Source organism: Buteo buteo, chromosome 17, assembly GCF_964188355.1.
Source record: "Buteo buteo chromosome 17, bButBut1.hap1.1, whole genome shotgun sequence".
In the NCBI taxonomy this organism is placed as follows: domain Eukaryota; kingdom Metazoa; phylum Chordata; class Aves; order Accipitriformes; family Accipitridae; genus Buteo; species Buteo buteo.
The window spans coordinates 9,381,844-9,453,932 of NC_134187.1; positions in this window are offsets into that span (position 1 = coordinate 9,381,844).

A 72,089-nucleotide genomic window follows, 5' to 3' on the forward strand; every position below is an offset into this window, starting at 1 on the left:
GCAAGGTTTTTTTCAAGTTTGTGATGAATCAAAAGTTCTTCAGACTGTGCAGCTGCTCATTGAATTTGATGTTACTTGTCAGCTTCACTGCTTGTATCAGCTTTCAGGGTCTTTGGCTTCAGGGCACACTTTCCAAAATCATCTGCTCCAGGGCTGGGGATCCAGGACATCCTTGAGCATCTCCAGGACAGACGTGGTATTCACACGCTCCCCAGGGCTGCAGCCTCCTGCGCTCCCATTGCCCTTGGCCCTGGGGCAGACAGTCTGTGCTACCCCTTGGAATATTCACACCCTCCGAATGCATCTCGGCAGTCTGAAGTCTTGATAGCAGGGAAATGAATATTAAGATTGCTATTATGTTTTCCAGTGCTGGAATTAGTTTTATATAACAGCTAATTACTATTTCTTGTGCTCATTTACAAATACCATTTCCCTCTCCTGCAGGAAGAACAGGAAAAGAAGCAATCCCAAACGGTATAATCAGCATCTCGCAGTACCTGTTGGATAGAGTGCAACAATGGTGTTATGCTGCCAAAGCAAACCCAGGTGCAGATTTTACAAGTGGGAGGTTGGGAGGGGAAGGGGGGAAGCGGTAGTCACATTTTCTCCTCGAGTCCTCGTTGAGCGCAGCACGAGCGTACAGGGTGAAGAACGTAGTCACTGCCATGGAAGTTTACTGTCCATCGGGCACTGCTCCTTCTAACGCACAGGTCAGATTGACTCAATTGTGAAAAAAAAAATGGAAAGGTATGTGAGGAAAACAAAGACACGATATCCTAGTGCTGTAGACTGAAATATGCACAGTTTGCTAAACCAGAGGGAGAAAGGAAAGGGAATATATTCTTGAGGAACATACTTCCCCTGTTTCAAGGATTTAGGAGCAACCACTGTGTATCTGCCATGTGTGACCTAGATGGAACCCTGCTCATTTAATAACACTTTTTCCTAGCCTTGAGGGTTTGGAAATCTTTGAGTATATGAGTGTTTGCGAAGAGGCAGGATCCATGCCGAAGATGTGGCTTTAAACACCTCCATGGGCTGTACCCCTTCTGGTCTGTGACTTGTCCTTACGCAGCTGTGGTACATCCCTCCGTGCCAGGCTAGTGAGGGGGGAGCGCAGGCCATGCTCCATAAACTTTTTTGTACCTTCAGACCCTTCATCCTCTGTTACACTGGTGGAATTTATGGCTGAATCAAGCCTCTATAGTGTGAAATGCTAATGTAACCCAAATACATGAGCTATAATCCATAGCCTGGAGGAAGGTCTCTTATCCTTATGTCTGGGAGTGTGCTACTTTTGTGCAGCTGAGTTGATTTTGCTAGTAAAATAAGGCAGCTCCTGCCTCCAATCATAGGTGTATATTGTATGCATGCTACTCTACTGAATTTCTTATACCCTAGGGTTCCTCATGTTTTAAAAAAAATAAGGGGATCAGGACAATGCTACAAGGTGATACTTGATATAATGAAAATCTAGCAAACTTTGGTGATGTTAAAAGCAACTAGATGAGAAATTGTTTTGACTGAAATAGACATGAACAGTCTCATAGGTCTAAAAGATTAGAGGATTTATTATACTCTCAAGGAAATGATAGAAGTGGCTAATGTTCTGGCCACCTGCTGTGTCCTCAGTGAAGTGAGATCCAGTGTAGTTTTATTTCAATTTCTTAATTATGGCAGAACTGTTTTAGTTTTTCAAAGTCCAATCTTTAAGACTCATAAGGCTGAGAATCTTGTGTAAACACAGGCGTAATTCTGCACAAAAGAGCAGATAAGCAAATAAATTTAAGGCAACTAGCATGTTGCAAAATAATTATTAAGTCAGTTTTCTCCCGTAATTTTTATTTGTTGAGAGACAGTGGTTAATCCCAGATAGTTTTACCACCTTAATAAGGTCAGGGGGAAGACAGACGGGAGAGAATAGAGAAATACATCTATAGTTAATTCCATGTTGAGCTGAGCTTGTTAAACCAGATACTCTGAAGTTAAAGAGTTTCACAGAAGAAAGGAGGAAAAAGCTTTTTCAACTTCCAGAGAGAAGGTAGCAATAAACTGGCTTGATGATCACTGTTGTTAAATTGAGCCCCTTGGGATGCCAGGTAATTTGCTAGTAACGCGAAAGACTTGGTCTTTAGCAAGCCTGTCTGAATGAGTGTCTGGAGGTTCCATCTTTATAGTCCCAAGTTCTCTAGCACCTTTCTTTGCAGGGGGACCTATTACGCTGCAATAGTCAGTTGATGAACTGCAGAAAGTTAGAGAAGGCAAAAGGCCATTTTCACTGCATGGGCTAGATTCAAAAGCACTAAGAGTAGCAGGCTGAAGGGAGAAGAGGTGCTTTATTGTTCATCCCTAGAGCAACAGTGGAGTCACAAAAGAGATCTTCAGAGAGAGAAGATGTATTTGGAGTGTTGGGAAGCTTTTGGAGATATCTTTTTCTAATAAAATTGCTAATTTATCAAAACTATAGAAACTTTCTAGAATTTCTTCATAATCTGAGTAGCTCAACTAGTCTGTTAAGTCTCCACCTATCAGTAAAAATTATTTTTCCCCCAATAGCTCTGCAGAGTGACTTAGTTTCAGAGTTCCTTGCTTTAACAAGTTAATACAGAGATTTTTCTTTATACGTCATCACTCCATCTAGAAAGATTACAAATGCTGAAACAACTCAAGGATCTCACTGGATTGTTGCTAATTCCAGTTGTCACCTCTTTCCAGAAAAGACAATTACGTTCTCCCAATAATATTAATTTCCTGTTTTCAAGGTTGCTTGGTTTTCTTCTCATTAACTTGGAAATCTCAAGACTCCCCATACCCAAAGCCTGTTTCTCAGAGAAGGAAAAGAAGAAGGTACCTATACACCCACCTAACCATGACGAACGTTTTCCATTCCAGCTGTCAAGAAAGAGCAGGACAACTCTGTCTCACATGCCATGGTTTCTGATCCCTATATTGAGAACATCTGTGCAACAGTTCTACCTTTTCATTAAGAATGATGCAATAATTGATCTTGTTTGCTCCTGAGTGACAATTGAGCACTGACCCAATCTAGCGAAGAGAACTACAGTTATAAATTAGCAAAGAAAAAGTGATGATGTTTTAATGGTGCTGCTTAAAGATGATTTGATTTACTGACATAGCAATGGGTGCCAATATAAAAGGAATACTTATGATATATTTCTGTGGGTATGCACTCAAGTAAAATAATTGAATTCTCTGCAGTAGCTTTTTTACTTCCTTTGTGTTTGTCTTTTGTGAATATTCTATAAAGTGAATTTAATGGCAGAATGCATGTGATAATAGTCAGTTTTAAGCAAATATTGAGGAATATTCTGAGCCTATAAATACTGAATTTGGAGATGCAAATATTAGCATTGTAGTTCTGAATATTTTCAATGAACTTGGTTTTAGTACTCTTCCAAATTTAATTTTTTTTTTCACCAAAACCTCATAATTTCTATTGCACTCTGGATGAGTAAAAACTATTTCCCTCAGTCTCTGGCAAAGTGAGAGTAGCATGGTTGTGGAAGACAAAAGAAATACTTTTCAACAGAAATGGTTGCTGTTGCATCAAAATAATATCTAAATTTATGTTTGTGATACATGTTCTAGGAGCTGTGGCTGTTAAAACCCCGCACCCTGCTGTCTGTGAGCATCAAGGGTAACTCTTTATGCAGCCACCCCACCCCAAAAGTCACAAAAATCTACAGAATTATCAGAAACACTGTTGTTGTACCATTCAGGTCTACTATTAGAAAACAGTGCTAGGCATCTTTAAGTCTATTTTTATATTTTTACAAGAAATGCATGAGTACCTGGAATCTGTGAACTTTGAAGGATGATACAGGGCCATGGAAATTACTATACAACAGCAAATACTGTCCAGGTTGTCCAATATTATATTTCTGACAGAAAGCCAATATCAAACACTTCAGATAAAGAGAATGAGAAACCCTCTTATGGACAATTATGTTATAACCTGGCCAATCCAAAACTCTTTCATTTAGTGGTTGTCTCATATTCTGAAGTGCTTCCAATAGCCAGAGGTGACCGTTCCAAAAGTCAGAGTTATAAAATCTTATTTTCTCTTCTGATAGTCCAGACTTTTACTAGTCTCAAGAAAGATTTGCAAATTGCATTGAAGAGAAAGTAAAACCAGAAACTTTGTGTGGAAAGTGCAAGTCCCCTTTTCATTATTTTGCACTGGACGGGTGGGTGTGGTATAGGAAATAGAGGACAATAAAAAACAAATTTTCAGACAAGTAGATTTCACAATGCAAATATTTAAAAATTACTGGCATTAGAAAAAATTTGATTTAAACTAGAAATCTATTTCTTTAAAAATTGAATATTTCAAGTTATTTGAAACCCTAAAGCAAATACTATTTGCAGTTTATTTTTAATTAAATCCTCTGTCTAAAAGAATATTTTTCAGACTAAAAGCTTTAACTTTTCTTTATCATTAATTCACTTCCTGTTTAGTTTAAAGGTTGACAGTTTCTTCAGTCTCTATTTAGAAATTTCTTGCTATCTTTCTCATCTAATCATTCTCACCTCAGAATCATCTTAGGAATTTTTTCACGTCATGAAGTAATCTAACACACAGGTGAATCGAGGCACTTTTTCTACTTTTGCTGAGCTTAGGTTAAATGTTTTCCCAGGGTAGGTAAGATACATTTACAGAGCACAGATTGTCCATGGATTCCCCAGAAATAGTAGTCAGTTTTCAGTAGCTGTCTGAAACATAGCATTAAAAGAGAATAGTGGGATGTGTGGTTCGCAAGGGAAAGCTTGAGTCAAGTTACCGCCTGTAATTTTCTGGTTTCTTGCTTATAAGTTTTGGGTGGGTGGTTTGTACTTTGAAGGATCTGCTCTTTAACAATGTTTTTGATTTTCAGGATCTACTGCTCTATTATCTCTTTCTGGTATTTAATGTATCCAATTACCAATACATGTCTTTCAGGTGTCCTTTATAATGTATAACAGCAGCAAGTGTTAATTATGTCCCAACAGCCTCCTATATACACAGTTTACAGAGGAAAAAAGAGAGAACATAAATGCACTCACAGTATTATATTAATTACTAGGAGAGCAAGAAGCCCATATGCTTTAAAATTTGTACATATGTTCCTTGGCTATTTGCTCTCCCCAGTGCAAGTGTTTCTATTAAAGCTGAATTTGTCATTTTTTAAATTTGTTACTGACAGTTGGCAAGAGTGTTGTTCCTCCTGTCTGAAGACTGCCAACCTAGCTACTCAGGGAGGAGTAAGGACCTCTCTCAGTGCTCTTGAAGGGATGGTGCTGAATTCCCTTTGCCACATACTTAAGATATATATAGAAATATATTCTTTCTTCCCCAAATTAATTAATTCCTTCCCTCTTTCTTCCCAGTATATTGTCTCTGTGCAGTAGGCAGTTAATGACATTTATTGAATAGGATCCACTTTGAAAGCTGTCCTTTCACTGTAAATCCATATGCTCTTTACAAAAACCTTCTTCTCCACCACTTTCCCCTGTAAAAGCCTGGTTATAGGGACAAGTATTACACAAAACGCTGAAGAATGATCAGCAAACTCACTTCTGCATCTAATGGTGATCCACTTACTTAAATTTCTCTGCCCCCAATTTGAGTTCTTTCTTGGAAGTGTTATTTAAGAATCTTACATGAAATCATCTGCCACAGAGACAAATCAGAGAATGGTGACCTGGCAGCCAGGACCTAAGGCAAACAGGAAATACTAATAAGACAATCCTTTGAATGCACATGGATGAAAACAGAAGAACAACGTAATTTTCACCAGTGTCTCATCTAGCCAAGAAACTGCTTGCTTGGTGATTAGGACAGTGATCATTGAGCATATAGGTGTATTGGGGATAGCTATTCTTTAGTCATTTTGGGGACCATGACCATCCACTTGTCATTGATTGCACCCCTACCAATAAAACAGCTGTGGAGCTTGTTCTGGTACCCATAGGCCAATTGCCATAGCCTAATTGTGTCCATACTCTGTTAGCCTCCAAAACTGGGGTACAGGGGAACAGATACATGCAAACTGCCTATTAGCTGCAGTTCTTGAGCCACATTAACTCCTTTACGTGGCTGAGGAATTGTGCTAGACCTCAGAACAAAACTGTGCCAGGATCCTTTCCAGTCATTTACCAGAATGGACAACTGCATGCATTGCCTATGCCTGGACCTGATTTAATTTCCTATTATTGCTTTCCTCTATGTAAATACTTACAAATAAATACATATAGGTATACACATGAGTATATGCATATATGCATGCATGCACATACCGTATAAGAACTGTATGAGAATGGTCTCTAACAGACTTATAAAACTCAGCCTCCAGCTCAAAGTCATGGTATCTTCACTGGCTAAATTAAAGGCAGTGTGAATATGCTGATACATGCTGCAATCACACATCTTCTTACAGTGTAGACATACCGTAATAATGAGTGTCAGTTAAGGTCTTGGTTCAGCTCTAATCATTTAGCACTGCTCTGCAGTACAGTGAATGCATTTCATCTGTAAGTGGAGAGTGCTCCCAGCAGAGGGAAATTCTCTATTTGTATAAAGTCAGCACAGCTGATTCCCACAAATACCTTGTCAACCCTGTGGGATGGACATACACAGGATGAATAACAGAGCAGAAAGAGAGTCTTTCACTGGTTTCATAAAAATGCTATAAGTTCGAAGAGCCCTCAAGCTATTTTAAATGGGGTCATACTACTACTGGCTTTCCTACCTTCCTTTCTGAGTACAGGAGTACAACCATGTTTAACTGTACAGTTTTTGAGAATGAAGCAAAACAAAGCAAACTCTTGTGTATTAACTTTTTGTCTGTGGTGTGCTGAACAGAAATCGAAGGTGGATCCATGGTATATATCTTTTGTGGAGAGGAAAAAGGCGGGACAGGATATTTGTTCATGTATAAAAGGATCAGAGTCACTACAGATCTCCCTTTTTTTGATGCAGAAATAAAGGGACTAAGGTAGGGGAGAAGATGCCGAGAAAGGTGAGGGTGCACTGACTCAATCAGAACAACCCTATGTCACCTTTATGATTCAGATATATTTTTTCTTCAACATTCAAATGAGTTGTTCCATGAACAAAAAAAGAATGAACTCAGGTCTTCTGTGCATTGCTGTCCTATATCCACTCCTCTGCTCACCACAGAGTTTTACTACTTTGCCTCTATTGCCGAGATGCCCATTAGCCCTTCAGATGTTCCCTCCACCCCCATCTGCATCTTTAACCTCCACCTCTTCCACCTGCACTGTCCTATTGCTCCGGTTTCCTCTGACTCCTGGCAGTGAAGGAGACAACATGAAGAAGCTTCTTCCGAGTGGTGTACGGGCCAGCCGGCCAGCCAGGATTAATGGGACGGTTGGCTAACAGCAGGCCAACCAAACAAATGGATGCTGAGCTCTTCCTGGAGATTTCCTGGCAGTGGGACACTAATCTGGGCCTTTCTCCTTGGCCAAGCTTCGGATTTTGCTGAATGTGTAGGAATTTTATTATCCTCCAGGGCTCAGCTCCTGTGACAAATGTTGAAACTGGCTAATGGATTCAAAAGTTATTAGGCGGGTATAGCAGATAGCAGATAGTGTTGTTGTGTAAGTGTCATTTCTTTAGGAAACCAGACTAAACATGCATTTGCATTTTGTACATTACAGTCAGAAGACAGCAAGATAGGCATTACAATATAACATCAGGCTAATTGTCTGTTTTGTCTAGTATCCAGTGCCAGTGCTATTTGCTTCAGATGATGTTGCAAGAAATACTATAGTGAGCAATTAGGGATTAACCTCTCCATAACAGAAGTTTCTTAATTCCCATCAGTTAGTGATTAGCTTATGCTCTGAAGCATGAAGGTTTATATCCCTTATGAATTTTTGTTTAATCTAATATAATTGCAGATGTTCTTGTTATCCATATAGCTGCTTATCCTGTTTTGTTTTTTGGTTGGTTTTTTTTTTCCTTTTGATCCTGCTGTGTTCTTGGCCTCAGTGATATCCCACGGTAATAAATATTATGGAAATAAAATCTCTATAGCCAGCATTGTCCCTTATTCTACAGTATAATTACAGGGAAGTATATAGAAAAATGGGAAGTTATGTGGATGGGAATATACACTTTGTATATTGGCATTGTTTTCTAAGCAGAGCTATGTGAACTCATTCAATATCCAAATATCAAAATACTAGATCGTTCTACAGAGGGTAGGATTCATCCTGCCTAACATCAGTATCTGAGTTCATCACCTCAGAGTGTGTCTTGTAGAGAAAAATATACTTTGCAGGGCAATATGTCTGATCTGTGGAACATGTCCTTGGTAAGAAGAGATGAAACACACCATGAAAGTACCACTTTCTCTCTATTCAATATGTTACTAATTTCAACAACAATGTCAGGTATGGAGGTTTATAATATAGACACCTAATTTTAGTGAAATTAATACTTCTCCTGATGAGTGGTTAAATTCTCAAAATTCAGTGCAGGGGCTTGAATACTTCCAGAGAGCCATTTTGCCTAATAAAATCTGGCTCTATAGGAACTTGTCTCCACTGACTACATGCAGAGCGTAATACAAACTGATTCCTAACTTCATGAAAGTCATCACAGAGGTTTTTGCCTCGTCCAATCATGCCAGCATTCCCTATTCTGTATTTCTCAATTTATATTTTACATATATATGTGTGCATTCCTTGTGGTAAATGTAAAGTGAGTATTTTCCTCAATTGCTCACTTAGGCATGACTGTTCCTGGAGTCAAAGTGTCTTAGAGATGCTCTGCCTTCAATTCTGGGAAGAGAAGCAGCATATCAGCACCATAAATTTAATCCCCACTTTGTGTGAGGAACTGAAGGAAAAGTAAAGACAGAAAACCAGTAAAGGACAGTAAAGGTTAGGGATAGGATACCCTTACTGCTGGCATTAACAGGCAACATGGTGGAAGAATGATGTGGTAGAAGACTGATCACAGTATCAGTAACTTCCTGACCATTCTTCCTTCACCTGGAAGGAGGGAAATGAGGACAGTGGTGGTGCAGCAGCATCTCTGGCTTTGAAATTCTGGTAAAAAAGCTTTGAGAGCCAAAGATTTGTGAACCCCCTGTCATCACAAGTGCCTCATTTCCCTTTTAGTCTTGCCTTTTGCTTTTTTTGTGATCTGAGACACATACTCCACTTTTATTCCTTAATTAGAGAGTGTGAAAGTGTAACCTTATGCATATCTATGTGTTTGAGCAGCTTTCAAGTTCACAAGGAAAGGATGCCAGAAAGCGTTCCCAGTTCGAAAAACAGTAAAAGAAAGACCCCATTAAGGGTTGTGATTTGGTAAGAGAAATAGCAAAAAAACCCCTAACTTCAAAACAACAATCACACGCCCCCCAAAGGAAAAAAAAAAAAAAAACAGAGGAAAAAAATGTTCATATTTTTCTACATGCTCAATGACCCTAATCAGTTCACTAAGGGGTCGGACGATGGCTAGAGACCAGGAGGAGGTGAGAGAGAATCCTCCTGTGCTGGGAGCCACTAGACCAGCTCAGCTGCTCCAGCTGAGAGCTCCCAGGGAGCCACAGAGGCTCACATTTGGGTCCTTAACTACCCACGGATTTCAACAGCAAATTAGAAATCCAAAAGGGGATTAGATGAGTAAATACCTTTAATGGATCTGGGCCATACACGTTAACATGACCTCTGTGCTCAGACTCCAAAGAAACCTGAGGTCATCAGTGGTGACTTGTACCAGAAGCTGTCAGCCTGCTGTCTGCCAGGCTGCTCCGCTAACATCTGTCCTGTAAGACCTCAGAAGGGCGGGCGAGGGATGGGTTTGGTGGTACATTCTACCAGAACTGAAATGTAAGACGGAAATGTTGTAACAAATCATTTTTGTCTTATATTGCGGTTCAGAGTATAGAAAAAGAATTTATTTCCAGCATCAAAATAGTGAAATAATTAACTTTCTCTAAAGCTTATTTCATTTCCTGCGATAAAATTCTGTAGATGAAGTTAATAATTTATGCAAGTTGGCTTTATTGTTCTGTTGCTTTTAGTTGCTTGAGGGTTAGAAAGTAGTTTTTTTACAAACACATAGATCGATTTAATATTGTTATAAGCCTTTCAGTTTACTTTTTTAACTTTTAGCTATTTCTTCATGTGTAGTTTTACAGTTGTGGTCTCATAATTTGAATTCCTATATAAATATGTAGGAATATATATTGTATTATCATTTGATTGGATTGATCCTGACTTATTTCACTGTCACTGAGCAACAAGGCACCAGGATTATTAGAAATCTACAAGGACATTAACTGGTGAACCTGGCTGTTCTTCATTAAAGCTGGGTCTTACAATGCATAGTTAAGATACGTGAGAATTGTGACCACAGCCTTGTCCATTTTAGTTGTGCCTCTAAAAATGAGAGCTAAAATGGCTGATGACTATTTACAATAGCAAGTTTCACAAGGTGGTTTCGTTTTTTTCCCAAACGACAAAACCCATGGTCCTGTGGATGGCTTCAGTAGGAGTGGCTCAATGATGGTAGATTTTTGTGTAAATGGATTTGCTGAAAGATTGTTTGGATTAAGTATGATTTGTTCTATTTTCAGTCAAAGAAAATAGCTGTTATTTTGCAGTAACATTTAATAAAGGCTTACTGCAAAATAGTCAATGGTGTTAGATTATATCTCTGTTACAACATTAGTAATGGAAAATGACAACCTGAAAAATAAGGTGAAATCAAGATGTTTTTATTTAGAAGAATAATTTTGATTTCCCAGGAAGTAATAACCCCATCACTATATGTTACTCTGCATTTACTTCTGATAATGCAAAATAACAATATTGTCTGTGTCTGCTTAATTCTGTTTGACAATAACAAAATAAATTTGCTATTGTTTATTAGAGATTTTCAGAGAAGTCAGCTAACTTATCTTTGATTTGAATTTCAAATACAACCTTTTTAAAAAACATAGCCAGAGATATTAATCTAAAATATTGATAAGAAATTTACATTTGGGAATATCTAATTGTAGTCACTGCTCTCACATTAACAGTCACTTGCTGTTTGCTTTTTGGAAATTATAATTTTTATTAGAATTAAAATCACAATGAGCTGACACTCTCAGGTGTATTTCAGCATACGTCATTTTTGCATATGAAAGAATAAAAGCATAGAGGTATTTGAAAGCGAAACAAACCAAAGCAAAACAGTATCTTTATTTTAGAAGTACCTTTCATTGTTCACAAAAGTAACAGCTTCTTGATCATACAGCCTTTAGGCACTTGAATTTGAGCAATTATAGCTAACTTTTAAATTATACCTAATTCAAGCAATACATCATGGTTTCATACATCTTGAAACTTTATTGCAAAAACATATAAAAAAGGTTCTTTTACAATCACTCAATTAAATAAAATTTTGGTGGCGTAAGAAGAGGTGGAGGAAGAATGAGAAATACAGACTATTATATTACCATATAAGGAAGATCATATTTTTGTTTTAAATATACAGTGGGAAATTGCAGAGAAGACAAAACCAGACTTTTTAAGAAGTGTATTGTGGTAGGATGAGAAGCAACAGGTACAAATTTCTGCAAGGAAAATTCTGCTTAGATATTAGGAAGATTTTTTTTTCCCTTTTTTTTTTTTTCTGCAATGAAGGGGGTCAAAAGAGGAAAAGGTTGCCCAAGGAGGTTGCAGAATATCCATCCATGTCTAAGAAAGGGTCAGAGGGACCTGATTTAACTCTGAATTGGGATCTAACTTTGAAGTTGGCCCTGCTTTGAGCAGGAATTTGGATCACATGACCCCTGACATCCCTTCCCATCAAAATTATTCTGAGTTTATGATTTCAAATAAATGTAGCCTGAAAATCAAAACAACAAACTGGAAGAGAACTAAATATTAATTGGAGTTCAAAGAAGTGGTATGGGATGTGCAATTTAAATTAACACCGTGTAAAAAGGGGCAGTGTTCTGTTCAGTCTTAGCCTCATGCTTGATTTATCGCAGTATTGTGTTTTCAAGTGTACAGCTTGCAGGTACCTGGGAAAATTCCTGAAGTTTACCAGTGCAAAACATCTATGTTTGGTAATAAGATAGGGATAAATTTACTCCAGAACTCCCCTCTCCCTCTGCAGTGCTAAAACCAGTGACCCCTCAAGCTTTCCCGCTCTAGACCACAGAGATAACTCACTGAGTTTTGTGAACAAAGGGTCCAGATTTGAAGCACTTCGACAAAGATCTTCCAAGTATAATGAGATCTGTAGGCAGCTGCAAGTTGTATTTATCAGGGTAGTGAGTATGTAGAAAAACAGGGTTGGGGACAGGCAACATTGGCTGAACCAGGATTAGCTGGTCGTGTATTTTAGATTAAATATATATGCAAATATTTTCATAAATTTGAATCATACTCCTTATATTTGTCTAATAAACCTGGAATTAATTTGTTCATGGTAAATATAAGTTGAGTAAATCCACTGCTTAGTGACAAGAGTATTTTTCCTTTTCAAAAGCTGCAGAGAGGCAATGATTACAGATATCTTTATGAAATACATCAGAAAAATATGTGGATATCAAAGGGAAAAAATCATGACTGAACTTGATTGATTAGAAGTAACTTTATTTATGATGTTTTTAGCTTGAACCATAAATTTACGAGTGGACAAAGCAATCCAAGTAAATGAAAGAATCAGATCTATTCCATTCACTTCAATGTACATCTGAAATGCCAGTGTATTTTATTCAACATTTCAGATGTTATGATGCATCTCTTCAGAGCCACAATGTGAATTTCTTTTATCATGCAAGCTAATGATCATTTTCACAAATGTCTTTACATAATTTCCTTCCTTCTTTGAAGTATGGGGTACTGATAATTCTTAGGAGGAAAAGGATTTTGACGTCCTGTTCTCATTGAATGATACTGGGAGATGGATGGCTAAATATTTATTGAATATACATTATTGTGTATATATATCAGGGATTGTGTTGAGAAGCCTGTTTAAGGAACTGTATATCCTGGATAATTTTTGAAGCGTTTTAAGAAATATGATCACTTCTATTGATTTAGGGATACTCATAAATCGTGGTTTCCTCGTATATTTCCTAGAATAGTATTCTAACTACTGTTACCGAAATATATTTAGTGAATCATCAATTACTTCCTTAGACTTCCGAGGTGATATAAATTCCAGTGTTTTATTGAATAGCTGAGAGATTATCAGGTTATCTTCTTCCAGGATTTTTCTAGGACAAGAGAATGGTCAAAATGCAGCTGTTTACAGGTGTAAGACAGAAAAACTCTTTAACAGTGTTTTCATACCTCAACAAAAAGGTATATTGGTAGCTTTCCAGATCTTTGTTGAACTCCACATTTGGCAGCTGCTTGGCTTCTAGAAAACCTCCCAGTCTCAGCATCAAGTCTGGTTGTTCTCACAACATGAATTGCACAATGTACATAGGAAGCGCTTCTCAGAGCAATTTGGTAATGAAGTAATCCCCCATAGCAAAAAAGATTTTGGCAATATGAGTTAACAGGACTACTGTATGAAAAATATTGATTTTGCCCATTCAACTGATAAGAAAATTGCTGGATGAAATGGTAATCAGGACTGCCACCCTTAAGTACTCAGCTCCAGGAGAGGATCTCATCAGGGTGATGCACATTCCTTAAGGTCTCCCTATACACAGACAGGTGCTTGTTTGGTGTCTCCACTGAGATTAGCAGCACCCACCGTGCTGAACAGTAGGAACTGCATGGCATTAAGAAATGTAAAGCATAAAAGATCAAAGGATACTAGAAAGCCTGCCTCTTGCCTTTGGGATGTCTGAGTTGGGTGGTCTCATGAAACTGGAAAATGAAAGTGATGTGGACAGCAGGTCAGAGCTTCCTTGTAAGGAGGATGTGGAGCAAGGAAAAGCAGTAGCTTTTTCCTTTAGAACAGCAGTTTAGAGTAGGTTCTCATCCTGGAAGGTTTTGAATCTACATGATGAATAAACACATTAGCCACCTGGCTGTGGGGTATTATAGGAGAATGTATTTCCATTCCTCCCATTAACTGGCCCCACTGTGCAGAGAGGAATGCAAATCGTGGGGTCACAGAGCGAGCAAGAAGAAGTATATCTCCAATCCGTTGTTAATTCATTCAGCTGAGGGTGAAAAGTCCTAGGCTGTTTATACATTTAATGCCAGCAAAAGAGTTGTAAAACCTGCAAAAAAACAGGACACCTCCCTCAATCCTGCCAAATGCTTTTTCAGAAACGGCTGGAAAACAGACAAAAGACTTATTAGAGACTGTGCCTAGTGGATCAGAATAAGCAAACCTGCTTCTGGTTAGCTATCAAGCTACAAGAAGATCAATGGAGGACTATAGTTCAGTAATTATTTCTTCTTTTTGAATCCATATTCCGTTAGCTGATCAATGCGTTAAGCTAAAGTAGCAGATATGCAAAGAATGACAGATGCATATCAAGAGTTTGTAATGTAATCTATGAAATTCATTCACACCAGGATGTGATTTATGAGGAGAGTATTGATTGGGGAATAAATGTTATTTTACATTTAATAGAATATATTTCAATAATGCTGGTGCTCCAGCTCCTGGGTTTTGAAGGGTCTTTTTTTATTCAATACAAAATCTGCATCTTTCCCAGTTACTGTGATTTTACTGTATCATGCGTACTACCCAATAAAGATATCAAAATTTCTTCAGAGCTGTGACATCGTCCATTTTGCTTGTCGTCTGAGGCAAATAGAGTTACTGATGGGAACTTTTTAATTCTTTGAAAACCACTGTTTTGGGCACAGAACCTTCACTGCTTCTAACCATCATAGATCTACAGATCAAACGCAAATACGCCAATTTGCCAATTAACACTATGTACGGACTTGGACAAAAGCGCTGTTCTTTTCACATAGCTCATCCCGCAGGAGCATGGGACACACCACGCCTTGCTGAAATTAGAGAGCCATTTCAGGAAGGTGTTGTGTTAAAAGGCAATGAGAATTTGTCTTGGAGCTCACTAATGAATTCTTCCTTCAGTGTGCTGACCCATTTCATATGTTTCTTGTGATTCTTTTTTTTTTTTCCTCTTTCAAATAAGGCAATATTCTTCTCCTTAGATAGTCCAAGGTTAACAGTATTCCTTATAGTCTCATAATATTTTGCTGATTGGTTATACACCAATCAATTTTTTCCACAGAAAAAGCTCCAATTAACCCCCCAGTGATTGGGAGGTAGAATTTCCAGATTAGTGTTGGAGAATTCCACCTCCTATCACCAGGGGTTTAATTGAAAACTTTTCTGAGAAAAATTAATTGGTGCAAAAACATCAGTAAAAAAACATAAAATGCAGGGGACACTGTTAATTTCAGTCTATTTAAAGGAAAGACAAAAAAAAGATTAATAAATAGGAACATTGAACAAGAAATAAACAAAATTATTACAGCAACACCGAGATTAAAAGGAAACTTGTGAAATGGCCCTGCAAAGTCACAAAATGCAGGAAAAGTTACCTTTAATTTAAATTACAATATGCTAAAAATGAGCAAGAGAAATTAGCTTCTTTTAGAAACTATTTCACAATCAGGTGATTTACTTCAGATTGAGAAACATAAATCACATTTTAATAATCTCTCTCCCAGTATGAAGTCTCTATACAATCTGATATGTAGATTTTTTTTTAAAGTAGGTGCTTTCTTTGCATAACAAGAAGCTGCAATAAATTAAATGGAGCCCAGGAAATCTTATAACGCAGCTAGGTAATGAAAGAAAAGGTGCAATTTGAATCTACTATTGCAAATATATATATCTTTGCTAATAATGAGAAACATCCAGTGCAAATGGATGTATCTGTGTGCAATAAACCTGTCTGAATATGGTATCCTTAATATTGCTCAGATACATTTTTTTTGTATTAAGCACAATAGACTTTGACCTGCAAATTATGAAAAAGATTAAGATATGCATCAGCAGAGAGATTTATGTCTAGTGTTGACAAATTATTCATTAAAGTTTTATGTAACAGGCCCAGAGAGAGTATTAAATAAGATTATTATGGCAGTTCTTATAAGTGTATTCATCTTGACTAAGAAGAGGTCACGACAAAGTTTAGGACTGTTTACTTACAAAGCTTGTTTAATTAGGAAAAATAGAAATAAATGTTCTCCATTTGGCATCTTTCACAGATTGTATCTTTATTACCTCTCTCTCCCAATATTGTGAAAGATCAACATCAATAAAAGTAAATCTATTACATGCAATTTGACAAATCATTTGCTTAATGATTTCTAAATATAGAGAAAGATATAAAATTTCCTTCTGAAATTAACAGCATTTTTTTTTTACTTGTGAAAATCCTATGCTTTGAGCAGACATAGCTTTTTTATCTGGAGTGATCATTAGTAAATAAACAAGGTAATTATCTCTGAAAGGAGTTAGTTTCAGTGACAAACAACCATGTATTCCTATTATAAAACACAGCATTTTGTGTTATACTCTGCTATACATTATACTTTTCTGCTGTCAGGTGAAAATTCAACCAATGGCTATTTGATTAGTTTGGAAACATTTGAATTGATTTTTATTACCCAATCGTGTACATCTATAAGAAAGATGTATGACAGCTCTTCTTGGAAGAACTGAACAACTCCTCTCTTGTTTTTGATGGAACATGTAACATAGGCAGGTAGAAGAGAGAGAAAAACACATTCCCAAAGGAAAAAAATGCTACTAGTTTGGGGGTAAGAATTACAATATTATTGTTGAAAAGGGTATTTCTCAACTAATGTGGCACATTGCAATGGTTCAGAGGAACAGGAGCTTCTTTAATAATCACTGAATCCCTCAAAATTCTCTGCAAATAGTAATATTTGCAGTAATTTAATTATTTATAGCAATTTATTTATTTAAAATGCTTAGTGTGCATATGAACTGTAGAAAATTAAGACTTGATTTTCTTTCTCTGAACACTGGTTGGTCATCTTAACTGAGACTTCCATCCGGTAGAAGTCCATGGAAGTCTCCCTGTTGATTAAAGCTCAGAAGTAACCTGTTTGCATTCAGAGTACTGAAGGAGAAACTTTATAAGCATACCCAAAAAATAAAAACTACTGAGTTGCACTCTCTGCTTCCTGCTTTGGTTTTAGCACAGCAAGAGAAGCTTTTATTATTTTTTTTTTAAATGAGGGAAATGTTTCTCTGACATATATTTTATTACCTGTACACATTTAGTGCAAAACTACAGATGGAATATTAAAATATCCTCTGAAAGATTCCAGAGGGAAGGATGAATCTCGTATGCATGCAGAGCTTCTGTTTTCCCAATTGCATCATGGATTTCATCCTACTGCAGAACTAGCCTGTGCAGGCACTTTAGCAATTGCTTATAGGTGTTTTCATACAGAGAGTGGTGAAGTGTGGTTTGGACTATGCTGTTGTGAGTGGCCCTGCAATTGATTGAATGATTTTAAACAAACAGTAAGATGAAAGACTAGCTATAGCTCTTATCACTGTTTTTTGGTTTGGGGGTGGGGTGGAGTGTTTTTTGGGTTTTGTTTGGTTTTTTGTTGTTGCTTTATTTTTTTTTCCTGAGCCTTTATATTGCCTTTATGTGTTTTTTGACTGAATCAGTGACTGCCATATGCTTCAGTGTGAAGTGTTGCACATGGGAAGACTAAGTGTCACCATATGCATGAAAGAGATGGCATCTCCTTTTATTTTTCTTTCTACAGTGATATTGAACAAAGGAGGAAATTGGGGGCTGGGGGAGGCTTGTGTCATGTCTCTGTAGGACAAATTTACAAACTTAGTTTCCAACTACATAGGAGTATGCCTAACTTTCTTGATTAATTCAGTTGTAGGAGGAAAAAAACCTTTGTCCAAGTATTTACTTGAGTCCTTTCCTTTCCTTTCCTTTGGGATTTACAGTTTTTAGGAAAATTATTTTATTAAAACCTTAAAAAAGACATAGAGGGAGACAATCGAATAAGCAAAAAATGTCTGTCCTTTATATGATTCTAGCAGCAGCCCAGGGAAACTCATGCAGTTTATACTAGATGCAGATTCCTCCATAATCTTTCTTCACCATCCCTGCAGCTCTGCTTCAAAGCTGCATGGAAAGCAAAGATTTTACAATGAGATTTCCTTATGCAAAAGCCTTTTCATAGGAAAGAAAACATTTATTCTCTATCTCTATGGATAGCTGATTGTATGCTTGGATAATTAACACATTGTCCTGCTCTTGTAGTTCCATAAGAATGATACACAGGAACAATCGTGCATTTTCTCATTAAAGCTGACTCATTTCCAGGAGCTATGCACTTAAAAAAGTGGCAAAGAAAACTCTAAACTGATCAAAACTAGGCATCCCAAGTCTCATCCTGCAGCTATCCGAAAGCATGAGTGGATGTATTGGTAAAATAGCAAAATGGAGACCAGCTTTTTTCTCCAGCTTTGTAACCTGGTACAAATCTAAGCTCCACTGAAATAAATTCATGCACTTCTATGTTAGCAGAATATATGGCCTGGAAAGTCACATACAAGTCACATAGTCAGAACCCTAGTATTCTTCCCATGCTAATACTAAAAAATGTTCCAGTTGTGCCAAAGACTATTCTAGCACTGAGTATATTCACTTTTGCATGATGTCTGTCATAGTGTCTAATTCTCACTAACAGAAATGCTATCTATTTTTTGTATGTACATTCTTATTTCTTCTTTTTATTCCCTTATTTCTTGCATTCTAAACTACTCTTTTGGCCTTCCTTCCTCCATTTGCATATATAATCCTTCTCATATTTTTTGTTCTAAATCAATTCCTATAATCCCTTACTGTGTAATAGCATTTGTCATCAATAGAAATGAAATCCCCAACACATTGAAGGAAAGAGAATTTGCAGGTACTGGTTTCTAGCAGCAAGTTGTAATAGAAGCAGTGGGGAATCCTATTTGCATAAAAAGATCCATATTTGATGCAAACTGATGCAACTTTCATGATGGCTATAAAATTTTCCTCTACCCTTGTGCCATGGGCACAAAGCAGATAATACTCTACAATAGTGTTACAGAATTATTTTTCATAAGCTCTTGTCTGAGATGTATAATAAAGGTAGGAGTATCTTTAGATAATTAGTGAGGCTGGTTCCAAGTCTCCTACTATCAGCACTGTAGTATTAGAAATGAAGTAAAATGCTATGATTCTTGGTCACAGAAAATTCCAACATTTGGAAAGGAGTGAGACTGAAGTGCTTCATTGTGAAAAAAAAAAAGCAGAATGGTTTCCACGCAGTTTTAATTAAATACTTATAATAAACAATAAATTACTTAGAATAAATACTGTTTAACCTGACAGTCCAGGCCCTCAGGTCATCCGTGGGTCCTGGTATTTTTGCAGTTTCTTTATGACTTACAAGAGGGGCTGTCGGAGAGGCCAGGACATAACTGAGCAACAGATAGATGGGCATACAGATAGGGTATGTGGAAGGGTCTGAAATCACTGAATTTACGAGTACGCATTTCAGCATTCCTCGACCAGGCTAAAAAAAGGTGATCTAAAAAATTCCAGTTTCTCAGCTCCATGTCAGTAAAACACTGAGATTTTCTGGCAGTACTCATGGTGTGATTCCCGTATCCCTGCATATGGTAAAGGAAGTCAGGTTTCCCCACTGAATGCATCAGCAGAAAAACAAGCAGTTTCATTAAGCTCTGGCTGAATTTCACTGGGTGTTTTTCAAAAGCAATATATTCCTAATAAGCATTTTGGTCTTGCTGAATCAGCTTCTTCTGGGAAGAAAAAACTCCTAAACAACTTTAATCTGTACCCAATAGATATTTCACCTTGAGGATTTGTCAAGTTAATAGAGCCTACCCACTTAGAGAAAGAGGAAGGAGGCCTTTCTAATTGGTGCCTAACAGCTTACACTTAAGGGTCATTAAGACGCAATACTAGAGATAACAGTCTTAATGGCTCCAACCCACTCTCATGGGGAGCACTCAAGGTAGCATGAACAAAAGGGAACGAGACTGAAAGACCCAAAGACACAGCAGGATCTGGGCTGGCTAAGAGGATGCAGATTGATTTAGTTCTGCCCCAGTAACTTAAGAGGAAAATTTATCTCATTTGACTTGTAGTGAAGTGTAAGATTAGCTGCGAATAACTACCAGATGGATGGAGAGATAGAATATAAAAAGTATGCATCATTGGTTTAAAACCTATGTTACCAACTGCTAAATAGAATTGTTCTGTTTTAAGGAAGAAGTTGGTCAAACCCACGGGCTGACGTTTCTGAATGGAATAAAACATAGCTGCTTGAAACCCATTCAGTCCAGCCCACAAAGTGAAAAGCATTTAAAGAGAAGAGCACGACCCTGTCTAAGGATTGCAGTTTCCGTGCTCTGACAAGAAAAGCCAAAGTTCGCTCCCCCTGAACTCCCAGGTCCCACCTGCACACTGGACGCTGAAGTTCAGCTCTGGAGCTGTCTCGTGGCTCTAATATGAAATACAACAGCTTCAATAACTAAGGCACCTCGGCTGCTCTGGCATCATGCCCCGTTGGATAGCATAGTCATGCTCAGAGAAACCTGAGTGGTACAGAGGTTCAGCTAACCCTGTCCTGAGACGGGTTGTTTCTCATAACTCTTCTCCGTAAATCCCCAAGACAGCTATGAAAAGGGGTGAGGCTGAAAGGTCAGGCAATTAGCTTTCCTATTTGTGAAGAAATAGCTTTTCTAAGCTTATTAATGTAAAAATACAGGATGAGATCGTCAGCTGCTATAAATCAGCATAGCCCTGCTGATTTCAGTGGGGCTGTGCTGTGTTATACCAGCTGAGATTATATTGTCTCTAATATTAAATAATAAAAAAAGCCTTACACTGAAACAGTCTCATTACACCTGGTGAAATACATGCTGAAATGTCAGATGCATGTTTTCCTAAGCAAATTTAATTCAACTTCCATATATCTTGTTCCCTTAAATGTTATCGATCTTCTATGGGATGCCTGCCTATTTCAGTTCATCTGATAGGTATTCCTCACTGAACAGGCTTCAAATATTTTTGAGCTCAGAAAGGTTCAGCTAATCTGATTTCCTGTCTGATACAAGCCTTGGACTTTCAGTCAGTAAGCCCCATGATGAGTCTAAAACCTTGTGTTTGCTAAAGCTGGCCCACTACAAAGACATCCTGCAATAGACTTTGGGCTTCAGAAACTGGGGGATTAACTTCCCCTCTTCCTTTCTTCTGGTATATGACCTACTCCGGTAAACACTTGTGGGTTTTTTCCCTCCTTTGAATTTCTGTGACCCCACATTCTGCCTTTTTTTTTTTTTTTTCTGTATACTCAATTTTTCATGTCTACTATCTATTTTATGAAGTGTATAAAGGCAGATTATTTATTCATGGTCTTAAACTGGCATCATCACCAACTTCAGTCTTGGTTCATTAAAAGGAGGTAAGCACCTTCTGTCTCTGTTTTCACCAGAAAGTCTCCATAACCATCTACATTTTTAGTGATAAGTGTATGTGTTGTGGGGTCATTTACCCAATGTGCAAGATGCCAATATACACACAGAGCAGAGGTATTTTATTCCAATTCAGGTTTGTGCTAAAATGGGCACTAGGTGGTAATCCACAAAACCAGCACACCTATACCTAAACGGGCAAGCTATTTATACAGTTTAGATTAACATATTTAGTTTCCAAAATTCTTCCCCAAAACTATTATTGGTAGTCACTTATCTACCATAATTTCTATTGGGCTGAAGTTTTCCCCACTTCGAATTAAAGGTACAATGTTTTTTTATTCTACAGCACTTGCTCAAGGAGAGTGGGGGGAATAAGTCTTTTTGGTATTCAATTAAGTTGGTGGTCGTGATCTCCCTCTACCGCCTTTACTTTTCCCCAGTTACTGGAAGATCTTTGCTGACTTCATGCCTATCAGCAATTATTCAACTTTCGGAGCCTCCTGGGGTAGGATGTTCTCTTCTTATCAGTCTTTTAGTTCTTCTTCAGAGACAGAGCTGTTTGCAAAGCATGCATTGTTTATACAAAAGATATCACAAGACCTTCCTGGCCTTTTTAAGGTGGCTTAAGTACATCATATGCAGAATCACCCCAATGTTCAGATGCAAGAAAATAATTATGTAGTTCAGGATAGTGTTGTGATTTAACCCCAGCCAGCAACTAAACAGCACGCAGCTGCTCCCTCACTTCCTCCCCATCCAGTGGGATGGGGGAGAGAATTGGGAAAAAAAAGTAAAACTTGTGGGTTGAGATAAGAACAGTTTAATAGGACAGAAAGGGAGACAATAATAATGGTAATAATAACAATAATAAAATAATTGGAATATACAAAACAAGTGATGCACAATGCAATTGCTCACCACTAGCAGACCTATACAAAATTAGTTCCCAAGCAGTGACCTGCCCTCCCTGCCCCCACCTCCACTCCCCCCAGTTTATATACTGGGCATGAAGTCACGTGGTATGGAATACCCCTTTGGCCAGTTTGGGTCAGCTGTCCTGACTGTGTCCTGTGCCAACTTCTTGTGCCCCTCCAGCCTTCTTGCTGGCTGGGCATGAGAAGCTGAAAAATCCTTGGCTTAGTACAAACACAACTTAACAACAACTGAAAACATCAGTGTGTTATCAACATTATTCTCATACTAAATCCAAAACATAACACTATACCAGCTACTAGAAAGAAAATTCTCTCTATCCCAGCTGAAACCAGGAGAGGTGGTCAGTCTCCCTGACCCTAAGAGCCAAATCTTTATGATGGCTTTGTATGCTATACTACCATGAAACACGTTTCTTATACCTCAGGCTGCCAAGCAGAGGAGGAGTCCTTGGAACTGTTCTCAAGGGAGGAGATTACAGAAAACTATGGACCTTGTCCTTTCATTGTGCATATAGCTGGATCCCAAAGCAAGCTGGCAAAGCAGACCTCAGAAGTTTCTACTGTTAATCCTTTCTCCAAGCCAATGATTTGGATTGCCCAAGATTGCCTTTTGAGCATAGTTTCCCTGTTTTTCACGTGGTGAAAGCCTGATATGGGGATTAAACTTGCCATGCAAATGTATATCATCAGGCTAGAGAACACAGGTTGGCTCTGTTATTTTATTTTCCTTGGCTTTTCCTCATAGGAATTAGGAAGTTCATTGTCATGAAGTTCATTCTCTTGAAGTTCAGCAAGGCCAAGTGCAAGGTCCTGCACCTGGGTCAGGGCAATCCCCAGTATCAGTACAGGCTGGGGGATGACAGGATTGAGAGCAGCCCTGTGGGGAAGGACTTGGGGGTACCAGTGGATGAAAAATTAGATATGAGCCGGCAATATGCACTCACAGACCAGAAAGCCAATCATACCCAGTGCTGCATAAAGAGAAGTTTGGCTGTAACTCAAGTATGTTGAGTTATGAGGTGATTCTCCTCCTCCACTCTGCTCTTTTGAGACCCCACCTGCAGTACTGTGCCCAGCTCTGGGACCCTAAGCACAAGGAAGACATAGACCTTCTAAAGCAGGCCCCGAAGAAGGCCATGAAAACGATCAGAAGGCTGGAACATGTCTCCTGTGAAGAAAGGCTGAGAGAGCTGGGGTTGTTCATCCTGCAGAAGAGAAGGCTCAGGGGAGACCCTGAAAGAAATGGAAGGTTTTGGCATTAAGGAGAGAAGGCTGAGGGGAATTTTGTTTTTGTCTACCACTAACTAAAGAGCAGTTGTACAGAAGATGGAGTCAGACTCCTCCCAGAGATGCACAGGGAAAAAGTAACAGGGAAGACATTTAGAAGTAAGAAAAATTTTCATTAGATGTAAGGAACATAGTCTTCACCTTGAAGGTGGCCAAACTGTTTCTCCAGAGAGGCTGTTGGATCTTCATCTTTGGAGATATTCAAAACTTGGATGGATAGAGCCCTGAGCAACATGATCTAACTGTGAAGTTTTCCCTATTTTAAGCAAGAGGTTAGAGAAGATAACTTCCCCAGGTCCTTTCCAACCTAAATTATTCTATGAATCTGTAATACTTCCTCCAAGAAAAATGATGAAGAAAATAAACATTTTGAAAAGGTACTACAGTGATGATTGCTGTATGAGTACTTCAGATGGATATTCTAGAAGAGTTCTTCTCAGAATGAAATTCAAGATTACAAATAATTTTTCCAGCTATTGATGAACCCAATAATAATGGGGATTTACTCTGTTATTTAAAAAAATATTTACTAGTTTGTAATTTTTAGAGCTCCTCTGAAGAAAAACTTGTTTACAGATATAGCTTTCAATGCCTTTAACATGTGGTGAAATCCTGACGCTGTTAAAAAAACAGAAAAAAATACTCTCATGTGTTTACTAGTTTCAAGAAACATCTGTGTGTGATTTGTGGCATAGAGTCTGTACATAATCCATGAACAGAAACTGTAATTTTTTAATGTACTTAATAGGACAAATAGCATGAAGATGATTATAGAGCATTAAAAAAAATCCATATAGACTTCAACATAGCAAAACTAATCTAATGACTTATTTTATGAACATATAAAGGGAGAGACTGCTTTTGGGTAACAAAGTGATTCTTCCACCAAGTGGAGGTAGGAATCCAAGTGGTGTTTCGGGGCATGCTCTGAACTCCAGCTCTGGAATGTCTCAGGTTTGTCACTGTATAAAGTGCAGGGGCAGAGCACTGTTTATTATACAGCTCCCAAGTAGGAATGGGAAAAAAACAGCTTTTTGTTTGTACTAAGACTTTGATTTCTGTAAGCCTTTAAGATCAGCTTTTTCTTTTGTGAACAGCTGAAAGGTAGTTCTAATCCTCATCACGTTGTGTATGAACGTTCATAAATACATGGACTTATGGTCAAACGCAATTAAATTATCACAGTCCATCAGATGGTTGGCAATAGCTGACTACATGCATGCTTTTAAACCAATCCAGTGGTGAAATGAAATGTACTGGGTTTTAATTTTGTGCATTTAACTTTGCCTCTAGAATGGACTAAGAGTTTTCATATTTTCAGCTACCACAGCCTCTGTTGACAGGCAGTAAGTCATTATTTTGTAGTACCTCAAAATGTTTCTGTCATATCCTCATATCCTGACTACACAATAAAAACCTGATCTATAAGTCTTGTTTTACTTGACACCTGTCCTGCCACATTTCAGGGCCAAAAGTCTAGCTGAGAAGTCCTGGGTTTATGTATATATCTTAATTTAGAAATAGAAGTAAAAAAGATAGTGTCTAACCATTCCAACTTTTTTGCCATTACAGTAAATTGGCTGTGACAGGTTGCTCTACTTCCTGATAGAATCACTCAGGTAATTCTATATGGGAAAAGGACAAATTAACAGGATAAAGCTCAGTAAACTTTTTGTGTTATATTCAAGGTAAAGACATTAAGCATTCAAGTAAATTAGCCAAAAATCTCTAGCGTAAAACTTCTCAGATTTGCTGAATCCAGAAAAATTGTCCCCAGCATTTTAAACTTTGAACTAAACATATGGTTGCAAGCTTCCAGGACACTTTCTGTGCTCTGATTTACCTTATAGCAGATATATTTTTCCTGCTGAAGGTTCCTTACAATCTTATGCAACCCCATACCCAAACATATGTTCTCATTATGCAGTAGTTTGTTTCCTACATAATTTCCCTTCTTTAAGAGAATAACACCTTTCTTACCTGAGTGAGATTTTTCATTAAAATAATGAGCCATGTAACACCTTGAATGGTGCAATTAACCAAAGATCACAGCACACTTTATAAATTAGAATTTCAACACCCTACAAGCAAGAGTTTTTAAATACCATTATTCCCATTTTCCCTGAGGTTTGGATTGAAACCAACGAGAGTTCACTCAAGTTCCTACTTGAAAAAACTCTGCACAAGCAATTCCCTGATGAAGCCCCAGCAGCAGCTCACAGTCTTAACTGACTGCATATAGTTCCTAGGCATCTATATCTAGGAATAACTTTTATCTGCTTCCTAAGTAAAGTAACACTTATGCCAGGCACCTGTAGTAGGTCATTTGGAGCTTTTACTGGTGCTCCTCCTTCAGCTGTTGCCCACAGGCCATATGAGTGGCACAGCTGAGCCAGTATTAAACCCAAAAGATCTGCAGTAGGTGATATCCACCTCTGAGACATCCCAATCTCCTCCTGGGGAAAAGACCCCTTTCCTGGGGACTGTGCTGCAGAGCCATGATCGAACCCATGAATTTTATTTGACTTTAGGTGGCAAGAGAATCCAGCTGAAAAAAAAAAAAAAAAATATTTTGTATCTCTTCATGGACTGTTTGACAACCAGACTCATTTATCTCATACATATTTATTAATTTTAAGAGCTTTTTGGAAGTCATTTGACATTTCATTTAACATACTTGTATTATTATACTTGAATGCTTATTTGCAGCATTAAAAATCACTTCTAATTGTTACAGGGGCATAATTAGGATTATATCAAAGTCATTCCACATATGAAGTCAGACTATGTGAATCTGAAGAATATGTGAATACATGTGTAAATATGTATATGCCTATAAAGTAGGTATGCACACAGGTATATTTTTATTATCTATCTTGCAGTCTTGAGTTATTCTAATTTAAGTAACATTCTGGAACTCTGCATCCCATAACAATAACCACAACAATTTGCATAGCCATTTATCAAGAGACTTTGACTTCTGGGATGCAAGATATCCGCAGAAAATCTGACTCCATGTGAGTTAGCCTTTTACAACCTCTTTATAATCAGTGGAGATAAACCAGCACTTGGGGGGGGGGGCAGGGAGGAATCTTCTACCTTATGTAGTTGCATTTTTTAGATGAATCTTGCATTAAATCTGTCTGCTCCCTTGGACAAGTCTCCTTTTACTTTAAGAAAGTCTACACAACTAGTTGAGAAAGAGATGTCTTTTCTGTGAGTAAGACAAAGTCCTTTTCTGGACTTTAATATGCCTGTTTTCCAGTCCTGCCGGGAAATCTATAGAGATGAAGATCTTTCAGGATCGAAGCCTCATTGTCAATAATGATGAACTTCAAAGTAAAATTAGTAAAAAAAATGTTGGTATCATTCTTCTTGTAAAATGATAAATCTTCATACCAGAATTTTCAAAGGAATATGCCTATTTCTATGAAAGGTCCCTGTGAAGGTTTCTAGTCAAAACAAGAGACAGAGGAAGTGAGCTGAACGAAATATAAATTGTTAGAGGAAGAGCCAGGAAAAGAAAGATTTAAAAGAGTTTAAAAAAAAAAAAGTAAACAAATAATGTCAACATCGCCCAAAGTAGAATGTCTGCATTTGAGTTCTGAGAAAAACAAAAAGACTGTTGGGGTTTTTGTGTCTTTCTAATGTCATTCTAAAGTCCTGTAAAATGTTTGAGCCTCCTAATGGTGATGGTGATGATAATAAGTTTTCATTCAAATGTAGGATGCTTTCCCTTAAACCCTCTGTCACTTTTTAGGTTAAACTCTTTAAATATTTTTAAACAAAGCATTTATTTTGTGACTCTTCTAGTTTTAAACAAAAACAAGTGAAATATAAGAAAATAGAAACATTCTGAATCATCTGCAAAATAAAAATAAAAAGCATGCATATTTGGAAGCCCATCCTCTAACATCATTATCCACTCAGCTACTTTCACTGGCTCGTAACAACAACAAAAAAGAACCAGTTTAGTATTAATGTCGTCATCCTGTCTTTCTGCAGATAGTTAGTACTATCCAAAATAGATGTATGTGCTTGAAAGATTAGTCCTGTTTTTATATGCATAATGTATCAACATCATTGCACAGCTCCAAGCGTAGTTAATTTTTATTTAAAATGAAGAAGCATAATGAAGACTGTGTGCTGGAAATGTCAGAAGAAACTGCTTGTGTATATTATCCACTTTCAATTTCTATGATTTATGTGATGGAAATTGTAAGCATGCTGTGAAAAGTGAAGCCCAAGACTTGAAACATATGAAGCTGAATACTACAAAGGACTTTGGCATCTGAGTTGCTCTGAGAAATGATTTGATTTTACTGTTATGAAGGTGAAAGCAAAATAGCTTTCCTTAAGTTTATGCTTTGATTTACTATAACATCTTTACTTAGATTTCCTTCTTCTGATGTCAAGATTACAGTGGTAACTTTAAGAGTAACCTTAGCACAAAATTCTGTTTCAATGATTGGGAAATTCTTTTTTAAACAGGTCTTGATTATGGAATGTATCCATAATCACAATACTCCTCTACACATGATTAATCTCCAAAAAGCCAGATACTTAAAAAGGGTATATAATTAAAACTAAGTATTATCCTTGGCCATTAGGAAATGCTCTTCTTATCAGAGCTGCAGAACGCTGGCTGAAGTATTACATGGGTCTGTTGGGAGTATGGTTAATGTGTTAACATCTCTGGTTAAGCCTATAGTAACCAATGGTAAATGTTATATATCATTTTTAATTTGTACATTCCTAAGGGATGAAAGCTTTATAGTGCATCCAGCTGTGAATCAAAGCCCCTCAGTGCTGCAGTGCTAGTATTAGCTGCACTCTACAAAATGTCAGAATCGATTGTGAAATGTGTTTTATGATCCTTTTTTTTTTTTGTCATTACAGTAGTTTAGCTATAACTCAACTATGTTGTTTTGCAAATAAAGATCATAGAATCGCAGAATCATAGAATGGTTTGGGTTGGAAGGGGACCTTCAAAGATCATCTAGTCCAACCCCAATGCCTATGGGTAGGGACATCTTTCATTAGATCAAATTGCTCAAAGCCCATCCAACTTGACCTTGAATACTTCCAGCCATGGGGCATCCAGAACTTCTCTGGGGAACCTGTTCCAGTGTTTCACCACCCTCATTTTAAAAAATATCTTCCTTATGTTCAATCTAAACCTACTCTCTTTCAGTTTAAAACTGTTGTCCCTTGTCCTTCCACTACAGGCCCTGGTAAAAAGTCTCTCTCCATCTTTTTTATAAGCCACCTTTCTATGTTGACAGGCCCCAATAAGCCTTCTCTCCTTAATGCCAAAACCTTCCATTTCTTTCAGGGTCTCCCCTGAGCCTTCTCTTCTGCAGGATGAACAACCCCAGCTCTCTCAACCTTTCTTCACAGGAGACAAGTTCCAGCCTTCTGATCGTTTTCATGGCCTTCTTCTGGGCCTGCTTTAGAAGGTCTATGTCTTCCTTGTGCTTAGGGTCCCAGAGCTGGGTGCAGCACTCCAGGTGGGGTCTCACAAGAGCAGAGTGGAGGAGTACCACCTCCCTTCACCTGCTGACCACGTTTCTCTTTATGCAGTCCAGGATACGGTTGGCTTTCTGGTCTGTAAATACACACTGCCAGCTCATATCTAATTTTTCATCCACTGGTACCCCCAAGTCCTTCCCCACAGGGCTACTCTCAATCCCGTCATCCCCCAGCCTGTACTGATACTGGGGATTGCCCTGACCCAGGTGCAGGACCTTGCACTTGGCCTTGTTGAACTTCAACAAGTTCACATGGGCCCACTTCTCAAGCCTGTCATGTTCTCTCTAGATGGCATCCCTTCCCACTCAAATTTGGTGTTATCTTCTCCTCATACATGATATGTTCCATGCTCTTAACCACTTTGGGGGCCCTTGACTGCCTTGTCCCCAGTCTCAAAGCATCTTTCCTGTAGTGGGGAGGACAAAATGAGGTATAGTGGTCTCCAAAGCAGACTCATAGGTGCCAGATACCAAAGAATAATCACTTCCTTCAATCTGCTGGTTAATACAGTTTAGTGTGGGGTTGACCACCATAGGGATACACCATAGGAGACTTCTTGTCCACTGTGACCAACTCCAGGTTCTTTTCCAGAGCTGCTTCCTAGCCTCCCACCTGCACTGGTGCATGGGGTTATGCCATCCCAAGTGCAGGAGTCTCTGTTTGCCTGTGCTGAACTTTAGGATATTTTTGTCAACCCATTTATCTAACCTGCTGAGATGCCCTACCTTTCCCCATCAACAGCTCTCCCCCAACCTGTTGTCACCCTTGAACTTTCTGAGGGTGGATTCCATCCTGTCATCCTGATCATTTATAATTATATTAAACAGTATCTGTCTTGGTACTGACACCTCAGAAATACTGCTAAAAAACACCTGCTGGCTGGAATTCAAGCTGCTGATCACTACACTGGCACATTTTATGTTATTTTTACTTTTTATTTCTTATTTGTGCAACCACAGACTCCTGGTTTATATAAAAAGCATGAATTTTATAATTTATATAGGTCAAATGACAAGTTTTCTGTGGTAATGGATCCAATTACTAGACATTTGCGTCTTTTGAGATTTTGACAAGCAAGTTCCCAAATTCTGCATAAAAACCTTTGTGTACAACATTATGTCTGAGCTGATGAGAAGAGAAAGCCAATGAAATGGCATCAAGAAACAGTTTTCAGTTTTCCAGAAAAATGTGATGAATTTATCATTAAAATAGGAAATGTTCATATTATTATTCCAAAATTTATCAGAATGGATCCCAAAGTCTTTGCCATTTTTTCCATCTGTAGCAATGCAAAAATCATATTAACCATTTTCACCATGATGTAATCACAAAAAAAAGCTATTTGTCTGTGATTATTGCCAGTTTACCATGCCATGGCTATTATCTCATATTTACAACATGCTCTGTGAATTCTGGAATTTATAATAATCTAACAGTAGAATGGACTAGAATTGCCAGACTAAGCCAGCTGAGGGCATAGTTATTTTCCTCTCTCTTTTTGCTGTTATAGGGATCCTTTCAAAGTGGGATTGGAATAGCTCTCAAAAATGCACATTTGTCTGGATCAACAAAAGTTTGTGATACTATCTTAGAAAATTTTCTGGAACTCAGATGTTGTAATATAGAAAAAAAATCAAATAATGTAGGTATTGATTGTTGGTGATGGATTGCAATGTCTGCTCAGAGTGAAAGGGAAGATATTTGTATATACTCTTTTCCCATGATACGTGAGCCACCAGAAGACAAACTTTACCATCTGCTTTCAGCATTTCAGCAGCATCAAATGAATACTTTTTCCTCAGTCGTACAACATCTGGACAAAGTCACCTCATGCATCTCATTAGATGGACATATTTTCTAGTCCCAGTTGACTAGGTTGTGCATCTCAAGAAGAAATGTAGAGGTGGAAGGAACTAAATGTCTGTTTCTGTGTGCAGATACAGGCAGATCTGCTCCGATCATTCACCAAACAGGCTAGCTGGGAAGTAGGCCTCCCCCAAAATGCGTAAAGCTGCGTTAGCTTGGCTCTGTGGCGAAATGAGTAATCTCTGGGAAGCAGCAGCCGAAGCAAGGAAATGCTAGCTGTGGTGCAGAGCGTAGTAGCTTGGGCCCTAATGGTAATTTGGCCAAATGGCTTATTGGCTGGAGCTGATCCACTGTAACTGGAGAAGAAGGGGGGGGCGGGGAAACCGTGTGGCTTTGAACCGGACCCACGTTAAGGCTCTTTCCTCCTAAGAAGTCACTTCAAGTACTTCATCTTGCTCTTGGCTGAGCAGGTTCTCCAGGCTCTCACAACACAAAAAAAGAATGGAGAAGTAGAATGGTTTGCGCTATCAAGGACAGAATAGAAAGCCCATTTCTTTAAGGTGTGAGATGTTTTAGTATATATGTAAATCCTAGTATAAAAGTTGGAAGTATGTGAAGTGATAATTATCGGAGGAAAATAAAAAGATGCATCTCAGCAGAACCCTCAACAGCAACACCTTTGCCTGGGGTTATGTCCTGAATATTCATTTGCATATTAAATCTTTGTGGATTTAGTTCTGTAGCTCTTTTCAGATTACAATATTTATGCACAAAACTTACCGCATTTAAATTAGGACTTCCCTCCTAAGCAAGTTCTTCTCAACATGGGTAAGAGTCACAGAATTAAACTCATAGAGTTTCCAAAGCATTCAAGATATTGGATTCTGTGCAGAGATAACTGGATGAAATTTTGCATTAAACAGGAGGTCAGGCTGGATGATCTAATGGTCCCTTCTGGCCATAAAAGAGATGAATCTATGAGAAAAGCACTCTGAGATCATATGATGAAAAGCACAATTAAATTGGCAAGTGTTATCTTGATGTTCCCATTACAAATCCCCTGAGCAATCTATCCCCCGTCTTCCTCTCGCCACCTCCTCTATCATTAGATTCCAGGAGAACATACGCTCTGTTGAAGTCATTGCTGCTAAAACCATTTTGATAGCTGGCTCCACACAGTCTCCTGCTAAATCCAGTATTCAAGGCTGTGGGAGTGCTCACTTCTTAAGTGAAGACACATTTCTCCAAGGCATTTTGCACTCTCTTCTTCCTTCAGATTGCTCAGCTAAAGGCTTTTTCAGGACTTTATCAGTTATTAATAATTGTGATGATTCATGATTTATTCATAACCATTTATACGTTTGCCATATGCTGCCTGCACATGCAAACTGTTTTTCTGAAGCACGCAAATGTGGCACAGTGCTTCTTACAATTCATATCCAGTAAATAGATGATAGAGAAAGATTAATGAAATGAGAAATACAATAAAACATCCTGCAATGGCTTCAGTTTTGAACTTCTGAATTAAATGTTGCAGAGTAATTGTCTTCAGCAGTATCAAAACTAAAACAGGCAGGAGGGAGAATACCGTGAAAGGCCAAGTTTAACACCACAAGTACCACCTTATTCTGCTTTTATTCTGTTCCTTGTAATGATAATTACAGGGAGTAAGAGTAAATCCACTCATCAGGGAAGATACAACTCAGGACAAATAAAGTTTGTAGTATCTGCAGTATCATCTTATTTGTTCTCTTCAAGCTTTCATGTTAAATCTAAGTATTTTTGCAGTGAAACACTGTAATAGGTGCTTGGAGGCAGGGGGAGAGAGAAAGACCTGACATGCAGATCCTTCATAATGCCTAACAGTGACAACCTGAAAAGAGAATGTTAGTCCTTGTTGATAGAAAAAGCTTTTTATGGTGATGTCACTAACGAAGAAGTCATTTCTCATAGGCCCACTATGACACCTTCTGCAGTGTGCTGCTGTTCAGTTGAAATGCCTGGCTTTTATGAGAGGGTAATTATTTAACATAAATAATGTATTCCTGGTTTTGAGTGAACATGTTCATTAACAGTGAGATGGGCTCTGTGGGGGAAATGATCAGTGTGTTGCAGTGCAGAGTCTTAAGGCAGAGGGACCAGCTCTGATGTGACTTCCATCTCTGCTCGTCCCACTTTCTGTTGCATTTTAGCTGAAGCTTTCAGAACAGAATGTTTAATTTTTTTCTAACTGCCTTGAAAGTGAACATCTGAATTTTTACTAACTGCCTGTAATTGCCTACTGTTATTATAGCGTAGGATTGGTCTAAAGTACATTTTTGTCCTTGTCATATGCACAGAACCATGGGATACACCCTAGACTCTAAGCTGTCTTGTTGCCCCATGGCAGGATCAAACTTTACTTATGTCATTCCTGCCTTTTGGCTGCCCAACTGTTTCTTGAAAGCCTCCACTAACTTTACAAAATTCTGAGACAATCTGTTCCCGTGTTTAGCTTTCTTCACCATTAGAATTTTTTTTTTCCTGATGTCTAATATAAATATGCCTTCTTAAAAATGTTTTTTTCTTGTTCTTCCCACCATGAAGTCACATAAGTGATATTTACAGCAATCTTTGACATTCCTAATAGCATTCAGGCACTATTACTTCACAATGCTTGAGAATGCTTGAATATGCCAGTGGAGGCACCCACCAAATGCAGAGGTCTGAGGGGGATCTGTATGCACTATTTCATTAAAGAACTCATAGGAAAAAAACACTTGCAAGGCCTTGGATTTCCACTGTTACATTTTACTGGAACAAAAGCTAGAAGGTAGTTTTGAAATTCGGAAATTCAGATCTTCTGCATGAGATAACTCTGGACAAAAATTTGAAGCCATTTTCACCTCTCCATTGCTTCCTCACAGGTCAAGTCCAGTTTTACTCTCCATCTGGCAGCTTCCTGAGTTTCATATAGTTTTACAGAGAACAAGTCTATCACAATTTTACACTCCTTATAGGAGAATCAGTCAGATCGAAAGTGATCCAGATTAGTCAAGTATGCAGTCACCCTACTTGTTGCTTCCTGGCATCCTTTTGACAAAATGTAACACAGGGCAACAGTGACCAGACTAGAGAAGACCTAGTATCACTCTCCAGGTAGCCCAACAGAGAATGTGAGATCATGCTGTCCATGAGCATGTTCAGACTCCGAAGTGAGCTGTGCAAATAACCCTTCTGCTTGCAAACATTAACACTAAATTGAATGGTTTTGTAATGTGGGTCTTTCTAAATCTCTGTTCATTCCTGCTGCCTACAGAAAGAGATCACTTCTGCTGAAAAAAAAACTTGCACATATCAAAGCCATTAAATGCAAAAGTTTACAAAAATAAAATTTCAAGTAATGAAAACCTCAAAAAATAAGATAAAAAGACCAAAGTCCGGAACTATAGTTTTATAGAAGTGTAATGACATTACGCTTTACATATCTTCACTTAAATGCCTGTAAAATCATGTTTCAGTGGGTCCCAGACACTAATACTTACTCAGAAATTTTCTTTCAAAGAGAAAAAGATATTAAAAAGCCTAGGCCCTTTTTTGTTTCCTATGATATAAAAAAGATACATTAATGATTCTAGTTAAATGCATCCAAATACCAAGAATAATCTGTTAGAGGAAAAATTAAAAAGAATAATTGAAATGACTAATTCCAACTCATCAGAAATAGATCATATGCATGTGGGTGGAAAAATGTTATTTCATTATTCATTTGCAGTATATATAATAATCATTTCACAAATTCAAGCTGATCTTCATTTATCATCCATACAATAGTGTATTTCCACATCTTGGGTTGCACATGCAGGATAGAGAACAGTTCATTTAGAGTATTTATTTTGTAATATCATTTTACACTCTAGGAATTATACATTAGTTTTAATCTATTTTAACAATGGTAATGCCACAACTAGAGAAAATAGACAAGATATTTGGGCACTAATTGGGCTTTTTGTTAAGTTATGACTTGATAGTTTTTAAAAACATGGCTGCAATGAATTTTCAGGCATTATAGTCTGTTCCTGTCCATGCTAATCAGTACCCTGTAGCACAGTGGGTCTTACATTTAATGGAGCAGTACGGAGCTCTTGCCAGCATTCAAGCAATTGATTCCATAGAAGGGGCACAATATAAATCAAGCGCAGAGTAAAACTGCTGTTCTACAAGCTTGGAATAAGAGCACCCTTTTTCTTATCCAAGGCACTCAAAGCCTCTCCTGCTGTGCTTATGTTGATTGTACTTGCTTCATCTTCTGTTCAGTTTTGTTTTTCTCACTTTTTTCAGTACCTTTAGTGCTGGCTTAATATGTACCCTCACTAACCAAAGTTCAGTTCCATTTTATTCCTTCAAAACTTTGAGTAGGTAAGGAACGGGGATCTTTTCCACCTGATTGCTTCTTGTAATTGTTCCTTCCTCACAACTACATAATAACAATCTAGTTATTAGAAAAGGAACTTAGTTTATTTGACCTGACCCAAACTGCCAAGACACCTTCTATTCCTGTTGTCTTGATGTGTACATCAAATTTGCACACAATGCAATAGTTAAAAACTGGCTAGCAACACAGAAATACCACTAAGAAAAAAATGTCATTCAGCTGAGGGTAGCTCAAGTGTCCCAAGAGAATGTGTCCCTGAGTACTTATATGCAATAGATTTTATCAATGATCTGCAAGCAAAATAAAAAGCCATACTGATGAATTAAAAGATAACACAAAGAATATAAGATGAATAAATAATATGTTAGCAGTATAATGTTATGCTGCTCAGCAATCCCCATTAATCTGAGTGGAGTCAAACGTAGCATCATATACCTGGGAAAAAAAAGACTTTAGACCATTCCTACAGAACATGTTCTAGAAAGCAGAAGTTTTGAAAATGATAGAGGCTGTCACACACACAAAATCATAATGAATTTAAACATTGGGCAAAACAGTATAATTAAAAGTAAAATTTTATGGAGAGAAACCATATTTACTTTTGCTTACAGCACTAGTGGGAAAAAGTGTTTATTTCATTTCCAGTGTTCATGTTTCACTAAAAGTACTGGGAAGTTTTGGAGGTTCAGAAGAATACTGCAGGAATAATGTATGATCTGAAAAACTTCTGTTCATAGAAAGCTTAAAAGGCTCCATCAACAATGTATCCCAGAAAAGGTTACAAGGTGACATAATCACAATTCATAAAAACCACATGGGGACAAAATGAACAAAGTCATAACAGGAGGCAACGTCCAAGGAAGGACATTTATTAACAAATACAGAAAAAGTGGAAACATTTCCTGGAGGAATTATTGCCTCTTCTTAAAGTGTTTTTGTTGTTGTTGTTTTTGGGGGGTATTGGGGATGTGTGTTGTTTTTTTTTTTTAAAGCTGAAACCAGAAAAAATTTATATCAGAACTCAGATGCACATTTTAACAGTGAAATGAATATTTGAGCAATTTGTGGGGGGAAATCCTGGATTTTCCTGGGGAAAAATTTTTGCTGGGGAAAACCCTGGTGAGATTAAGCCTACCTAAATGTAGGTTATTATAAGCATTGACATCTACATCTAGGCTTTCTTATTATCTAGAAACTCTCTGTATTTGTGATCCACCTACCCTACTTTAGAAATCTGTCTTGTGCATTACACCCTGGCAGTGCCTATACCTTAGATGACTAGATCATATATACATCTACCTTAAGACTGCACACTTCTGTATCTTTAAATTAAGTCAGGTTATCAGATCTGATCTTGGTACAATTATTGGGGAAAATTATGTGGTTTGTGATATTCAGGACACCAAATCAGAATTGTCTCATGTGAGCTTAGAATACATGAAGCTAAGAACTCCCTAAGGATCTTACCTACTTGTTATTCTCTAGATGAACAAAGACCCAGCTGTTATGTTTGTTTCATACTTCTTTTTTCTTTGTCATCGGTGTTAAAGACAGGTCCCTTCCAGATCTTTCTATATGTGTTTGTAGACAATTCTATATATGATGTCTCTTTTTTTTTTTTAAAGTATGAGAGGAACAGAGAGAAAAAAAGCATCCTTTCTTGCTGATGTTTCTGAGAAAACAAGAAAAAATGAAATGCCAGATTTATGACATTTTAACCTGAGCCTATGTCACTGGAAATAGATAAGAGATCATGGTATAATTTGTTTCTCAGTGCTGTTACTGGAAAAGAAAATTGCCAGTTTGTGAGTTATGAGTCTGTAGACAGGGCCAAATTTGGCCTGTATTCACACCAAAGGAACTGAATTGAAATCAGTGAATTTGCACTAATGTAACTGTGAGCAGAAATTGACCTCTTGTGCCTACTGGAACATAGCCCAAAAGCCACTTGGCTTACTTGTGCTTAAGACTTGCTCTGCATGAATGTCTACTATTTTACTGGCAGTAAGTTATGTAATATTCATGGCTTAATGGTGCATATTCTACAAATAGGCTGGGTAGATGCCAGGAGACTACATCCAACCATTACTACATATTTGTTACGTTGACCTCTCTATGCGTTCAATCACATGAAGTAGTTACAGCTGGGACTCCAGTAAGGAATTCCAACTTCCAAAATGTTCCCACTGCTGCTATGCAAATGCTAGCAAAGAGCCTCTGTTATAATTAGCCTAGATTTCCTTACAATATCTAGTTACAAAGGAGTATCCATGAATATTCATGGACAATTCATTTGAATTACGAACATTCATGAATAAATCATTTGGCTGAAAACAGAGTACCGTATGTTGTGTTTCATGGCTCCTGTGATTTATTCCATAGTGCTACAATTTGTAATATTAGTAGCTATCATAAAGTTTATTTTTCAAGCCTTCATTTCCAGCTGTGACCATGGCACTCTGGGGATCAGATAAGCCTTTTCTTATACCCCTGTAAGGTCAGATCCCAGCCTAGATACATAATGCAGATTTACTGCTCTTCTACTCTACACCCTCCTTAGTGCTTTTGTAAGGTGCCTTTGTTCTCTTGGTGTACGATACCAACCTCAGACAAAGGGGAAATACAGCGTTTCTGGACTGACATTGAGGAGGGAGACACAATGCTGGAGTAAGCAGTGGAGCAGACTGCCCAGAGACACTGTGCCGTCTCCATCCTTGGAGTTTTTCCAAGATGGGACTGGATAAAGCCTTGAGCAACCTGGTCAGATTAGGAAACACAGGATAAGAACTGGTGTGATGTAAACGCTAACAGCTGTGAGCTAAGTGCTCTTAATATGGCCAGAGGCAAGGAAGCAAGAGCAGTATGAGAAGTTACTTATCCTAAAAAAATTTGTCACGTCTCTGTTTTTCCTCTGTCATGAAAGAAATCAAACATTATCAGTATAGTCTGTGGTTGCAATACTGTCCTGCAGAGAAGAGACCAAGAGAGACCATTAATTTTCTCTCCTTTGTCTCTTTCTTTTCTGTGGGTACAGCATTCTGCCTTTTGGCATCTCTTAGGAATAACTGATTTAGGAATGGTTTATATGTACACTCTTGCTGGCCATTAGCTAAGTTTGAAGAGCAGAGACAATATCCCATCACCAAACACTGTTCAAATGGAGAAGAGCAAAACTAGAGGACTGAGAGATTCACAGGCTATGACTACTTCTTAGTAACTCAGTTCCTTTAATATGGCTGAATTAATAAACAGATGCAAGGCAATCAAGACCTCATTATCAATAATATTTGAGCCAAAAAGGAGGATATGTATTTCTGAATGAACTATCAACTGTGTGGGACAAAAGTGTGTCATGTTAACTGTGTAACTAAATTTCTCAGCAGTAGTGAGCACTGAGTTAGTCCGTGTTGTTCTAAGGTTACCTCACTTGGGTATGATAAAGTAGTCTGAAGACAACTTGCTTCCTGATAGGTATCATCATCTAGATTCTACTTGATAGAGATAGAGATGCTTCCATTAAAAACAACAGATGTATTCTAGCAAACAAATGGTGTAAACAAAAAGCAAAAATACAGACAGACATCACAAAGGAGACAGACAATAGAGGAAAAAAAGAAGTGATTTATGGAGTAAAAAGATCTATGCATAGACTTAGAGAAGGTAGGAAACAAGAACTTGAACTCTAGGTAAACAGTGGCAATTATTGTCTATCCCAAGACCTAGTTGGGGTGACTCCCGTAATAAAGTCCTTTCTGATTAGAGTCAGGGTCCCTAGACCTCTGATGTTATGGCCTTTAAATGCTTCTGTGCTATGAAAAGAAGATTCTGATATGGCACCCCTGGCCATAATTACACTAGTCACAGACATAAAATAGCTGGAAAGAAGATAACTTGTAATTGATTTAGGTTTGAAAAACTGTATTAGAGGAAGAAAAAAATGAAGGACTGTTTTCATGTTTTACATAATCTCCTTTCACGGCCACTGCATAGACATATGGAAGAGAACAGTGGTTAAATTATTTGAATTAGAAGGAAGCAAAGAATAGAGAATGAAGCCAAAATGAACAATAGGAAATCACCAATACACTTGAATGGAATCTGAGAATTACTTGGTCTCCTGAGTTCACTGAACTTATATTTACAGAAGTTAAGTCCTTCAGTATTTGTTTTGATTAAAAAAAAATACAGGGTAGCAGTGATTGTCAATGTACTGGCTAAATTATAATGTAATGGCTAAATTATAAAAAAGACTGTTCAGATGTAAAATATGGATGATATAAACTGAAGGAAAGTCTCCCTATATCTGCTTTCTGTGACAGCTGAACTGGTTGTGAATGTGAGAATAACAGGACAGCTTGCAAGACGGCTGAATTCAACATAATAAGAAAGAGCTTCACATACTGAAATATAGAAGAAGCCTCTGATTTTAGAAAAGCAAACTTTGAAGAACTGAGAAATCTATGACTTGAAGATGCAGAAGCTTGTTATTAGTGTTCCTTAGTCTCCTTCATACTTTTGGAAGAGAAGGTACTAGAGACTTGTTGATTATCCAAACAGCTGACCTGAAATTTCCTCAGGTCTTTAAGAGAATAATAATCAGAATTCAATGGCAAGGCATGACCAGGCACCAGAAGAGAGCAGATTAGAAGAATTAGTAGAAAAGGCTAAGGGTAAACATAATAACAGGCTTTAATATGTAACAATACTAGAAAAAGGAAAGTAAGAAAATGTTTCCAATATCTGTTGGAGATAAACGGGCCTGAGTTGCAGTAAAGGCAAGGTTATACATTAGGAAAAAAAATTAAAATAAGGAGCTTTTAAAAACTCTTAAAATGGGAAAAAGACAACCTTATATTGAAATGGGAAGAAAAGCAGGCAATCAAACAGGCATATGGGGGTAATCTGAATGATGAACAAACATTTTTGCCAAAGTTTGTGGAGGAATAAAACCACTTTATAAAAGGTAACACAAGATATACTCTTTCTATTTTGAAGGTCATTGTTAGTAAGTGATTTATACCTATGAAAAGCTTTTGTTTTGTTGTTTTTAAACTTTATGTGATGTAATGGAGCACAGCTGTTTACCTCAGTCTGTCTTTCATTATTCCTTTGTAGATGTCCCTCATCTTGTGCTGAACGTTTCCCCAACTTTCTCCGCAAATATATTTGAGAAATTTTTTGCACCTAGTAGTTGACTTATGGTTGAAGGTAATCAGCATACATATTTAAACTAAACAAATCCTGAAACAACAGTTATGGGATACTGCCTAGGGGAATTTGTCTTTCTGGAATCAAGCATCAGAACAGCTGATGAATCATTATGAGAGATAAAAGGCGTACAATTAAAAAGAGATGCTAGATATTTTAATAAGAGACCAAAGCCAGACAGCAGGAACTGACACTGTATCATGGAAGAGACGCTGTTCTTTGTTACAGAAGGATGCATTGCCCCGATGTAAAAACCAGAAAGAGAGAGAATAAGAGAACTTTTCCCAGTTTCAACAATGACCTATCAGACTAAAAGCAAAGGTAAAATCAAACATAAGAAATTACTTCTAAAAATGCTTTATTTTGTTGCATTTTTAAAGACTTGACATCATGGTCAAATGACTTTTCAAAAGAGTGTCAATTAGAAAATCACATTTTTAAGAGCTTTTTTTTGTCTTGATACTTTGTCTACCCTTTTACGATGCCAAGACAAGAAAAGCCTACAGGTGTCATGAAGAAACTGTTATTAATCACTGGGAAGGAAGGAAGGAGAGTAAATATGTGAGGAACTAGTTGCAAGGCTTAGGAGGCATGGACTGCAGAATCCCACAGAGGAGTTAAAGCCTGTCAATTGGCTCTAGGAATCCAGTTAGAGTAATGAGACAGAAAAAAAATCTGTATTTAGATCCACTTACAACAATCTGGTGTCACGGGATAGTGTTAAGTTTTGATGTGTGTCTAACAAGCCATGGAAAAAGAGCCCCCCTCCCATTGTCATATAGATCTAAGCTTCTTTGTTCAATTATCCAGCTAGATTAACAAGCCTGTTAATAACAAAAGACTAAAGAGAAAACCGTAGTCTGCCTTCAAGTCATACCATAAAACATGATCTTATAACTCAGGCTGCGTTTGTTGTAAATGAGTAACACAGTCAGATAGATAGTAACAAACAGTGGCTGGAAATTAAGAAATTCCCTTCCATCATCCCAATTATTTTCCTCTTTTAATATAATTCTGTAGTTTTATTAAAATAGATGTTATTTTTTCTGGGAAATTAATACTATTCAGAAAATTGTTTAAACCTATGAACAAGGAAAAATTATGTTGAGGAGATAATATATTCCCTTAACAGGGGGCAAATGATGCCATGCATTAGTGATCGGAATATAAATTTGTATGAGAGTCTCGTAACCTACAAAAAAGACTGTTACTTGATTCTAAACTTTCTAGTTTCCACTCTGCATAGTACGTTAAATGGACCCTGATTTATATTGGCTCTGATTTACATTTGGCACTGCTCTGGCAGCGAGCCTTACAAAGAGCCTTAGCTGGGAGTAAATATATGGCTCACTTTAATTTAAGAACATTTTGAGGTCATTTTATGCTGGTAGAGTGTAAGAAGATATTTGGGCTTCTGGTGTCTAGACTAACAGGGCAAAAAGGCCTTCTACAACTCTGACAGAGCAAAGATTGATGAAGAAGTTAGACAAGCAGCCACCTCACCCTCACCCCAACACTTAGCATCAGGAGAAGCATCTGAGCCAGGCAGCTGGGGCACCTGACCCCATGAACAGGAACAAAACCTACGGCTGCTCAAAGCTGTGTCAGACAGAGCCAGCATTAAATCCACCCTGGGCACAATTCAGCTAACCCTGAAGTCATTGCTTCTGAGGACGGGAGTGGATTTCTGAGCTGCAAAAATATTCCTAAGGCCTGGACTGGTTTACTACTAAACCAGCAATATTAGTATGCCTATTAACATCAGGACTGCCACTAATAATAATAGCGTTGGAATCTGCTGGATTGTTGTTATTTTTATTTTCCTACAATGAAATATCTTTTGGCCACGGCACAGGAGCAATCATATTTAAGATATATAACATATACTGAAGATATGTATAGATAAATAATGCAGCTTTGGGTCATTCTTGACCTCACGGGTCTTAATTTTATTCTTTTTATACAAGACAATTCTCAGGTGTAACACTGCTCGAAAAGATTTAATACTTATTTTTAAGTAAATGAAGATTGCAAATATTCAAAAGCTGTACACTATAATTCCATGGCAATGTAAATTGTTTCCTTCAATTTTTAGCTCTGAGGATTGGAAAAAAATCAACAGAAAACTGTCAAAACATGAATGGAATCAGTCTTGCTATTCTGAGGCTATTGTTGTCTACTGGATAGCACAGAATTATTCAATCAAAACACATATTAGGTCATCTCAGATAATAAGGGTTCCTTTCAAATGAGACCTGCTTCTCGTTTTTATGAGGAAACAGACAGCACAGCTCTTTCCATCCATCCATGTAGAGAAAACTAATAATCAATTAGAAGTATAGTCTTTTAGCTTCTTCATCCTAGGTTCAACAGTAGCCTTTTGAGTCTTCGTGTCTTTTAAAAATTGATTACAAGTGTTATGACATATCAGGGTTACTTCAAATAGGAAAAAAATACATATTTAAATCACAGTGTTGCAACTCTTTCTTCATGTTGCCATATGATCAAATGGCAGTTATGAGTATCAATAAATAAGCATAATGTTAGTCGAATACTGCACATATGCTAATAAATCATCCGAAAGAAAACCCATTCCAATGCCACAACAGCAGCAACATTCATGTCTACACAATAAAATATGACACATAATTCACAACCTGGAACCCCCAACTGCATTTCTCCACTATTCACAGTCTCATAACATCCAATTACTTTTACAAATGCAATTGCAAATAGTTATGCCAAACAACTTTACATGTTTGTATCCACTGAGGATTTGTTATAAACTTGCCAATCTCAAACATGTCCTTAATCTCATTAAAGAGTTATCTCTTCACCCAGGGAACTCTAGCAAAATTAAAAGTTTAGTTTCCTTTATGATATGGCTGCTATTACTTTGCTTCTTGCACAGGAACTTTTATTAGAGGATCTCAAAGCAGTTTACAAACTTTATTAAATTAAGCCGCTTATCTTATTTGTCACATAGATAAGTGTTATTATCCCTTCTTTGTAGATATGGAAAAGTGAGGTATAGTAGTCCATGAATTTATTCATAAAAGTAAGCAATCTGTATAGCAATGCTTAGACATTGTGACAAAAATTAAATTTCACAGAAAGCTTTGGTATTTAATATCAAACATACTTTCATCATGAATGAACATGAAACAAAATATCAAGTTCAATTCATGATTTGGCATCTGACTATGAAATCAAAGTGTATCACCTTGAGAAAAACACCTTTTTCTTCTTCCAAAAACATTACAGGAAAGAAGCCAATCCTTCCTTTGTCTTCTGTGAAAAAAGACTGAAAAACAACTAAGCTAAATAACAAAGCACTCTATCTATCCAAGATGCCAGGAGATAATAAATTACAGTTTATCTTCCAGGCCCTTAGCCAAAATTATCCAGACACTAGAAAGGTAAAAAGGGCAGCATAAATTTTTCAGCATCTATTCATAAAAAGCTTTTACAGTTTCAGAGCACTGGGAGTGGAATACTATGTGTTAAGTTACACGTTCCACCTCTTCACCTCTGAGTTTCCTTTTTCCAATGAAAAGCTTTCTGTAAGCTTTATCAGTGTTTCTGGTCATGCTGTAGAAAAACAATTTTAATTGTGTGATGTTCTGTTCTGTTCTCTTCATGTCAGGTTCTTCTAATGGTCTTGTTGCCTTGTCGTTTGAGCACTTGGGCCAATGCCTTCGAATAGAGAGCTGGATCAGATGGGGGGCCAGAGGAATTGCGATGACATGCTTATAGCGGCTGAGACCTGGATGCTCCAAAAATCATCTTCTCATGGTCTTGGTCAGTCTGCCACCTTAATCTTAAGAATACAGAAGCGGCCATGCAGAATCAGATCACAAGTCAATCTACGTCACTATTTTACTCTGACAGTGACCAAAATCAGCAGGGTGTAAGGACAGAGTAATTACAGGCAATGCTTCACCTGTGTACTCTCCCATCCTCCAACCATTTGTTTCTCAGGGATGTCTTGAGCCAGAAGTGTCTCTGTTTATTTAGTAAACATCACTTAATTTCTCTTCCGTGAACTCAGCCTATCATCCCTTGAACCCTGTGAAGCCTCAATTCCAGGTGAGACCTTTAGGGGTTATTTTATACAAAAGGAAAGGATCCTCAGAAGGCTGGTCCTGAAAAAAAGAAGGAAAAAAAAAGAGGAAAATGTGTGGTTTTTTCTTGCATATCTCTTGCAGCTTCTTCACTTGGAATTGAACTGAAATATTGAGTGAGGCAGAGTAGCTGACCTCAGCTCAGTGATCAGGGCATTCACCTGGAATGTAGAAGACAGATCCACAGACTTCATGTATTAATTATTCAATTGTCATTAGAAACTGTGACAACTTTAACAGAAAAGAGAGAGAAAATCATCACTAGGGTAACCAAAATGCAGCAGCTGCATTCCCCTAAAATGTGAATTAAAACTGCAGAATCTGGATTTAACAACTTTCACACTGAAAGTTCCCCAAACACAAGGTCCCGTATGGTGCCTTCACTACCCATCTTTTGGGTGGACTGCATCTCCTGGCACAGTGTAAATACAGTGAGGGTTATCTACATGGAAGTTCCTTGTTAAGATTTTCACCGCTTAGTCTAGGACTTTAAATCAATTTCTTACCTGTGAGACAACTATCGGCATTTAGGTATCTTTGTACATGCCCACCATTTGACAATTGGTTGCCCACAAGTTTAAAAAGTAACTATTTTTTACAGAATGCCATTGTCACTTAGATGACAAATTTGGACACTTTTAGATACAAGCCTGAATTTCTGGACCTTGGACTACTGCATTTTCTTTATATTTGCTACAGTCACATGCTTTTCAAAAAAGCTATTTGGTTCATTTCTGTCAAGGGGACATGTATAACTTCTGTTGGCAGAAGTCAATAGCTGTTTTTCACTGCCTTGCATCAGCTTGAGAAAGCATGGATCTATTTTGCAGTTCAGTGGATAATTCTGAGGGGTCCTAGAATTTCACAGCAGGGACCACAAAGGACCAAAGTGCATCAGGTCTGTATCATCCAGAATACATATTTTCTGCTCATGGATTTGCTTAATCTTTTCAACGACACAGAGTGAGAGCTATTTAGAGCATTCTGTGCTCCAGTCCGGTGTCTGCTCAGGCAATGCATATTGATCAGCTGGTTCTCTGTGTGAAATGGCTCTGCTCTCCAAGAAGGACATGGCTCTCCCTGCCATCATGCTGGAAGACAAGAACATTCCGTGTAGGGTAAACTATGAATGTTTCTGATGACCCAATGATTAAGTCTTTCTATCCACCCATGAGCACTTTGACCTTTTATTTGGTGCTTGAAGAGTCTGTCTTTTCCTGGCACTCAAATCTTCCCACAGATAAGCTTTGGCTGATGGTACTCTTGATAAGATGGGAGATACGTGGCTTTGGCTTGATGGATTCAGCAGAATGAGCATCTATTTTTTCCTATTGTTCTTTAATTGACTGGAAGGTGTCAGTGGGTTGTGCATATCTGTTTCCATGTGTCCATATTTTAATGGGCATTCCTTTGTTCTGACTTTGCTATTAATTTCTTAGCTGCACACAGAAAATACAAATATTATGTCTTATATTTTTATCAAGACCGTTAGCATAAGAAATGCGTTCAAAAACCACATAAAAATTCACCTTGAGTCTGTTGTACTGTTTGGTCCTGACAGCAATGGCATTTGTGTTTCTATTCTTTCTCAACCAGAAGTTAAAGCTCTTAACTGTGAGATTATACTGCTTAGTTTGAAAGCTTTTGTGAGCCTCTGTAGTATAATAATTTTACTTTAGAGAGCATGTAATTTTAAGTTCTTGCATAACACCACACATTTTTATGGTATTACTAAACTTTGTAATTTTATTTCCCTGTGACAATTAAGTGCACACCAATGTTATGGAATTTTTCCCTCCATCACAGTTGAATGAAATTGGAATGGAATATTATATGGTAGGTTGGGAGTTCTGATCTCTGGAAATGTAAAAGGTTTTCTAGTTCCCTTGTTACGTATCCATTTCACACATAACCAAATCCATCAATTTGTTCATTTTTCCCTTCAGCGACCTACAAGCTGTAACCAAAAAAAAGTAACAAAAACATATTCACTGTGTACTTGTTATACAGTCCCTTTTCTACAGGTACAGCTGACAGTGTTAAAGAAAATTAACTTTGATATTTCACAGATTACATTTGTAAAAATGCATCTGTTTTAAACACTGGCTGCTTATAGAGGCCACTAAAGGCCCGTAGGGTAAATGTTATCTTGCTGACTTGAGCTGGACACTGTATGACCTGACCTGCTGCCCAAGGTCAAACTCCAAGCCAACACACATCTAAAAGTCAACCTGGTGTAAAACCGAGAAGATCCCATGCATCACCACAGTGTGTGTAGGACGATACAGAGAAAATTTTTGGTGCTACAGCATTAGCCCGTTCTAACTGCAGGTCACACCACAGCTCCCATAACACCTCAGAATTCAAGCAAAAAGCCAGTCGTAATTCCAACTTTTAAATACCATTATTTTTAGTAAAGATTGAGTTTCAATTCTTGTTCTTTTCACAGAGACATTTATTCTTCCCCTTCTGATAAACCACCTCAAAAAAAGTTTCAGCCGTAAGTTAATTCTGTACAAAATTTTTATATTAGTATCCCAGATAAAACAATGCAAATGAAATTCTGCGTATTCATATTCTTTTTCTGAGTGGGGGCAATGTGCTGAATGACTTTTACTTACAGAAAATAATGTAACAGCTATCTTGTCCTGTGAGGCCAACCTAATATGTTATGCTGTCAAATCACAGATACTATAGAAAGCGGTACCAAGTCATGTTTAGACATTGTTTTTCCACTCATTACCTAGCCATCACATGCATTATTCAAAATAATCAATTATACTATGAAAAATAAATAAGGCTATTCCTCTGGGGTGCATTTGCACCTCCAAGCTAGCTAATGTTATACAGTCTGTAACTACCATCAGAAGAAACAAAAAGAACAAAAACCCAAAAACCCAGGGAATATAAGTCTCTGGGGAAATACTCTGGTAAATCCATTTTAAATATATGCTCTGCCTAAGGCTGAGATGTATATACATACACATATACATACATATATATATTAGGGACTCAGCTGACTACAGTAGTTAGAGAAAGAAATGTGAGTCAAAAAGTCTGGAATTGGATTCTTTTACTGCAGTGAATATCCAGCAATGTTAAAAGGGTTAGAGCATCTTAATAAACAAATGGAATAAATGAAAGGAGAATCAGACTTTTAAGTTGTATTTTTAGCTCAGTTATGATTATTACAACCCTGAGGATGCCATATTCTATCTGCCTACAATCGCAGTCTACAGTAAATCTAATAGTAAATATAACTGCATATGAACTAAGTGTGAATATTGTTTGTAAAAATTAAGTTTTCTAAATTAAATTAACATAATTCATTTGCAGGAATAATGAATGACAGAACTGGAAAGGACCTTCTGAGTCTTCAAGTCCAAGCCCCTGCTTTTTTGTCAACTATATCACATAATACTGCTGGGTTGCTTAAAACTAGGACTTTTCCCATACTGATCATTTTGAAAGGCTGTTGCAGAATCTAGGTTTATATATGATTAAAAACACTTTTCTGATTATTAGTCTTAATGTGCTCATTGTGAATTTATGCCTATTTTCTCTAATACACGCATCACCTTTAGCCTAATTTGTCATATGTAAATAACAATAACAACCTTTCTTAGTCTTCCATTTTTCAGCCTAAATGGACATAGGTCTTTCAGGTATGAGTCACAAAATAAAGCCTCCTTCCACTTTATTATTCTTGCAGTCCTTCTTTATTCCAGATAAAGGAAGGAGTATTTCCTTAATTCCTTTGGGTACACCTTATACATTTTGAGTCACACACTTCCATTTTCACATTATTTTGGGATCAACTAATACATTCAGGTATTTCTCCTCCTCAGTCATTTCCAAAGGTTGGCCTCCAAGTAAAGCAGGAAATCTTGTTATTAGTGTAAAAGTGCATGACCATGCACACAGATATATTAAATTTGCCACTATTCTGTAAGTCCAGTCCTCAAGGTCGTTCAGTCGTTCCTGTATGATATTTTCACCCCCCACTACACATACAATGCCTCTCAACATCATTTCAACTATGAATTTCATTAGTTCATACCTATTTTGCACAAAGTCCTTAATGAAAGTATTTAATAAGATTAATCCCAAGTTCAGTCGTTGAAGAAACTACAAGTAACCTTTCCCTATTCTGAAATGTCCCCTTCTAATAATATCCATTTTTGTCTCTCTTGGCCAGTCTTTCACTCATATTACATTTTTAGTTCTAATCCCTATGTTATCCACTTTAACTAGTAATTTTCTATCTGACACCATATCAAAAGATTTACTGAAACCCAGACAGATTAGATCTACTGTGTGTCCTTTAACTAGAAAATCAGTTATCTTATTAGAGAAAGGTATCAAGTTACTATGACACCATCTATCTTCATAAACCTTTGTTATATTTTTATCATATTTTCCAATTGCCTTCATGTCATTAATTATTATTACCTTAAACATACATTTAAAAATTCTTTGCACTATGGAGTACAGGCTATCAGAGCAGGAGCAATGTGACCATATTATTTTCTCCTTTGTTATGTATAGGATATTCACATACACCCCCCAAAAAGTGTTTCAAGGAAAATGTACAGTGCACCACTTTTTTTTTTATCTGTGAGTGTATCTACCGAAAAAATAATTTCCTCAGTAAATAGTAATCTGTATGAATATGTCCTGTTCTTGAAATTTGCCTTGAAGTTATGGGTTAAGAAGATCACATCTCCACATACAGTGGAAATGTCAAAGATGTCTTCAAGGCTATATATTTACCTGCACTGAAAATAAGTTAGGTACACCATTTCACATAGCTGAAAATGTCCATCACTCCTAAAAAGGACATGTAAATTCCTAAATCACTTAAGTGTTTTTCAGAGTATTACATATAACTTCTACTTGGCCAGAGAGAGAAGTGAATTCCAGTTGTGCTAACCTACCTCCTTCATAGATGTTGTTGTGTTATTTAATTAATATATTTTAAAAAGAGATCGTCAGACGAAAGACAGCATTAACATAAAAATTAACAATGGATTTATCAGATCTTTTATCAGGTAGTGATCATTCAGCCTGTCAGACCAAAGAGCCATGACTGAAGGTATGATATGAGCCAACTTCTGTAACTGGCTAATCATTGTCTTTGGGGAAATTGGCCATCAACATGAGGGAAATGCAGTCTTAAGAACTCTTTTTTCACAAAACTAGGCCAGAAATTTTGAAAGGCTTTTTCAGGGTATTTCTCATGTTTTCTGATTCAGGTCAGGCCTGGAATCTCTTAAGAATAGGCTTTTTATCAGTTATTTGTAAACTCTCCATCCACTTTTCTTTTAAAACAAACTTTCTAACCGAGGAAAAAAAACGCTTAAAACCCGTAACTGTTGTGCCTAATGGCTTATTTCAGGTCATTGAATTACTTCACCACATCATAAAAAATGGTTCCCTTGCCTTGTATCCCCATCCTCATCCACGGCCTGGTTTCACAGGCTGGGGCACTCTTTATTCCCCTCTCAAAGGTGCAGCATGAGAATTTTACAGGCACATAGGCCTCAAAAACAGAGAGATTGTGGATACCAGAGAAGAGGAAATATGATTTTTATAAAGTATCTATGCTTTTCCTTGGCATAGTAAAGCTGGAACCCAAGATTTTGCTAATCTCAGTATTCAAAGTTTATAGAGAAAATTAATTCTGTAGGAATGAGAAAAAAAGAGGAGAGAAAACAAATTGCCTTATCCCTAAGTTTTATTCCTACTTTTGTCATTATTCTTTTGTTTCACGTAAAACAAGAATTGTTTTCTCCTACAGCTGTCTTTCTGATGTAGGCGTATAACTCTTACCTCCATTTTAGATGATGGTTTTCTTAGCCTGATCCTCTTTAATCAGTAGAAGGAGTTTTGAAAGCCTAGAAAGATCAGTTTTGTTCAAGTCTCTGTAGCTTACTTAAGCAAATGATTTCTCTTTCTGGTAACTTTCAAAAGACACTGACTTTTCTCCATTTTATAGAGTGGAAAATAAAGCATCTATTTTAAATTAATTCCCTAATTAGGACACTTGAACTAAGAAACAAGTTAGATGGACTTGATCCTGCACTCTTTTCTTCTCTATCTTTATGCTATGACATATCTATACAAAGGTGCATTTCTTCTAAATAAATATATTTATGAATTAAAACATTCAAGGGCCTTGATCCAAGAGAACACTTGATGATGTGCTAAACTTCAAACACATGAGCCATAGCTCTGAAGTCAGTGGGATTATTTCTGCAAGTGCTTCAATGGACTAGAGAGAGCATTTAAGAGCCAAGCCTTGCTATTACTGTATATTGCATTAACCATTTGAGAATATATCTGAATTTTACATTTTCTGCTTTATAAAGAGTTTTACTATAAAATGTTAAATGGCCTTTTCAGCTGAAACTCTGTAAGGCTAAGAAGGCAAACCCTTCTGTGCATACTATATTACTTCTGTTAAAATGATCTGAAGTACATGTATTTCCAGTGACCTGTCTGCAAGCATCTTGCTGAAAAATGTCACAATTAGCAGCAGACTCCTGCTGAGGGTTTGATTGCACATTAAGAAACTAACTTTGCACCTCTAGAAGTTTGACTTTAACTGAAAATGTCTCTGTTGGTTTCAGTTTATTCCCTACCGAGCATTTGTCCATCACAACATCATCACACAATTTAGAGTGATGAACACAGTAGTTCCTGTGAGAGGGAGCACGAGGAATAGGGAGGGATACAGCCCAGATCAGTCCTTAGGCAGCAGAGAAAATGGCATCATCATATGAGGATTAGTGCCCTGTAAAAGAAATGAAAAAATGGCAAACAGATAGGTAGACAGATTGCTGGAGACTAGTGAACAGACAAAACAGTTATCATGAATTTGGAGAATAACGTAGTGGGGTTTGCACCAGCCTGTGCCAAAGGGTCGAATTCTGGGAGTTACTAATGCCCTTGGAAAGTGCTAGCACCCACACTTGTAAAAAGGCTTGCACAGCTGTAGCCAGGGTGTGGGAGGGTGTTGATTTAAAGGAGGACTTTAAGGATTAAGTCTAGCAATTCTTGTATTTTAGCAAATCACTAAGCACCAAGTTAGATGCTGTAAATTCCCGTATGCATGTTCTCAGTCTGCTGCAGTCATGAAATAATGCACCTTAACCTAGTCTGTATTAAAAAAGTCTTGAGATAAACCATTTTATCTCACATTTGAAAAGGTCTAATAGCATTGAGCTGTTATGGATCAGCTGAATCCTTTAAATTCACTGGGAGACACACATGCCCAGCTGCCACTTTGAGTTTTAGAACCCAAATAGCACTGGTAACTCAGAAACAGCCTAAATTCTCCAGACGCTCAATTACTTAGTGGCAAAGTCTCTTAGGTGTACCTGAGCATGTACAGAACTGCTCGAGTCCCTGACCTCTCATAGAAGCTGCTGGAAGTTAGGAGCTGCATCGCGACAGAGCCCAGTTCCTTGATGCTTATTATTATACACCTTACAAGTCCCCTTCAGGTGGGAGGTTAAATGTCATTAGCTACATCCATCCTCCATCTAATTTAATTTGAAACAAAGTCCTCAGAAGTCCTCTGAAGAGACCTTCCTACCATCAGGGTGTCTGTCTATTCTAGATCTTTCTTAACAAGATCAAATGAACCTCTTCCACTGTCCAGAAGATTGTTAGGGTCTGGTTCCTAAATTTCCTGCACCCGGACGAGCTTTTTTGTAGCCACCGAGGTTTAGAGATCATTACTCGATTTCCCTTTTTTCCCATGTATTGCCCTGATGTATATTCACTGATTCATACAAATTGAAGGGAAGACCAAGAGCACCCCTCAGCTCAGTGACTGCTCATTGGGACGGTGGGTTTGCTGATAGAACGGTGAGCCCAGCTTGTAACCGATGTGCTCCACACAAACCAAACATCAGCATGATCCTCATGCGGCTGTGGTGACAGAGAGACTAGAAACACTGAGGTGAGCAAAGCCTGCAGAGGAGGGTTTCTGCGTACCTTTCTAGCTCAAAAACAGTGAACAGGCAGTCAGTCACCGGTGCTGCCACATCCATCATCAGCTGTGTTTCCACTTGTAAGTGAAAGGGGATCAAGACCTGTTTCTGCGGTCATGCAGGTTTGTTTAGTTGCTAGTGCGTGCTGTGGTGTGACCCTGGCGCACGTCAGCGAGCGCTCTCCCATACAGAGTCCAGGTTTGGGGGTCACCTCCATGGGACTCTTGTCGAAGGCGGCCTGCGTGAGGTGCACCACTTCACCGGTAGAAAGTCAAGTTGCATGGACGTGAGGGTCTTCCCCGTAGAGCCAGAGAGAGGGTCTTGGGCCATTTTATTCACTGGTAAAGCCAGAGCATCCTTGACGCAAGCTGTGAAACATAGGTTTAAGTCCAAGGACATGGAAGAGGAACCTGAATTTGGGCCTGGCACTTCCCAAATGGGTGTGACAGCTATTATCTCATAGTTAAGGCTTCTCCCAGAAATGCGACTTGAAGTCATTGGCTTTTCCTCCTGGCTCTGTCAGACGGCTTTCTGAACGATGTCTGCTGTGACTCTAACCCTTCAGTCCTGAACTCTGCTGGTGCTTTGTTTTGGGGAGTGAGGGGCTAACTCAGGAATTTCCTTGGGTAAGGAAGAGCCTGGAAGCTTCCCGCTGGCACTGGGATCGTACCTCCTCCTGCCCTTGTCAGTGTCTTGAAGGATAAAAGCTGGATGTTCCCTATCACTGACATGTGCAAGAATTATAACCAGATATAGCCTGCCTGGCTGACGGCTTCATGAATAATTATGGCAGATAGAGCAGAGCTCTGCACTTTGGTCTAACCTGTTCTACCAGCTTCTCCTTGCCAGATTAAATTTGCCTAATAAAACCCCATCCTTCCGTTCATTTAAAATATTTTCAGAACAATCGGATTTTTCCTACATTAATTAGCACATGTTTTGTTTTATGAATCTTACACAGAAAGAAGCTGGGGAATTATTTAGCTTAAGAGAAAATATTAGAACTTGTCAAGATCTTTGCTGCTGTTGTTATTGTCGTTGTACTATGCTCTATTAATGCAGATGAGCAACAAATATGCTTCTATAAATTGAATCTGACTATGGCGGCCCCAAGAATAACCCAAGGCACAAAACTAGGGGAAAAAAAAAAAGAGACAGAAAATCTCTCTCATTATTTTACTATAAAAATCTTAATTAGTCCCAAAGGTTTTTGTTATAAAATTCAGGTAGGTAAGGCATAGAAACTTTTTGTCAAGCAGACTATGCAAAAAGTAGGACAGTGACACAAAAAGAGTTGCAAATGAAGCTAGACTTGTATTCTAACAAGTGAAATATTTATAAACCTACAGAGTTATCTGCGTATGGAACAGGTAGGGTAGTATAAATAAATTAAACCGCAGAATTAATACATTCTTTTAATTGAATATATCCTTGAAAATTAATAGAATTCTACCAATCTTTAAGGCAAAAACTGTCCATACGTTTGCTTCTATATTACACGGGAAATATTATTAGTGTCTTGTAGTATGGTGGTTGCAAATTAAATCTGGAAGTTTGCAGCAATTTGAATATCATAAGGAAATAATCTTTCCCTGTCTCTATCTTTCAGCCTCCACAGCTAGGACTTTAAAACTAGGTTTATAATACTTTTACTTCCCTGAACTATTACCCACAGCTATATTATAGCTAATCTAAAAGCTCCAGTTCTAGAAATGCACAGAACAAATCAGTAAATGCACGACAGCTTCTGGCACCTCATGACAAGAAATCGGTGCTTGAATGTGACACATGGAGAAATATCTCTTGAATTCCTGCATTATCTCTCAACTTGACCTCTGTTTACAGTCTGTGATTAAGTGTTCATACAGAGCTGTGCTCCACTCCAAACTTCTGTTTGGTGTATGCATTGGAAAACAAAAAGGCACTTTGCTTACTCAAGTGGTGAAGGCATCCTCTTATTTTAAAACCAGTCTGCATAGCTGACTTAATGTTCTCATTTACGTTTGTCGTGATTCAGCATACAGTTCAGACACACTAATCATATCTTCTTTTGAGACCTAAAACTTGTGCTCCAATACTTGAGTGTTTTGATTATAAAATTAACAGGTAACCTTGTAAACTATTTCCTACAGGTTTCTCTAGCCTCTCTCTGTAGAAAGCTAGTTGCAATGTGAGCATGGCAAGGACGTCTGCTTTTGTGAATGGCAAAGGAGTAACTCCTGTCCTTTTCACAAATCCCACATGGGCTGAGCTGTGAGGCAGGTGTGATGTCAGGCAGTTGTACGTGCGCGCAGAAAAAAAAAACCAACACATATCTATGGGCCTTCAGTATAGGGGTGAGGTGGGGTGACAACTGTCCACCTAAATCCTTACTGCAAGTCTAGGCCTTACAACCTACATCTTACTGATTTCTGTACACAGATGTGGGAGGGAACAATATAAAAAGCTGATTTATGACTTTGTGGGTTTTTTTTTAATCCTGTTATGTTGCACAGGGAAACAGGATGCTCATTATCTTCCGGTCAACTAAACATTAGATCATATTCCCTTCACAGTTTTGGCCTTTAACCATTTCAAAAGGGACAGGGGAGGGAAACAAATAGCAGTGGGAAAAAAAGCAATCTTTATTTATGGCAATACAGACATCAAAATTGCTTTGCCCAGCTAGAATTCCAGAGATGCACAAGCATAGATCAGTAAAACAGCAGTTCCTGGTCGGTTTTGATACTAAAGAATGGACTTTTCCTCAGGCATTTTCTTCCCCATCAGCTCACACAGCATTTTCTGTTTATTCACTCAGTAGTATTCATTGATCAATTACTCAGCTGTACTTGTCATAAGGAAAGTAATAGTTCACTGGTGAATCCAAAAGCAGGCAACATGCTTGTATTCAGTCTTTGTGCTATTAATTACCTGTGCACTGTTTTATTTTCTGTAATCTACCAGATATTTTAAAAGTGATAATCCAATACATTATTTGAAATAAGAAGCATTCATTATTTCAATTATACTGACTTTAAGAAAAAAAAATATGTATATACCCCAATAGTGTAGGGAATATTTATTTATGGGGGTAGCAGTAAGAAAGTAGCCTTAGATGATCAACTTCAAAGCACAGACCTCTGGAACTGGTACAGTTTTGTTAAACGTTATAGATATAGAATGTTATCTTCCATATGTATCAGTCACTAGTTGGGATGATGATATTTTTAGAGTGTTACACCGTTATTGAATAAATTATATACACACGCGCACACACACACACATATATATGTATTTATAGAGAGAAAGATATAAGTACAATCTAGGAATGCAGCAGTCCTGCTCCAAATAGGGGAAGGTTGAAAAGCTAAATTGCATCAGCTATCATGGGAACAATGCTAATGTAGAAGGGATGAAATCCCTTTAGTTCTCATTGGTAATTCTGTGCCTGCGTGTCTTCATAGAGAGAAAGACAAATCTACCCTGAAGACCTTTTCAAAAATATCTTAGGAAGAATATAATACAGTAATAAAGGAAGAGGGGAAAGCATTTCATAAATAATAGCACAAGCATAATATATCTTAAACATTTACAGAAGGGAATATTTTTAATACATATATCATAAAAGTTCAAAAAGCCTTGAGCTAGGGGAAGGCCAATTGCATAAAGCTTTCTCAACATTGTATTAAAAATGTAAAACTTATCAAACTTCATTGTTGTTAGAAAACCAGACTATAACTCCCAAGACCTTTATGAATACAAAAACATTTGCAGAATTTCGCCAGCTGATATCTCTGAGAACATAAGTCAGTTATTTTAAATCTATTGTGAGGATACTTGTCCATGCTAGTCAAAATCCAACATCCATAGTGAACCCCAAAAGCAGAAAAAACAGGACAGTTACAACCAACTCTGTACAAGTCCATGCATTCTGGACTGACCAAGTTAGTTGTGGGAGTCTAACAAAATGCAACAACATAGAATTTAATGTCATTTTCTGTAATCAGTGGTAACTCCTTTCTGGACAATTGTGGGCTGGGTGGTCTCAATTATGTGGGTTTTTTTTAATAATCTTTTGTTTATTTAAAATGAATTTTAATTCTGAACACCCCCCCCCAAAAAAAAAAAACAAAACCAAAACACCCCAAACCCAGTCTTCAAAGCCTTGTAAAGGTGTTTGTTTCAAAGTGTGGGTAAACATAACTAAAAAACCTCAGGCTGTTTTTATAATACAGAGGGAGTTTTAAGCTAATTAAAGTATAACACCAAAAAATATTCTTTCACCATTACTTTCACAATCCATAATCCTGGTTCATGTGGTCAAGCATTACATATTTATTGACATATTCATGAATATCATGATTAGATGCCTCATCTGCTTCTTGTATACAGAGTTTTCACCTCTCCCAAGAAATATATATATATATCTCACTAGTAGGAAAAAGGTGAAATTTTATTTTCAGTTCAACACCGTTAGCTTATTTTGGCTGCTCTTCCTGAGAATTAAATCCTTGACACCTGTGCTTATACATGAATCTATTACAAAGAAATAGAGTTTGGGATGAATTTTGCAGACTTCTGAAAGTTGTTTTTTGTTCTGTTATATTTCTTTTCTGTGATATGGATGTATATATTAGTCTCTATTTACAGGTAGCTCATGATCTTTTTCTTTTCTTCTGAAGAGAGTAGCACATTATATGAATATTATACAACCATTTATCCATTATCAGACCTGGGCCAATTATTATCTGGAACATTAAGTATATTTTTCATACTTGAAAGTTGGTCAAGGGAGGTCAGTTCTGCTGTACTTTAGGATCCAGGCAATTAATCCCATCTCAGTTTGATAGATGTGAATCTGCTGCTTATCCCCACTCCTAGGTGCAAGCAAAAGCAAGGTGGGGCCTGTGTCACAGAGGTGTGAGTACACACATAGACAATGGAAATACGCACATAACAGACACGTCTATAAATCATGAACAACACAAATGACCCAATCCTATTCCTCCTTTCTGGTTAACTAGACTTAAAGTTCACTGGTGGAAGGCACGTGTGTCCTGCACTCCCTCAACTTACAGGCACATCACACTCATTTGATGATCCCAGGGGCTCTGGACTAAATATGACTCCATCCAGACCCCATGCCCAGATCCTGGGCCCCTTCATCCAGTTTCGACTCTCACCTTGGCTCTTTCCAGAATCTGATTTTCTCCTGCTAGCTGGCTAGAACAGCTCAAAGTTTGCTAGCAGAACATCCACACACATGCATACATACACACACAAACGAGAGACCGCATTCTCACAGAAAATAGAGAGGAATAGAGTTCATCCAGAAGGCAAAACAGAGTGCAATGATCAGGTGCAGGGCTTGAAGAGGCAAGCATACTGACCAACTGCTTGCTTATACGACCCCTCAATCTCCTTTCCTCTCCATTTTTTCATGTTTCTTTTTCTCTGATACACCTTGATCCCTCACTCCCTCCACCCTTGTCCCTGCCCAGATAAACAACCTGTCCCTAATTACTTTTTCCCAAAGGGACCACTTTGGCTACATCAATACCCAAATTTGATATTTCTAACATTATTACCTTGGTCACCTTGGTCTTACATGGTACTAGTGACTGGTTATGTTGGCCCTGTTGGCCTTGCAAGACTGGTTCCCAAAAGGTTCCCAAAGCTCCCCTTCAATTATTTGTGAAGTTCAACCATTTCTCACATAATTCCCCCTTAACCATCTGTGAAATTCATCCATCCCTCATGACAGTATCTGTAATATTTGTCAGCTGTTTCATCCAGCAATTTTTCATGTCAAGTTCGGTAATTTCTTATATTCTGTTTATGTTGCTAAACCTCAGGACAGGGCCTATGATCTACATCCATGCTTTAACAAAGTTTAAATTTTAGTTGCTATTGCCAGAAAATTGTTACCACAAATCTTTTTTTTCCCCTTTGATTTCATTTCTATATAAGGATTCTAGACTTTTAGCGTGTGCTATGCATGATTTCTAGAAAAACTGGTCCTCTAAGCCACACTAAATCACTGAGCAACTGTTTTAAAACAGGACAGGAATGACAGATAGTAAATAGCTTATTTTCTGATACAAATTTTCTGACAATTGATTACTTCAAAAATACTTTCATTGATTCCCAATTTTCATAGCACTCACCTGCAATAAAATAGTCTATGTGTGCAGCCAAGCAATTTTATTTAACATTTCTTTTCATAAAATTAATCAACTTTTTTGCCTACTGCCTTCAAGATACAGAAAGGCATGCTTAATATATGCATTTGCTTTTTTCTTGCCTAACAGCTATCTTTGTTCCTGCTGACTAATATGAGAGACCAGGGATACTCCAGTTCTCCCACATGGGCCAGTGTTTATGGACTCAGTCCCTCCTAGTCAGTCAACATGACAGAATCTGTGCTAAATTAGATTAGGTTTTAATCATTTGAAACAGGAGACAGACAATGGATCTTTAAAACATCTTCTGTGATTCAGTGCAGACTGGTATTTTATAACTGTGAGTCAGACAGGATGCAGCTCAGCTTATACTCTCTTCTACATGCAAAACAAACTGTGCATTAAACTGGGAAGAACAACTGAATTTCACAGTGGGAAGAATGCATTAGATTAAAATGATGCATAATCATAGGTGTACGATACTGTGCTTAGGCACATAAAATGTTTCAAGAGAACGAAGTGCTTGACAGAGGTATTTAAAGAGCTGTTTATTTGCTTTATCATTTACAAACAGGTGAACAGAGAAAAAGAGACTGGCGATCTCCCTCAAATTAATTTTCAGCTGAGGGGTCTCTTGTATCAAGGTGATAAGCAACTTGTATTGAATTGCTATACAAAAAGTTAACTATCTAAAGAACTCGTGAATCCAAGGTTATCTAGAATACAAGAAAAAAAGGTATTTATGAAGTGAATAGTGATAAGAAATGTGTAAGTGCTATAAGCCAGATAAGTTAACAATCTAATGTAAGGGACTGCAGAAGCCCTTTAACTGAACTCTAGAGCAATGTTTGAAATGTGGGATTTTCCTTTCTCTTGCTTGGCAAAGCTTTCTTGTTGCAAGACACCAAAGTATTCTCTTTACTAATGATTCAACCTGCTTTACAAAGACCACTTTTTTCCCCTTAAATCTGACAAATTTTAACTTAGGAAGAGGGACAAGTACTTATTTTTCCTGTTTGACTGTACAGAAAAGTTTAACCACTAATTTTCAAAAGGCAGGGTTGACTCAAAGGGGTTTTTTTAGAATCAGAAAAACACATGTGAAATTCCTCTGCCTGCCTGCTCTCCTGTCTGCACTACACACTCCCTTTTGCCTTTGTCTTCCCCAGTTCTCTTTATAGAATATATCTTTTTCCTGTTACCTGCTGGTAGCCTCGTTGCTCATTTTTATTTAGACACAGTTTGTGTGTGATGGGACTGATGAAAATATCAAGAGACCTGAGATGATGGAGCATGTAGATTAGGCAGAGGCTGTAAGGCAGTGGTTGGAGCCCATATTCCTGAATGCTGGTGATGTCCTCAAATGTTGAAATTCCCTTTGCCTGAGTGCTGAACTGCTCTTAAACAGAAAGAGCATTTTCATTGCATTAGAAAAGGTTACTGGTTTGTTTTAAAAATTGCTTGCTGTTCCCTTCCTCAGCTTTTACTTTTTAAATGGTTTCATGCATTTTTCCCCTGAACAAGCCCTTTGTCACCTTCTGCAAATGTTTTCTGTTTCCTCACACAAGATTAGACAACTTTCCCAGTATTTCCTTTCAGGGACAATCGTGGACAGCAGCTAACTTTATCTGCGTACTGTGAAAAGCTACTGAAAGTAAATTTAAAGAATTCTCTTAAAGGAAACAGCAGGATAAAAAGTCGTTTACCCTGTCTGGGTATCTTATTCAGTCTGATTCTTCAAAGTCTGAGTCTTTAATTTCCAGTCCTGCAGTAAGCCACATGTCATGACCTTGCTAAGTGGGTGGAAATCACAGGGAGACACATAAGAAAAGGAAGTGGAGAAAGAAGAAGGAAACTACAATTACAGTAGCAAGGACAATGAGCTGTTCAAAAGCAGAGTTTCTCTTAGTTCAATGGATCAGTTTCTTTTTTTCTTACTTGAGTGTAGTCTGATTGGTGTATTCCATAAGAGCCAGCAAACAATTCAAATGTTTCTGTTGAGTAATTGAGTGATCTGCTTATTGAAAACCATATATCTCCTACATCTTTCCCTTTTTTCCATCCCTGACTTTTCCAGTATTATTAAATCCTCTTAAATCTCTGTGTTTTGATAGTGTGAAAATTTTCACATTTTTAAGTTCACTTGGATTTTGTAAAATAAACAACATCTTGCTATAATATTCACATACCACAAAATACAGAAATCAGTAGGGCTGCGATGGATCTGATTTTGCTGATCTGAAACAAAGAGCAACGTGAATTGTAGGGCTGATCCTAGTAAGTCTCTGTCACACATATGCACATGCAAACACAAATGTTATCCTAACCAAATGAATTCTCACAATCATCTCCAAGATGGTATTTTATAATCATTATATTCCTGAAAGGAAAGCAGAAAATAGCATTTAAAATGACACTATGGTTAAAAAAATATAAGGGTCAATGTATAAGTAAGTTTATGTCCACTAAAAAAGATACGGTGCTCTTTCATAGAATATTATGCTATTAAAATGGGAGCAAGAACTTCAGAATTGATGTTTTTAACATGGTTGTTACAGAAGATATCACTGCATTAATTTACACTTTGAGCTACTTGCTCATCTGCAGCCATTGTGTCTGAAAGAGAGTGCAGCAATATGCAGATTTTGCCTTTCTGTGCTCTATTTCTGTTATATTTGGTCTACAACTATTTCAGAGCCCTGAATACAATCCACGTAAAGTTTTAACAGGTAACTCTTTCAAAAGTGTGAACTCTGCACTGAGATGAAGGTGGCCAGAGATGTATCCATCAGGATGTCCTAGTCTGGGGAGTGCAATGAAAAAACAAAAGCCGGTGCAGTTCCTGACTGTGTTGCTTTAGCAATGAATTCCTCCAGATGTCCTGAACCTCACACAGACCTCATAGGTAACAATCTGCCCTGATTTATCTGATGGGGTCCCAGGGCACCAGTGACAGGTGGGGCTTATTGGAAACTTCATCCTGACTCTTACTGAGACCTCAAGTCAGAAGGCTTCAAGTTACAGGTTTAATTCAGGTAATGCTGAAGACTCCAACATTAGGTACAATACCTGACATTTTCTTTCCTGTTACTGTTGTCTACACTTGGATTTGTAATACAAAGCTTTCCTTCTCTGTTTCTCTTACACATTTACATCCTTAACTTATTGAAGCTCAAGTCAGAAAGGAAATTTAACATAAAAGAGAGGGATGTGGGGTTTTTAGAAACTTGATCTAGACCTAATAAAAAATTAGTTGGAACTATGAAGGTAACAAACTCTTTAAACTTTTAGACAATTAACTTATTTAGTCCTTTGAACAAAAAAGGTCAGTATTAGAGGGTTGGGTTTTTTTATATGTCTATGTAAACCAGAGAAGGTTTTCATTTTAATTTGTTATTGCTTTTTATATGCTATGATCTATAAATCAATCAGAAATTTAATGGAAAATATTCCATGCTCAGAAAAAGATTTTTGAGTTTCTGTGAACAATGCAAAAAATCTTCATATATATATATAAAAATATATTTATTTATATATACATTTACTTATATAAGAGTATAAACATATATATATATCTCAAAACAGAAATTTTCCCTCATTTTTTTCTAAGCTTTTTGTGCTAAAAATATCTTTATCCAATGAACTTTTTTACTACAAGAAGAACCTGCAGACAGAGTCAAATGATGGTGAGTGGAGTTCGATTAAAGTATATGAAAAGAATTAGTCTCTGATTCCCTGGACGATGGAAAATCTGAAGTACTAGAAAGGAATAAAACAATAACAATATGTAGCTCTAATAATCCAGTTTTCATTTAAAGATCTCAAGGTACTTTGAAAATGGAGTTAGTGTCATTGTCCCCAAAATTAAAAATGTGAAAAAGAGACATAGTGAGAAGATGCAACTTGCTTGAAACTGGATACTAGGCTTGCAGGAAAAACAGATGGGAATGCTCTTCATCTTCCCTGTCTTCACCTGCAGCTTTCATCACTACTTACCATGTTTCAGTGTGACAGGGTTAAAGACTGAGAGGAAAAAGAATGTCTTTTTTGTTTCACTTTGTAACAGTGCTGTTAAAAGTTGTTTCTAGTTTGCTGCTTTGCCTGTTTTCAATGCTCCATTTCTTCAGAAGCAAGGATTAGCCTTTCCTTGGAAGTTCTTTCCAAGTCTATGAAAAAGTATATAAATGAATGAACCACAACAACATTATGTTTCATTATTCTTTGCCCTTTACTACATACAAAAAGTCTCATAAATAAATTACAGAGTGCAATCCTCATCAACACAGCCTCCAGCACTTCTCATTTAGAGTCTCACTCATCAAAGGGCACTCTACAATGCTGCCTGGGCTGAGGTCATGGTCCAGGGGAGAAGAGATTTTCTTCACACAGACAGACGATAAAACTGTTCTCTGGCTTCTGATTCAGGGAGAAAAATACATTAAGTTATATAGTTATTTTCATACTGTGAAAATCTGTGATAAGAAATCTGATCTTGACAGGTGATAGCTTTTTTCCTGTGGCTGAATAAGATATTTGTGAAGATAGCAAACGTTGATTTGTACATGTTTTCCATGTATGCGTTAGAATAGAATAGAACAGAATAACAGGTTCTTATCAGATGTAAATCAGTGTTACTACACGAATATACATCAACTTTCCATAAAGTTATTCAAAGCAGAGCTGTTAGAAAATATCTTTCTCCTCATAAATTTCTGTATGCATACATACATACATATTTATAAATAAACTAGTTATTTATTTCCATTTAGCACAAACTGACATTTTTACTTTTTTGAAAGCTTTATGGTGGCAATTATATCCAACTGCTACTCAAAATATTTCAGGTGAAATCACCCCTGTGTATTCATGAAGAAGGAAAAGTGCATGGTTTATACAGCTTATTGCTCTGATTATCCTTATTCCGTTGCTTTCTTTGTAGTTCAGCAAGTACTAACAAATGCATAGATGTGGATGCCATGGCTAGAGACTTTTAGCCTGATTAGTGCATAGTATTTGGCTTCCACTTTTCAGGAGAGAATTTGAACTTGGAAACATTTTACATTTTTCCTTCCCCTTCCTCCCCCCTCCTTTTTTTTTTTTTTTTTCCAATTCTTGCAATATTTATATTGCCACACAAATTTCAGGACAAGGTTCAATAGGTTCTTATGGGAATTTTCCATGGGATTGCCATAAGGAATGTGCATACCATTAAAATGTGATGGTCTGACATTCAAGCTACACTGGAAAGTTGGCTTGAATTCTGTTTTTTCCCATACACAAAAAAACTTTAAGTTGATACATGATTACTCTGGATTGGATTACATTTTATAAAGACTTACAAGCTGGGAGACAGTGCTTTCTCAATTTTACTGAAGATTTTGAGACCAAAATTATCAGCTAATTGTACCTCATCAGGTGGTTTCTTTAGTTCTGTCATAAAACAGAAATAAATCCCATGTTATTCACATATGCCGCTGTTATCTACTTAATTCTACAATTACAATTCACATTAAGGGGTAGTGTTGGTATTGTATCTCATTCTCAAAACCTGTTGCTTTTGCTGATGGACTTAGATATAGTGCCTGATTCTTCTTCTAAAAAAAAAAATAAATTAATAGTGTCAATAGTCTTCTCTATGGGAAAGTAAAGAAATGGCTTGGTTCCTTCTGAAGAAAGAAATGAGTGCAGGTGTTCTCTTGAAATTATAGCCCACATTCTGGATGCAGCTCTATAAATTTTAAGCATTGAGGCAGACAAACCAAGATGAATGGTCACTGTTAGTACCTCCCAGAGACCCAGGGAGAGAGGCTTTCTACAGGGTGATCCAAGTCCTAGATGGACTGAACTGATCTCTTCAATAACTCATCTTTTCCCTGGACCATAAAGGGAATCTGTGCTAATGGATACCTAATAGGTTAGGTATCAGTTAAGTATCAAAATATGAGGAAGAGTGAACTAGGACCTATGCTTCTGTTCTTTTTTTTTTTTTTTTTTTTTTTTTTTTTTTAACAAATATTTAGTCTCTGGAAAAGTGAGTGTGCCTGGTAAGCTAGTAGTGATTAAAAATATATACATGGAACCCACAGACCCATCTTCATCTCTAAAGACTACCTGACCCTGCTGCTCTACTTACAATGGTGACTTGTAAAACTGTTCTCCATTGCTACGTGGAGCATCTCCCCACAGCAAGCCATCTCCTTTGTATTGTGTAAATTCTTTTTACTTTGTTGTTCAACATAACTTTACCGACTAGACCTCAAAGTTTAAGAGTACGTGCAGCATTATGCAGCCCACTGTAGTCTGCTTCGCTATTTTCTGACTTTCCTAGGGCATTCATCAATTTACTTGCAGAATTGCAGTCTGGCTGCTCAGTTAAAACTTGTTCTTCATGTTGTGGTGTTACCAGTTTTGGTCTTCTTACTCCCCTGGGCTACTGATTTGCATATGGTTGACAGTTTATTTATGTGTTCCTTGTGTTTTTTTATAGAGTGTTAGGGCTCAAATCTGTTTGGTGGAATTTGTACACAAGCAGAATTAGTTAGCATCCAGCTCTGAATCTAATAATTAGAGATGAATGAGTACACAAGTACCCATGCTCACCTCAGGCTTTCTGAACTAGCAGAATAATTAACCAAGCACCTCAGGCATGCTTGCCTTAAGAAGAAGAGATCTCCAGAAACATAATGCTACAGTTCTGTAAGGCATCAAGGCTATTTTCCTTAGCTGAAAAATATACGAATATATTCCCTCTTCACTTTGACTGACACTCATTTTCTACCTAATTGCTCCTTTTTCTCTTGGATCTTAATCATTTGCATCACACTTTACAGAGAGAAAGATCAAAGATCAGAGAGTGAGAAGATATGAAATAGGTTTCTTAGCTGACCCATTGTCATGTATAAAGATGAATATAAAATTTGAGGCCTGTGGGGGTTTCTCTCTCCCTTAGCAGTAGAAATACTGGGACAGTGATGAGACAAGGGGTTATGGGTTTTAACTGTTTCATGGATAAACACAGTCTTCAGTCAGCAAAGCACCTTTTGCAGGCACTACATTGACTAAAGAAACCCAATAACTTACTTGGGAATTGCTCTTTATCATGCATTCTGTTCTTATATGAGGACAGACAGAAAAAGAGAAATATTATGAAAAAAGAAATAGAAACATAGAATTATAGAATGATTTGGGTTGGAAGGGACCTTAAAGATCATCTGCTTCCAACCCCCCTGCCATGGGCAGGGACACCTTGCACTAGACCGGGTTGCTCAAAGCCCCAGGCAGCCACAACTTCTCTGGGCAACATGTTCCACTGTCTCACTACCCTCATTGTAAAAAATGTCTTCCTTATGTCCAATCTAAGTCTACTTTCTTTCAGTTTAAAACCGTTACCTCTCGTCCTATCACTATATGCCCTGATAAAGAGTCCCTCCCCACCTTTCCTGTAGGCTCCCTTTACATACTGGAAGGCTGCTGCAAGGTCTCCCTGGAAAAAAGATAAAAGAGATTTCCTCCATCATATTTCTGGATTATCATAGTGTTATTGAACTTATTAGTATTCTAGAGTGAAATCTCAAATTAATGTCTTATTGATTTCAGATTTAGTGCATATGTATGTATGTGTGGTGCATACATACATGTATGTATGTCTAGATGTATTTTTCAAACACAATTGTTTCTGCTAGCTGGAACATTTTCATGTCTTCAATCCATGACTATTGGACATCAATAGATGACACAAGTTGTTGTTTTACATGTCCATATCTGCTTCTTGTAACATGTACCAGGGGTTGTGATAGATAAGGGTGTCAGATCAGTGTTTGGAAGCATTCAAAAAGACAAATTAAAGTGCAATAATTATTAATAAATGTATATAGACCAAATGATTCCACTTTATAAATTCATTATCTGTCCATTACTTGAGTAGTGTGTGCAGTATATGTTAGAAGTGGAAAAAGTGCAAAGGATAAAAACTATTATCACAGCTGTATGAAACATCTTCTCTATGAGAAGCAGTTGAATAGTCTAGGTGTAATCACCCTGGAAAGGAGATGACATAGGGGAATATGGTGGGGGAGTTTCTAAAAGATTGGTAGCACGAGAAGATGGCAGGAAATGACTGCTTATTGTCTTTTCCAGTATGAGGACTAGGATTCATCAAATGAAGCTACAAGAGATGACAAAACAAACTTAAGATGTTTCTCTGTGCAACAACCTGCAGACACAAGCAAACATTTTTTACTGTGAGAGTGGTCAAACAGCCCACAGAGGTTGTGGAGTCTCCATTTTAACAGATATTCAAAACCCAACTAGACACATATATGAGCAATCTGCTTTAGCTGGCCCTGCTCTAAGTAGGGAGGTTGGACTCCATGATCTCCAGAGGTCCCTTCACATCTCATCCCTTCTGTTAGTCTGTGAAAATGCTTGTCAGATAATATCTATGAAAGAGTTCATTTAGTTTCAAGCACAATCTACTTTCTAAGATTTCCTTCTTCTTGGTTTCATGACTTACTACAGCACTTTCATCATCTTGATGTCAGCAGTAGACTGTGCTGCGTGTTTATGTGTGTACAAGAGAAGAAAGATCTGCCAGATTATGAAAATTCATGACTTAAAGATCAGTATGCTGTCATGATTTCACAACTCATAGTTGTGTCTGTAGGAAAGGTAGAAGAGACACATTGTGAAGCCTGAACAGTCACAGATGCACAATACTTCTTCCTTCACTATGTGAAGGAAACCCAACTTTCACTTTGTGGCTCTCCTATTCAGCACCATCTTATCTTCAGTAGCTGTTCTCTCTGTCAAGTCAATGAACCCTTTGTTCGAACAATTTTCTGAAGTTGCCTGTGCATATTTATTGTAGCCACCCTCAGACTGCAGGACATTTATTTAGCAGATTTGTTAATACAGATATATCTATTTATAATGTTCATGTGTCATAATGACAGGGAGACAAATAACAAATACAAGTGTCAGGTAAGGTCTCGCTTCTCAACCTTGTGAGAACACACATGGGAATTGTCACATTGGGAAAAACCCCACAGGTGAGGCCAATTAATTGTGAAATTTCTCTCAGAATTAGTTTGGGTGGGGTTCCTTTAAACTGCGTTCAATTTAGCCACCTAAATCCTCTAGTAAATATTAATTCTTAGATATGCCCTTATGATGACTGGGTTAAAAATGGTCCAGAGAGGAAAAGAAATTAATTGAGGAGATTCAGGTATACCTTTGAAATCTCTTCGGGCTCATATTTATGGTATTCCTTTCCTCACTCTTGGTAGACCACACGTTCTGTCTTATTTTTCCCAATTAAAACAAATGTTAACAACAGTATGACAGAAGGTTCTGAAGTTGATAGCCTCAGGAGAATTTGGAACTGTTCAGAAGTGGTCCAGATATCCTCAGAAACCTTCCTTTGTGTACCTGCTCAAAACCTGACATTTCTACACTGATGGCTGCTACCCAAGAAGTGTAAAATGTTTGTAACACTTGGCTTCAAGTTTCATTGACAGCTGATTCTCTGTCTTTCAAAGGACTGAGACATATGTGTGAGTCAACATTAGATGTTTAGGGCCATATTTGCAGCTGAAATAAATTGGCATTGTTCCATTGACCACTACTGAATATACCTGAAATTGTACAGGCAAACAATAAGCAAGAAATTAATGAAGAGATACAAAAATGCCATTATTGCACTTGCAGTTGAATATCAGGCTGGTATTTACTGCAATAAATCAGCTCGCAAACAATCTTTATTGCTAATTGCACTTGTCTTTGAGGTTATTAGTAATGTAATATTTTATTTAATTGTTTAATAAATTAAAATTTTAGTAAATAAATGTTTTAAGAATAAACTAAGCTTTTAAAAGCAACTAGTAGCCTATGAAATGCCTAAAACCATTCATTTTGGTTTTATTTAAATGAAAGAAAATGAAGACCCATCACTACATAATAATAACAATAATAATAACAGCTGCCACATGGCAATCAGTACAAAGCAAGTGACATAGAGGAAGCTGCACAGTACAGCCTGTGTTGTCTGTGAACTGTCTGTGCTGTATACATCAATCATCTCTCACCACTGTGATAGAATAGAGCCAGCTCATCCATTCAGAGAAGGTAAACAAGGCTATTTCATCTCTTCCTTATTGTGCAATGCTTCCAGTGTGTTTTCATCAGCATACGGTTCTTGCTGGTCAGAAAATATAATGGTAATGTTGCAACGCTCCTTGGTACTGTACTACTCATCTTGACCGGGTTTGAATGGGTTTACTCCAGTCTGTAGCTGGTTGCTTGTAATTTCAAAGATTCTGGGGTAAAACCATACTATGGCCAAAACCAGGCTGCTTTTACAGTCATCCTCCTTACTCTGATATTGAATACATCCAGAGAAAGGAGAACTACAGCACAACACCAGAAATTTGGTATGAGGCAATTACACCCACAATGCGTACATGAGGGGATTTGCCAAATATACACTCCAGCAACCATAGCATCAGTCAAGGAACTCACAGAGAAGAACTATTCATAGAACCACTGAGAAATACAATTTTAAAAATGCTATTAAATAACATTATTTGGGGATATTTTCCTTAAAGTAATTGAAGGAAAATGTAGGTCATCCTGGATTAAGAAATCACTCTTTTGAAGTTCTAATCCCCTCTCTAGCACTACTCTCAACATAAATTTAGTTTGGACTTTATGAACAGTATGATATGTTTTTAAATGATGAACGAATAATGAGAAATGAACCTGATCACCAAGAAAATCATTTCAGCAATACATGTCTATTACTATAAGAGATTATTTCAGCTTTCTACAATACAGCACTCTTTAGGTTTCAGTGCGCTTTTGTAAGTCACCTTCTGTACAATGACTGAGCCTAACAAATGATAATAGGAGCATCATACATTCACTCCATATGTGTATAATGTAATGAAAGGGTACTCATTAATTTCAACGCTTCCCTCAGAAACATGGCAGAATTTCTGGTGAGAGTATAAAAGAAAAGCTATTATTTCCTCTTCTAGATGATCAATACGTTTTGGCCAGGGCACTGAAATAAGCAGTAAAAGGTTCAGCTGATTTGGTTCTACTGAGCATTTGCTCTAGAGAAGGCATAACTGATAACCAAATGAAAGAGGAGGGTTATGTGGTTTAGACTAGTCTGTCTGTTTGAGCATTGCTCTGCAACACGGGACAATGCCAAAGCAGGGTTACTAACTGCCTGGCATAACAACAAAAATAATCTTGAGTGTGGTTTTCCTTGCTCTGAAGTTCAGAAGGTCATGTTTCATCCCAGGGAAGAATGAGACTCTTTTGAAATCACAGGGTTTTTGCAGGAAAGGGTAATTGGTTCCTTTCTAGTTGGGATACATTACGTCCATCTAGGTGACATCTTTGCAGATTACTATGAAGATGATTGGGGGGGAAGGGTGTATGCATTTAGAACAGGCAAAGTATTTAAGTGTTTCTTCTTCATTGCTAATTTAAGTAAGAATTGAGGCTTCTTCGGGATGCAGCTTCCAGTTAATTTTAGAACTCAGTTGATTCAAGCACCTTCTAACTTCAAGAAAAACAATCACTAACAGCATAAAGATCCTATCAATCATAGCAAGGTTTACATGCTTATTTAGCTAGCTTGTAATTAAAGGCAACTAAAAATATCATGCATGAATGGCAAGTTTCTACTTTTTTATTTAGCTCATCTCCTTCAGAGAGAAGACACAAGTCCCATCAATCACACAGTTGGTAACTGAAGTCATTATCACTAAAATTAAGGCAATTATATACAAATGAATATTAATGAATCTTCCAGTCAAAATCCGGGTCAGTTTCCAAGAATTTTAATAAAAATATAGAGAACTCCTCTTTTCCATTTAATCTTTTGTCAAATAATCAGTACCAGAAGGACACACCTTTTGTATTAAGCTAACAACATCATGGATCGAGGTTTTAATGAAACTAATAACAGTCTTTTTCCAGCATGGTGCAAAGTGATGTGTTAATTAACATTGTTGTCACAAAAAGTGACACAATGTTACACTAACTTAACTTTGAAGTTGTCATTTCCAGTTGCCATTAGCTCTATTATAAGGAGAAAAAGGATTGTCAGTGCATTGTGCGTAACCAGATGAGTGAAACAAGACTGCATCGTTATAAGGTCTAAAAAAATTTTGTGATCTGAACTCTCACAGATCGATGTCTGTGTCCCCCACAGGAAAAACCATCAGACAGTTTGTCCCCTCCTGTCTAACTCAAGTCACGTTTACTTACAGCCAAGCTAAAGGTAAGGGAAAAGGGAATAAGTCAGAGTAGCTTTCTTTGAACTGTACTTCACCCCATGTCTTTGGAAATGATCTCAATAGCTTTAAGGTAGGTTGTGGCAACTGTTAACTGCACATGGATACACAGCACAATAGTAGATGCAACTGCACTCTGAATTATTTAAGGAGGTGGAAGGTAAGGCATTTCAGGCAGCTATGATCAGACTCACAGGCCAATGGCTTTAGGAAGATTTCCCCGTTGTAGATATCAACGTTTCGTTTTGAAAGTACCCTAAAAAGATATTTTAATTTTCATATTTGCTGTAGCTGAAAGCCATACTCATGATAGCAATAATGAAGGTGTGCAGTTATACTCCTTCCCTCATTAGCACAATTAAAAATGGAAGGAGTGAATCACCTGTCATTGAATTGCAACCACCTCTCAGGCGAATGTTCAAAAAAGGGGGTGGGGGGAGAAACTTTTTTTTTTTTATATCCTTTACAACACATTTTTTCTTTTGCCTAACTACATGGGCAGATGGAGTCACTGCTATACTGATGTACACTTGAATAAGCAAGATCAGGTTCAAACTCTTCATTGTTATAAGTATAGGGGGAAATTGGGTAGGCAGAATGTAATCACTCAAGTGTTTTGTTAAATACAGGAGCGAATAAAATAATTGTTTAGCTTGTAAATCAACAGTCCTTTGCTATTCTGAAATTACCTTATACAGGAAAGGAAACAAGAATTGTATACCTACAGAGAACTCATGTTTCACCTTTAATCTTCAAATTAGCAAAAGTATCAAGAAAATTGGTCTACCTTAATTTTGAACTGTGAAAAATGGAGATGGATTTGAGAGTTAACATTTGTGGGT